The sequence below is a fragment of the Ambystoma mexicanum genome, chromosome 5p, assembly GCF_040938575.1.
Source record: "Ambystoma mexicanum isolate Mex_15411 chromosome 5p, UKY_AmexF1_1, whole genome shotgun sequence".
NCBI classification, from domain to species: domain Eukaryota; kingdom Metazoa; phylum Chordata; class Amphibia; order Caudata; family Ambystomatidae; genus Ambystoma; species Ambystoma mexicanum.
In genome coordinates this window covers 231623397-231695485 of record NC_090930.1, presented here as the reverse complement: position 1 = coordinate 231695485, position 72089 = coordinate 231623397, and positions in this window count along the sequence as shown.

The window sequence follows — 72089 nt, the reverse complement described above, 5'->3', positions numbered from 1 at the left end:
CATTACATGTTTCAAATAATACTGAAAACTATTTTATAACTAGAGAGCCATCGAGACAAAATATTTCAGTCCCCCCCACGTGTTTACATTCTTATATGTCATCCTCATTACACTGAATTACATGTGTGTCACATTGCTCATTCCCAGTCCTCCTGAGTATATGGTTGAAATCTTTTCAATGGCTGCAATATGATAATTCTGCGCCACTGAGCACAGCTGAATGATACATTATACTGCAGGGAGGCCCTTATCTGGGGCATACTGAATTCCTTCCAAATGCACTCCTAAGGGGCCTTCCGTGTCATAGCATCGTAATCTGAGAACGTGCTACCTGACTGTTCCTGGCATGTCTAAATGCCATTTCACTCCAAGGGGGCTAATTCTTTCATAATTCTTTTTGAAAAGAAAGTCTTAAATAAATCTACACCTCACTTGAAGAAACAAGTCAATTGCTGATGGACACACATACTCTTTGAATACATTAACAACACAAAAAATGAAAGTTATGTGCAAACTTTCCTTGCCATTAAACATGTTCTTGTCTTTGTATTTATTACTTAAAAAAAAAAAAAAAAACAGTTTTCGTATTCCATGCGAAACTCTGGCAAGAAAACACGTCTTCCCAAAGGTTTCGTTGAATGTAATCGTTGTGTTGATAGGGCAGCAGTAACGTGTTCCCAATAGACTTCCATTGCCTTCTCTGTAACCCTCCAATCAATAGTGCCATAAGAAAGAGGCGTATCCCAAAGCTATGGCATTAGCACTAAGTGAGGTCACATGAGAGCAGAGACATAACTGTAGTAATGGTAGATGAGAAATGTCAGTGGAAAGAATAGCTATGAACAACTATATGCTTTCTTGTGCATGCATCCTGAAGTGGCCATGAAAGGCATACTTACCCGCACCATGGGCCACACTACAAAAACGTTGCATTGGTGCAATTGTTATTAGCTGTAGAACAACATTTGCCCCATCCTTATGTTAAGTTGATTTATATACAGAAATGCTGGCATTAACATCATCTCCAGGTGCTCTGCAATGTTCTCAGCTGTTGGTGTGTGTAGAACCAGGAGTAACTACTGTCAGTGCAGGTGTGTTTGCTAGATTTATTTTGTTGTATAAATCGAAGGCGTATTGTTGCAAATAGGAGACATCCAGTGTTCAACTTGTTGGGTGTTTGATCTTAGTTGAGGATGTTTTTAAGGTGGTTAGTGAGATGTGGTGCTTTGGAGCGTGTTAGCGAGGAGGTTTTCTTTAGCTGTCTGGGCCGTTTATGGTCCGTGTGTGCTGAGTGAGAGTGGTTAAGTAGGAGTGTGTCAGCACGTTGCAAAAAATACATTCTTTGAATGGATGTTTGCAGCTGTTAAACAATTGCACAAGTGGTAGGACTAAAGCAAAGAATTCTTTGACGCAAATATGCGGTGAAAGAATTTGGGGGTCATTACAACCGCGGCGGTAGCCGTGCCGGTAAAAATGGCAGGCTGCTGCCGGAATTGTGCATTTTTTCCGGCACCTTGCTTTGGGGAATTATCGGGGCATTACAGCCCCGGCGTTCCCTGAAGCCATGCGCCGGACAATGTCACTTTCCATTCCCAATTGAGTCCCAATGGGAATGGGGAGGACGGATGCACCGGCACTGTGTGCAACAGTGCCGGTGCATCCGTCAAAGTCTGCGGGCGGGTGCGGTTCTGCCTGCCAGGTCAGACCTGGCGATCGAGAGGGCACCCGCCCGCAGATGTCAGAGTGTGCCGGTCCAGTAACAAAGGTGCTGGTAGCTTTAATGAGTCTTGCTGCAGCATGCATGTCACATTTCAGGGGTGCCAGGGGAGTCACCGGAAGGTCTTCCAGAAGGGCAATACCATCATCCATGTGGGACAAGACCAAGGCTTGGACATCATATCTGAAGTTGTTTTCTGGGATGAAGGGCTTGATTTTCCGCAGGAGAGACAATTGGTACCAGACCGTTTGTATCTAACTTGCTAACTGATGTTTGATCATGAGGTGTGTAAGGATATTTGGCGTGTTACAGCACAGAGTACAGCACTACTGCACAGGTAGCAATTTTTTTTTTTTTTTTTGATGCAGCACCACCACATGGGTGTGGTGCATTGCTATATGTGTTGCCAGATTAACATGGACATATAAGTAAAGACAGGCTATTCAGTCAAAAACGATTTTAACATATAAGATGCAAATCTATTTTTACAGTTAAAAGCACACGTGCACATTCAAAAATGCACACTATTTTTCACCTGAAATGCCTATGGTGCAAAAGACAAATTTGAAAATTAATAACTAACATTATTAATAAATAACCTGACTAATAAAACTGCATTTAACATAACCCACTAATAAAAATGTGTCTCCACTGCAGAATTAGGCCTACCCTGAAAGTGAACTTTTAAACGCACATTCATTTTTTTTCTTTTTCTCTGCTGCTCTGTCCACATAACTACAGGAAGCAAAAAGGCTCGAAGGAACAGGAAATCAGTTGGTTACAAATAATTACTGTAGAAATGAGCCATTTTGTAGTGAGGGAGGAGATGGCATGATTGATTTCTGATTGGAGCAGCGTCATAGCAAGTATCATGCTAGAGGCAGTGATGAGAGTTTTGCTGGGGGAGCTTGAAGAGAGGGGGAGGACAGTCGGGATTTGGCAGAGCTGGGAGAAGGACCTGTTTCCTGGCTGAAGCATTCCTGCTGCAAAAGCTGAGAATTCCAGGCAATAACCCCGGTTTGAGAACGAAAGACGCTTGTTTTCACTGGGGTTAATCTTCAAAGGAGCCAAATTCAGAAAGAGAACAGCTGAAGAAAACTCATGCTGAACAGATAAGGTAATTACAGAAGTGTGGGGGCTGAGTGTGTACGAGAATATTCAGTCAGTGTAGGAAAGGAGATTCCTGTGCTTTAATCGCATGTTTAATGTTGCAAATTGAGTTCTTGTCTCCGCCACTCTCTTTTCAGTGTATCACAGACAATGATGTTACTGTGCTATTTTATTTATTTCTGTAAAGAGTGAGATTGTGTTTAAATGCAACTTTTATAATACACAAAAATATTTGAAAGCAGACGGGTGGTGTGTTTTATATTTACCAATACAGTGCTGATGATGTGGGGAGATGTTTAGACAGTGCAATTGTCATTTTCATGGTAGCTAAACGTCAAATTTGCTGCAGCCGGGTGCACAATGTAATTCAGTATGAGCAATTATAACTAACTGTGTGTGTTGTAGTTTGTCCGAGGTCTATGAGTCGGCAAAAATGGAGGCCCAGGACATAGTTCACTACCGTATATAAGATAGTGAAAATACCACATGATAGCTCGCTGCCGTAGATAAGACAGAGAGAAATTGCCCATGGTGGCACACTAAAAATGAAAATGTGGTGTTCCTGAAATGCAAGCCTGAGGTCTCTCTAGTGATTACACGAAAAATCTAAGCAAAAATAAGGGGTTCTGGATATTGGGGCCACAAATAAAACAAGGGAATTATGCTCACCAAAATACCACCAAGCACGCATACCAACCACGCATACCAACCACGCATACCAAATACGCATGTCTGTGTGCTGAAATAATGCCTGTCCACTGTATTATTGTTGTACATGGCCCAATCTGAATACAAGGAGTGATTGTTGCTAAGTTATTTTTCGGCATTAAGAAAATACTGTCAGGCCCCAAATCTCCACAAAATACCCTACAGGTGTCTGTCAAAGATGAACCCAAGGGACTTGGCATAGGTGGCCAGCTTGGTTGTGAATCCCTCGAGGTTGATAGCAGAGAGCCAGGTCTGGATATCAAGGTGTTCAGTGTTGTTGGTCAGCAATAGGAATTAAATCTTGGAGGGGCTGAGCTTCAGGTAAGCACTGGACATCCAGGACTGGATGTGGTTTTCTAAAGGGCCAATCATGGTGAAATCCAGTTGGGTGCTTGGCCATGGTGCCTTGTGAATGATGGTGAGGCCTCTGCCGATCTTGTGTGGACTGTATCATTGTAGAATTCTGTAGCTGTTGGGTGTGAGGACATCTAAGATGTGGGTGGAGGTGGAGGTCATCCAGGTCTCATTAATGAAGATGGCATCCAAGACATGTGTAGTGATGAGGTTGGCAATGTCAGCTGCATGGTTGATTCCTGGGCGGACATAGGCGAGCATTGATTTTCATGTAATGGTAGATGATGGACTGGTGATGGGGTGAGGTTGCTGCAATATGGGGGCCATGATGTGCTTGGGCCAAGATACACATTCAGGGAGCATACCTGACATTAGGAGGGGCAGGGATTCTGGTCCTTGGTCCTCCCGGTAGGTACAGGTCTAAACAGAATTTGTCTTTTCTTCATCTGCCCTTCACTTCATGCACCCTGTTGAAAGGTACCCTTCATCTAGGAGTTAACAACAGAAAGGAAGAGGCAGGGCTAAGAAGGTGGGTGGGGCTTAGTTCAGGTGACCTAGATCCACTTGCACCAGATCACCAACCTCAAAGAAAAATGGGCTGGACGGCTGCTTAAGTAGGGAAAAAGGGTGTCAAAACAAGAAGGCACCAACAGATTAGGGGTGATTGCCAGGGGTGGGGCTTAGGCCACGTTACCGAGAGCCACTTGCACCTGCTCACCAGCAGTTTATCTGCAAGACTTATAGTAAAACATGCAAAACAAAGCACAACTTGTGTGAGTGAACTACTAATCGAGATTTACAAAATGTCTCAATGTATGAATGGAAGCAAGTCAAAATCATTATGTCAAGGACCACACTCCCTTGAAATACCTTCCAAAACATTTTAGTTTTGCCATTTAAAATGCTGGTATGGAATACAGCAGAGCTTTTCATTATGAGTGGGAGTTAATACACATAACTGCTTTACCTCACTAAGAAAGTAGCTTGCTGAGTTATGTTATTTCATGTAAATAGTTTGAGAGTGTATATACCCGAATTTTATTGAATGCAGAAAAGCAAAGAAATCCGGATTCAGGTAGCAAACACTAGAAGCTAAACAGTGTCTAAAAGTATATTTGTTTTTATTCCAGCAACCTGTAGATGTGTGATTTGCACAGAATAAGGATGCAGAATGAAGGGCCTCGAAACATATTTAGAGAGATCACATGATCTTTGATGTTGCGTGAATTTGGGCTTATAATGAATGATCGACATTCAAGACAAATTCAAGATTTCATACTTGATTAAGTACGCAGACTAAGTTTCAAAATCAGCCTTCGGAGAGCAACACAAATGAAGTGCTTCATCCATGGCAATTAACACCTTCAGCTGAAAGCAGTTCTTATGGTCACTGATGTAGAGGGGGCCTTACTGGTGAATGAGAAGTAAGAGTAAAGGAAGACACCCTGTTTCCAACATGAGAGGAGCAGAGGGAACCAAGCAGCCAGGAGTGAGAAAGTAAATGCCAGTTGAGGAACACTGGCTGTACAATGGTGCTGAGAGTTACCAGAGTACAACTGACAGCTGTTCACCAGTGATTTTGGGAACACTAGACAGGCCAAGACCAGCAGCTAGCTGAGTAATGGCGTATTAATGAGTTTACTCTGGGAAATAAACTGGACTATCAGCAGGTGTGTAGGGGAAGCCAGTACTCAAACATTTGTTGTAAGTCATGAAGTAGACCTTGGCCAGTTGGACTGGAGAAGAAGATGATAGAAGGAAAAGCGATGAGGAGTTTGAGTTGAACCTCGAAATATGAAGTTTTTCGAGAATTCAATAGCAATTGAAGAGCATCCCTTGTGAGTTTGCCAGGATAAGCGCTAACCTCAGGGCTAAGCTCTTACGAGTTAAGGGAACCAAGAGAGAATGAAAGTGGGCAATACAATGCTATAAAAGAGAGGCACATGTTAATTGTGCTTCACCACCAAGAGAACACTAAGGTTCTGCCAATTGAGAGAATTCAGGTGTGCACAGGAGCACCACCAAAGGCAAGTGATTTATTAAATGCTACGAATATAGTAAAGTTGCATTGAAAGGCGACTATCTTCAAATTGTTTTTTGAGCACATCTTCCAAGCTTTATGGAACTCACGCTTTCAACACTGAGATAGCTGAGAAGTGGGCAATCCAACACAAGTGTCAACAAATTAGACTGACACTGTGACTACACATTCGTATGGGGTTGTAATGCCCAACAGTGTAAGGAGTGCTTGGGGATTGACAAATCAAGTTAACTAAACGAGAATGTACTTATAAAGTTGATTTTAACAGTGCTAAGTTTGGTGTAAAGATGTTATGATTCTGACAATTCGAAAAGCAGGTTGAGAGTTGTGCCCTTCATTGCAAACTGTAACAGTGCTTTTTGACAATGTCCCATTTTAGCTAGTCAAAAAACATGATATCGACAAAAATAAATAGTTTTCCAGACTTCAGCTTCAACCCATTAACATTCCTGCAGTATGGGTGACGTAAACCAAAGAGCTCATAGCAATCGGCTTCTATGGAGCCACTATATATATGTCAGTGTCAATGGTGTGGGTATATAAAGGCACACTAAAATATCGAATGTTCAGGTTGAATGAGCAGGAGGTTACAGAAGAACCCTGAGGAGATCCACATGTGACTGGACCAGAAAGTGAGACATACTGACTATGCTTAATAGTGTGTTAAATTTGACAAAACGTAGTGAAGCCAGTAAAGTGTGTCATGAGATTCCTTCCAGCTTTGATCTAGAAATGAGGATAGGATAATGAAATGCTGTGACACATCCATAGGGAGAAAGGCACAGACACTGCCAGGAATCTAGGTCCCGACTGCCAGGAACCTAGGTCCTGACTCAGGTCACCCATCATGTACACCAATACCGACCCCAAGCCTCCAGATATTTCTGCAATTGACCAGTAATACCAGGTTGGATTATCTCTCCTGTATAGAAAAGACTGGATATTGATCAAAAGTTTAATGGATTCTGAGTGTCAAAAGAGGGCTTCTTCAGTCTTCACTTGTTAGACAATCCCTGTGTATTTCCATTGTGCAGGGAAGAAGCCTGATTGGCCAGGTCACAGATCAAGGATAGCCAGAACTAAGACATGTAAGATTAAAGCAGCACACAAGAAGTGGGAACACACTGACAAGGGAAATGATGGATTTATTAACTTTGTTTGCTTTATTATTTTTGTTTAAAAATACACACTGTGATATCCTGTCCAAGTTGGTTTCGGAGCCCATACAAAATTTAAAAGGGAGGAGGTCAGATATATTTCAATGCTTTCAGAAAATCATAGGAAGATTAAAGGATTGCAGTGGAAGAGGTCTGGCTTTTCTTTGTAGAGAAAGCAGCAGGGTTTGAGGCTTAATGATGATGGAAGGTTTGGTACAGAGGTACAGATGCAGTGTTGGAGGATGATCCAGGAGCCGGCAGACTATTGTGCAAAGGCGTGTTTTTCTATGCAGGTTGGCTTGAAGAGGGGAATGTGTAGGATGTTTTGGTTGGCTTGGCTGGTGTATGTGTGGATGGTAGGTTTCAGTTTGTTGTAAAGATAGGATGGGGTTATTGAGTTGGATGGCTTTTTATATCATGCACAGCCCTTACAAAGCAAACCAGTACGGTATTAGGAATCAGTGTAGCTGGAAGAGAGGTGATGTGTGAGTGTTTTGGCTTATGCAGAATGGGTCTTGCTGATATATTCTGTATGGCTTGTGAGGGGGATTGCAATTGGGGAGATCCATATTGGAAAACAAAGAACTAGCACCTTGTGTTTTATAGTATAAGCCTATGTACTAGTGAACATGCAAAAGTTGGCTAGACTTTTATAAGGACTAATGGCCAGAAAAAGGAGTAGGTGCAGGTAAAGATTTTATAGAAAATGCAAAATAACTCTTAGGGCCTCATCAGGAGTCTGGTGGTATCCCAGCATGAATTCAGCCATAGCGTTACTGCCATGACCTGCGGTGCAATTAGCACTGCATCACAACCTGTTGTGAATGCGCACAAGGGAGCTACAAGTCCTCACTGATGAGGTGGTGGGACATTGTTAAGAGATCTATGGGAGCAGGCAAATGAAAACCTTGCAGCAATGCAAGACCGCAATCTGGCAGGCAATAAACCAGAAGGCTGCAGCAGTTGACATGGTTCCCCGGGATGTAGAAGACTGCCGCAAGTGCTGGATTGCCTAAGAGTCAGGGTGCGCAGCTTCCTCTCCCAACACCGGCAGGATGCCATGGCCACAAGAGACAGAACATTAGCGCCCTTGTCCTCAAACTATGGAAGGAGAAAGCCAGCAGCATCCTTAACATTGAAGGGATTGAGGGAGTTGGTGGAGTGGAGTCCGGTTCCAGCAGCAAGGAGGCAAGAGGGGAGTCATGGCAGTATGACCAACCATATACGTTTCACATGCCATAAAATAAACCAATGGACAGGGACACATTCTAGGATGCCCAGCAGCTGGCCTGGGCAATCAAGGTGACCTGATGGGGTGCCACGCCAGGCCCCCTCCACAGCAGCCTCGGGGTTGACACCAAGAGCACCCTGAGCTGTTGCATGCCAGCAGGTGTGTGACGTGTGACTATCCATGACACTTCTCAGTCATCAGACCAAGCTGTTCCTGGCCCATTTGGTCAGCCCATGCTGGGATGGCAGACGAGCCCCATGACAGTGTACGACTCCCTGCACCTAAGTAAGTGCAGCAAGCCAAACAGGAAACAAGACAGACCAGCAAAAGCTGGGTGCACAGCCGCATCTCATTAAACCCTGACAGTGCCATCGACAATGCGACTAAAACCACTCCCACAAGGTGTGCATCGCCAGGGGGGGTTTGTGGGTGCATGAGCACATATGATCGTCCCATGCTCTGCAAAACCAATGGCCGTGCCTGTTTGCCAGTGCCACAATATGAATAAACCTGCAGGGCCTCATGCATGATTGATCCAGTCAGTTGCACCTGCATGGGCAGGCTGCCCTGACTGCACATGGCTCAAAGGCCACCTGTCCATGGGTCACACACACGTAGTTGTGACCAGTCCCACAATGCTGTGGACACATGCAATGGGCCTTGTACATCCATGCTCAACTGGCCACATGGTGTGGTGTCACAATGATCAATCGCATGTGTAACTTGCATGCCAATCCATGTGAATGCACAATGCCTGACAGCATGGCGGTTACCAAGCACCCCAAGGTGCAAGGCCGAGCACAATCTGGGCCCAAAGTCACTTGGGGAAGCCCTGAGAGGGAAGAAGCCACACAAGTGACTATGTATCAGTTGTTGCCCACTGTGGGTGTGTTGGGGTGGTGTTGGGTGGTGGGGGTAGGGGATAGTGTGTCAGGGTCATGTTGTGGGATGAGAGAGGGGGGATAGTGTGCTGGGGTGATAGTGTATTGGGGTGGTGTTGGGGGATGGGTGGAGGGGGATAGTGTGTTGGGGTGGTGTTGCAGGTTGGTGGAGTGGGATAGTGTGTTTGGGTGGTAATCAGGGGTGGGTGTCGGGGATAGTGTTTTCAGGTGGTATTGTGGGGTAGGGGAGGGAGGATAGTGTGTTGGGGTGGTGTTGGGGCGTGGGAGTTGGGGGATAGTTTCTGCAATACACCATTAAATCATAGTTCAACTTAATCAATGCAAGGACTTCCTCATTGTGTCATTGTGTTTATTCATATGTGGGTGTGGATACACAGTGGTGCATGGTATGTGCCATGTAACAGTCTTCGAGGAAATCCTGACATGCCACTCGTTCAACCCTAATGTCATCTCTGCAAATGCATGCATACACCTCAGCCACAGGCACTGTGTCCTTTCCCTCTGGGGATGGCATGTCCATATCAGGGGGTAGAATAACATTCCTCTGGAGGCATACAATTGTGCAGTATGGCACAAACCAGCACAATTTCCCCCACCTTTGCTGGGCTATACATTAGTGTACCTCCTGTATGGTCCAGGCAGCGAAAGCGTACCTTCCGGAGGCCAAAGGTACACTCTATACAGACACGGATCCTGCTGTGAGCGTGATTGTAGGCCAACTCCTGTGGTGTCTGTGGATCCCGCACATGCGTCATGAGCCAAGGCAGCTGTGGACATTCAGAGTCACCTGCAAGGAGAAAGGCAGAGTCATTAGTCACAGTGGATTGTGTGGGTGTAGCCTTTCACTGCATCAGGGCAAAGGGAATCATATGCACGCATGTGGGGCTTCATTGCATGGCATGTGTTTCATTCAATGCTTGTGCATGTTGTAAATATCGCGTCATGCATTGTATTGTCTCCACATGCACCCTGTTCTCTTGCAGCAGATGTATCATCAAGTCTCTGTCGTTGTCATGTCAAGATGACATGATTGCTGTCTTGTGCTGGTTTATTGCTTTTGTGCATGTGGCCTGATGGATCATTCATTGGGCCTCCTTATGCTTCTGGGGGCATTGAAGGCTGAGTATTCCTGGCCACTTGGCTGTGCAGGGTCATTGTTGTGGGAAATTATGTGACTCTTTGTGTGACATTGATTATGGAATCGAACATTTTGCATTCTGGTACCTGTATTCATGTCTGTGTTGGTAGTCCTTGCTGTTTATGTTCATCAGCCTATCCATGCAAGTACGTCTGACATGTACATGTTCAGTGGGGTGTACTGTGTCATTGATGCAGGATGTGGGCAGGTCCGAATTGTACATTGACATTCTACAGATTTTTTGGTTACTCTAGAGGTGCTTAAAAGATGGGCTGGTGGCAGCAGAGACTTTTCCCCACTTTTTGGGGAATTTCGTTTTAGCTTAACAGCGTTTACAGGGTTTGGCTACTTACTGTGGCTATTGGTCAAAAATGGCCGTGCCACAAAGTTTTTTACCCATTCTTTTTGCATCTTGTTGTTTAGCCTTAGAGGCCAGGAAGATCCTTATAAGGACGTCCAGTGCCTGGGAAAGCAGCAGCTTTTGGCGGGCTACTGGAGGGCTTTGTGTGTTTGCAGGCAGGATTTGGGCTGGGCCAGTCTGGTCCCAATCCACATACTGGTTTCTGTGTGTCTAAGTGGTATGCATGAGTGTTCCCACCAGTGGTCCTGATTGGACCACTGTGACATGTGTGTGGGCCAGTTCTGCTATTGGCTAGTGGGAGTTTCAACTTCTAATTGGCTTTTGGGATAAGAAGAGGGCCCCTTCATGCATTTCTCAGAGATCCTGGAGGAACCTGAAGGAGCCAAGTATCCATCCAGCTTAGGAGACCTGCAAAGAAACCTGAAACCTGTCTGAAGTGGGCCTGGCAACCAACTTCTGCTACCTTCCCAGTAGAGCCTTGTCTGTCTCCTGATCTTCAGTAGGCTTGCAAAGGTGCTACGACCCCAGGGGTGGAGGGACCATCCGTTCCCGAAGCCTATTCGCTGCCCAGCACAAAAATTGCCTTCAGAAGTACCCGAAAATTGTCCTGTGTCCTGTGGCTGACCAGCTTTGTTTTTGGGCTACCAAGTTATCTTCACCGCTCTGTTGCACACCCTCAGCTACTACTGCAACAACATCCTCTGGGAAATTTCAGCGAAATTCCAGCATCCTAGCACCAAGGAAACCCTAGAAAGACCAGAAAGTCTGACCGTGGCTACTGCGTCCTGTTGCACCCCTGTGCGTGGTGTGCACCATCAGAAACCTGATTTTCTGACATGAGAGAACACTAAGGTTTACCCGAGAAGGGTGCTGCATTGTTTGTTTTTGCATGTCATCACCAAGAGTCCTTGCACCAGCAAAAGACCCTAACCGGAGAATCACTCGAACCTGCAACCCGTGAAAATTTAGGACCACAGATTTTGGTGGGAAAATCAAGCCAGGACACCCTTCCTTTGTTCTGGAAACACGTGGGAAGATTCTGAGTGAGGGGGTAAATTACTGAGCTTTTAACATACCCCTGCACTCCCATTATACATCAATGGACTTAAATTAACCTATAATCTAACACTATTGGCTTTGCCATTACTTGCCTTGGCAAGACTTCTGACTGTTGGGGGTAATTTTGGGCACATCTACATTGAACCCTGACTCTACGAATCCATCACTGGACACCAGAGACCCTACCTACATGTTTTCCTGCATCCTAAGTTCTGTGCAATTGTATCCTGACAATTTAGGGTTGGACAATATTAGTTAGGGATCATGTCTGTGGACCTTTTCTGGTGTGTGATACTCACCTTTTAATTCTCTTGCAGGAGTATTGTGATTTGTATTATACACTTGAACCTGTGACAGTATATATGTACTTTAGTTTGATGGTATTGGTTGATAAGTCTACCTGCTTGTATTCATTTTTCTTATAGTGTGTTTTGGCCATAATTAAATAACTGTATTTTTATACATCCTGTCTAAGAGCAATTTATGACTTCCATTGTGTGCCCTCATTGTGGACCCTTCACACTCTCACGTCTCTAAAGAGCTTAGCCTAGACCACCTGTACTGCCACCTTAAAGTGGTTTGGGTACAGCTTCCCAGAGTTGCTCCTTTCACAATATAGGTTGGCCTTCTATACATCGGTCCACCAGGCCAGAGAATAGAAAATCAGTCCTAACACCTGCCGTACTTGGAGCAGGTCAATATAGTCGACATGAAGGTGTTGGAATAGACTCAGTGAGAGGGGTATGGCTTGTCTCACTAGCCTTAACATATGGCCTGCTGTGAAACTCTTACAATGTGATTAGTCATAAATTCTGCCACATGTTCCACGAACACCCCATTTTCCTCCATAATTCATTTTCTTCCCTTGGCACATTCCCTTTCAGCTCCATTATTTGTGTCACTGGTAACGCATTGCACCCATCCTTTAGTACTATAGTACATGTATAACTACGTACTGGGAATGGGGTATCCATATCCAGGATATATACGAAATATGGTGCGTGCTTCACTTCTGCGTCTGCTGCTAGGTTGCCCCTGGAAAAGAGATCTTTCCCCTCGTATGGGCCTTGCACTTCACGACTGCTATGCTTATTAGGAATCGGAGTGCCTCTATCAGTCCACCTAATTATAGCGCATTTTGCACAGGCATGGCGTCAACATGTCGGAAGCCCCTCCTCAGCCAGCATGGTAGCCATAGTAGACCGTAGAATTCAAGTAGAATTCACGTTGGCTGAATCAGAAAACACTGTCACTTCCTGCTTTTACTCTGCTCCAATGCCAAAATGAGAGCCACTAACTCTGCTGCCTGTGCTCAGATATGTGATGGTGACCATGCTCTTCTTACTTCACTTGTTCCATCTGTGATTAGCCTTACTACTGCCGACCAAGTATGTCTTTTCCAATTTCTCGGACCATCATTCGATTAAATGACAGGTACCATCCATGCAGACATAACCGGTACTCATTTTTAGTTTTATAGGCTGGTTAGTCTAGGTCCAGAGTACCTTGTTTACACAGTCAATCAGAGGTGACAACATTCTTAGGAGATTGTTCCCCAGTAAATAAGGTGTGCCCACTGCAGTCACGACTATCACTGGATGTTTTAATCAATGTCACCCAATTTTTATTTCCAGAACTACAGTCCCTTTGTTGGAAATATCTTTTCCGTTGAAATGCTGGAGTTGTTTGGGAAGTGGTGTGAGGGGAATTTGGTGACCCTCTACCTTCCTGAGTTTAGTTGGCCAAAGGTCTTTTTGGACATGAGGGTGGCTCGGGATCCAGTGTCAACCAGAGCTGATAATTCACACTGACCATACTCCTTGACCGGCACATAAAATCTGCCTTTTTTCTCCTCCTGGGTGAAAAGAAAGTGTGAGTTATTTGTCAACATCAGTCATTTTATTCATATTGAACTATGACACTGTGTGATCTTAATTTTTTGTGTCAGAGATTGGGAAACTGTAAGAAAGATTTTATAACTGAAAATGGGTGGTGGCTTTGGGAAATTCTCTTTCTCCCCCGATTCTTTGCTGTCTGCAGTTCCCAGAGCCTGTTTGTGGGGTAACGCCTCTGTTTAAATCTTGGCTGGGTCACACTTTTGGGGTTGAATTGTTTCCTGATCTGGGTCAGTTTCCATACTTACCACAACCAATTGAGGGTCTTATGGGATCCATTTTCCTTTGGGAGGGATTCCCCCCATTCCTGAAAGAGAAGGTTTGCTTACCTGAATCCTCCAGGGACTCCTCTCTTTCAAAGGCGATGATGTTGAGCTTCTCCACAAAGAGTGTTCTTCTTTGGTCTCTCCTACTTACCTTTTGCTTTTTGGGTTCTAACTTCCCAGGGCTAGAAGAGTAACTATCAGACGGAGAGTTTTCTAGGGGTTCTGTTTGGGTGAGAAAGGAAGCTTCCTCTAGTGTTTGCCATCTCCGCACCACCTGGGTCCCCTCATTAGGAACCTGTGGCTTGTTGGACATTTCGTCCCATCATTTATCCCTCAGGTCATCATTCCTGGGTGTTGGAGAATTTTGAGAAGCAGGGTTAAGGTTTGGTTGAGGGTTGGCCTGACTACTCAGCGTGCACCCCAGATCATCTGTCAGTTGCTGTACCTGTCGCTGCAGCTGTGAGACTTGTTCTGTCTTGTAGGGAGGTCTCGAGTTGTACCTCTGCTGGTCCCAAAAAGGGTAACTGTCCCTCCTCCCGGAGTAGCTTGGGTACTGGAAATTTCCCCCATAATTTTACATTCTGAAGCTTCCTTCTCCCGGATTCATTGATCTAATATCCTAGAAGTGAGGAGAGAGAGGAGGATTGTTTTGGAACGTCTGGATTCTGGGGTATGTTTGTTTGTTTGTTTATTCATTTCCAATGTGTACCAGACCCGGTGGAATCAGGGTGCAGCAATTACAATATAGTCAAGGCTTAGGTTACGAGGTTACAGATTCTAAGCAAGAATTATGCAGATACGTTACAGATAATAGGTTACGAGGTTACAGGTTATGAGCAAGAATAATACAAATACACGACAGGCAGATGTCAATAAATACTGTGAAGAGAATATACAGATACATTTCAGGAGTATAAGTAACACAACAATCAGGCCTATTACGGGGGTATCTGGGGAAAAAGTTTTGGTTGAGGGGTGGAGCGTTACTTCTGAGGGAAGTTTGGCAGGAGCTTTCCGAAGGCAGTAGTTACCTGGGTGTGCCTCTCCCGGGCCAGGGGAGTGTATACATAAACCAGGATTGGTTTGATACCATTGTACCTAGGGTTTACATAGGTGGCAGGGTCAAAGAAAAAATTGACCTGAACCCCTGCCTTACTACCATTCCATTGAACCAGGGGGTTATTTTTAGCCTCCCCGATCCCCAGGTCCAGGAGAGAGGTAGTGCTTACCTCCACCAAGCTCGCAGAAGTAGATGTGTTAGTTGGATCCTAGATTAATTTGGCTCATCACAAACATAACAGCCAAACAGGTGATCATCCGAAGCGGCCCTACCAGGGTACAGCTTGACGGTCAGGACATTCACAGGTCCCTTTCTCTAACTGCTCGAACTACCGGCCACCAGGAAACAGAGCATGGTGCTTCACTCTTGCTGCTCGGCATTAAGCGGCGATGAGCGCAGGTGTGGGTAGAACTGGAGGAATCCTTTGAGCCACTTTTGGCATGTGCTGAGTCCTGAGGTGGTGTCTGGCAAGCTTGCTGGATTGATAAGGCCAGCGCCATGGGGAGAGTCTGAGTGATGGATAAAGTACCAAGTTTAGCGTTGGATGGGGTGCATGGCATGTAGATATCCGTGTGACACTTGGGCATAGTATATCACTCCTTTTCACAGTCCAGTGGGGATTTATGATGTGAATCCCGAGAATATTGAACCAAAGTGGCATATAGTGAAAGATAAAATTATTGCTGATTTTTAGAAATGTAGAATTTTCATGACTTTGGTATGTGGTACATCTGCAGAATATGCAGTTCCTGTCAAGATAGACAATTCTTGTCAAACTGACTTCTATTTGAATGTTGAAATTAATTCTAAGAGCTGCCAAACCGTTCAGATGGACTGCAGTGAATTGGCATTTTCACCTAATATGGAAGTCCAGATAGTGTCCCCTATTAAGCACTGCATATGTGCGGACGATAACAATTGTCGACAGCTGGATGCTGTAAATATGGCTAAACTCGTGAAATTGGCAAAGGATGAGCAGAAGCATCCTCATCTCAAGGCCCCAGCCACGATTGCCTTAGTTGAAGGCAAAACCCAATCATCTATAGTTGGGCTCCACAATGAAAATGAGGACCTTTGAGGGATATTGTTACTGGGTGCTGATTGTGATGATAATGAGATACAAAGCTACAGCCAGTATGAGCCACTGAATCGCCAAAACACAGATGCCCTTTATTCTGGATACATCATTAAGAAAGTCTGTCCTATATCAAATAAATGTTATTAGTTTTGACACCAGCAGATCTTGAACCTAAGGAAGCCCTTTCTAAATAAGGTTATGTCTTGGCTCAGATAAAGGACTGGCCCTGGGGTCATAAGAATTACTGACTTTAAGTTCCTACAGAGAATTAAGATCGATCAATGGTGCTCACAGGAGAACAAAGACTGCATATTGGTTGTCTGTGGTCATAGTAACCTTCCACTGTTGTTAGTGAACTGCAACAACTTAATTGATGTGCCATCTGAGTTGAAATTGATTCTAAACTCTACGGTAGGGCCTATAATCTGTCTTAATCCAGTTTAGTTTTTTTGCATGCATGATTACTGTTATCTCGTTTTATCCCCAGGTGTTTTTTATGTTTCTGTTAGTCTTGTTTAGCAATACCATTCCCACTGGCCCATCTTATGCGCTATATTACAAGGCCCGCGGTAGCGGCGTATAGTTACGTTTAAGTTGCTAAACTCATAGGAAGACCACTTTTTTGGCAGTTTATAACGTGGCTCCCCCTGGACGAATCCTCACCAAACTTTGCAAAAAATGTATATGGTCAGCTGTGAATTGTTTCGCCATGTCGGGTGAGGTTTTGTGCAGAGAGGGCAAACTTATAGCAGGGGTCCCAAACATTTTTTTTTTCTCCATAGACTGAATGGGGAAACATTTTGTGCATGGCTACACCCCGAATGGCTGGATGGATTTTCAACATATTTGCGGCAGGAGCAGAGGCTTAGGTCAGAAAGTGTGCTTTTGCGTCTTTGGTGGGAATCCGACCAGTCCTTTTGTTGGAAATGACTGAAATGTACTTCTCTAAAAATTAGTGATATCTGGGTGTGCTCTGCAGACCCATATCCCAGTTCACTCTGCGGACCGAAGTGATATTGGCTTGCGGTACGGTGTGCTCTCGGAGAACTTTGGACGTGGCCTGTGGTTGGCTGGAGGGAAGCGAGCTGTGCGTCAAATATGTTTGAGAAACGCCACCATTGTGTCTCAGAGGACAGTGCGCTGGTGGAAGGGTCTGGAAAATATACTGTACGCCATGTGCTGGCCGCAGCAAGGGAGGCAAACAGTGGGGGAGTGACAAGTGGTTAATGTGACATAAGTAAATAGGTGGAAGAAGCCAGAGGAGTGTTTGCAGTATTGGTGCGTATAGCGCGATTTTTCAGGTACCTAGACAGCTGAAAACTTTGTGTGGTGATTTGAGCCAGCAGTCGTAATGGTATGATAGCTTCTGCTGAGAGCGGTTTGTGGTGACCTCTTTCCATGGTGAGTGGTTACAGGTGATTTTCAGAAGGGGAGTGAATTGCACATGGCATAGGGTGGGTGGGAGCTCGGGTGCCTCTACTATGCAGATGGATTGCAGTAGTTGGGGACATTGTGGCATGCATGTGTGCATGTAGTTGCAGTGGGTCTGTTGAAGAATTAGACAATTGGGTGCATGGCCGAAGGCCGTAGGCCGGAGCCCATGCTCTGAAGAGCCTAGGGCTTCAGCTCACCCACCACAACTATGCATGTGTTACTCTATATCCGGTAGAGGCGGGTGCTCGCATAGTGTGGTGTGTGCAGATTGGTTGGAGTAGGGCTAATAAAGCAAACAGTATGTGGGTAGGTTGGCAGGGATACCATACTTTGTGAATGGAAGTGGGCACGTCTGTAGTATGTGAATGAAAGTGCACAGGGGTGCAGGAGACAGTGTTTTGGTTCTATATTGGCAACCTGTCTGCGGCAATATTTTTCCGTGGTGAGTGGTGGCGGGTGAATTTCAGAAGGGGAGTGAATTGCATATGGCATAGGGTGGGTGGGAGCACAGGTGCCTGTGCTATGTGTATGGAAGTGGTGATTGGGGACAAGGTGGGATGCATGGGTGCATACAGTTGGGGTTGGGTTTGGTCAAAGACTGCACTATTGGGTGCATGGCTGAAGGCTGTAGGCCGGAGACCATGGTCTCAAGAGCCTAGGGCTTCAGCTCACCCACCACAGCAATGCATGTGTGACTCTGTATCCAGTAGAGGGGGGTGCTTGCATAGTGTGGTGTGTGCAGATTGGTTGGAGTAGGGGCAATGTTGCGAACAGTATGTGGGTAGGTTTACAGTGACACATTATTTTGTGAATGGAAGTGGGCACATACTATGTGAATGAAAGTGAACAGGAGTGCAGGAGACAATTTTGTGTTTCTACATTGTGGTAAGTGTAGTCATTTTTCCTGTATAGCTCTATGGCGATGTGCAGGTTGGGTAGGAATGCTGGTGGCAGTGCTGTGTATGTGGATTGTCGTAGTTAGTGACATGGTGAAATGAATGGTGCCATTATGTAGCAGTGAGAGTGTTGAAGGCCAAGACTGTTGGGTGCATGGCCGAAGGCCATAGACCATGCACTCAAGAGGCCAGGACTTTAGGACACACACGGCAGTAATGCATGTTGGATCCTGCAGCAGTTAGAGGGTGGTGACCGGTAAAGAATGGGTGTGGAGTACATTTCAGACGCAACAGAGCAGGAGAAGTGAGGTGCCATGCATGCATGTGTGGTTTTGCAAGTGCGGACACTGTTACAACATGATAATGTTTTTTACGTATACTTGGCAATGGTGGTGTGAAATGTCATGTAGTGTGTGCACTTGGTGCTGGGTTTTCATACTGTCAGTATGGAAGAGGATATGGTAGAAGTGCACCTTAAATGTGCTTGGTTACTATGCTGTCTGTTGATTTGTTGAAGTAGGGCCGATGTTGTGAAAAGTTTGTAGGTAGGTTGGTAGTGTTTGTGGATTCTGCTGATAGCGACCTGTTTTCGTGAATTGGTGCAATGCTGAGGTTCAGTGTCTGATTGGTGGATGCGTGTGCAGATTGGGTAGGAGTGCTGGTGGCAGGGGTTTGTATTTGGATTGGCGTAGTTGGTGATATGGTCATATGCATGGTGGCATTATGTTGCGGTGCCTGTGTTCAAGGCATAGCCTATTGGGTGCATGGCCGAAGGTCGTACGCGGTAGGTCATGCATTGAAGAGCCTAGGGCTTGAGGAAACCCATGCCACTAATGCAATGTCGACTGTGCATCTGGTAGAGGGTGGTGACCTGTAAAGAATGGTTGTGGAGTAAGTTTCAGACGCAATAGAGCAGTAGAAGTGAGCTGGCAGGTTTGTATGTTTGGTTCCGCAAGTGAGGTAGCTGGTAGAACATGGTAAAGTTGTGGATGTGTGATTGGAGATGGTGCAATGAGAAGTCATGCAGTTTGGGCACGGGTGCAGTGTGTGCATACTAGCAGTATGGGAGAGGGTATGGTCGAAGTGCAGCTTCTATGGGTCTTTACTATGATGTGTGCAGATTTATTGAAGTATGTTCAGATTTATTGAAGTAGGGTCAATGTTGTGAAAATGTTGTGTTTAGGTTGCTAGTGACACAATACTTGGTGAATGGCAGTGGGCAGGGGTGATGGAGGTTGTGGTATGTTTCTGGATGCTGCTAATTGCAACCTTTTTTTGTGAATGGGTGCTTTATCGTGTGGGGGTGTTGGGTTGAATGCCGCTTTGCATGTTACGTTTGTGCACAATGTTAGCTGCCCACATGGTCGCATGCATGGATTCATAGTGTTGTTCTGGGTGTGGGCAAGGGTGGACTGTTGTGTGCATGGAGAAAAGTGTGCTGGGTGCACTGCAGCATCATTGTGGATGCTGAAATAGGGCATCCTGTAGGAAAAGTTTCTGGTGGAGGGTTTTTGGAAGCAAATGGAACATGTTCTCCGAGTGTGAATGGTTTTGCAGGTGAGGACACTGTTACAACATGGTAAAGTTTTTGATTTGTACTTGGCGATGGTGGTGTGAAAGGTCATGCAGTGTGGGCACTGGGTGCTGGATATGCATACTATCAGCATGGACGAGGATATGATAGAAATGCACCTTAAATGTTCTTGGCTGCTATGCTGTGTACTGATTTGTTTATTTGCAAAACTTGGTGTTTCACACTAAGTAACTCAGGGTAATCCACAAGTGGACCCCTTGCTCACTGTGCATTACCGATGCTCAGCTTCACCTCACTGAGGAGGCCCAACAAGGCCGAAAGACATGTCTGGGGTTGCTGATGGTACACTTGTTTAGAGGAGGATAACCTAGCATTTCAGTGCTGGACTTCTATTGTTGGTGGGACCAAACTGATATGCAAATGTATATTTATTTGCAGTGAAGGGTGCAGTAAGCCAACACATGGTTGTAGAACCTCCTGAGTGGGAAACATTCCTTACAACAGCGTATTTGACCGACACATGTTGTCAGTAGAGGGGATCCCACTGTCTTAATTAATTTGTAAAATTTGGAATTTCACCTTAAGTAACACAGGGTAATCCAGATGTGGACCTGTAAGATTATTTTATTTAGCATTTTTATGCAGCGCCACTGCATAGGTTTAATGCATTGCTATAATGTGGTACAGCAGGACATATGTCATTTAGCATTTTTTTATGCAGCGCCACTGCATGGGTTTAATGCATTGCTATAATGTGGTACAGCAAGGCATGCGTTGCCAGTGTGACATGGACATGTAAATGAAGACAGGCTATTCAGTCAAAAAGGATTTCTACATCTAAAATGCAAACAATTTTTACATGTAAAATGCACATTTTTTTTTCTCATCTGAAATGCCTCTGTTGCAGGAGACACATTAGAGAATTAATGTATTAACACCATTAACAGTACTAACATAATTCTAACTTTTAATATTGTAATGTGTTCTCCAGTGCAAAATGAGGCAGGCTAAAACTCACACTAGACTGTGTGCAGATTTTTTTTTTTCTCTCTCTCTGCTCTGTCCACAGTATTTGCAGGAAGCAAACTCGAATAAGCAGGAAATCAGTTTTGTTACAGTTGCTTGCTGTAAAAGTAAGCCATTGTTCAAGAGAAGGAGGGTAGGACATGATAGAATTTTATTGGTTGAACTCGTTTTTGTAGGCTCTAACAGAGCTTTTCTGATGAATCTCGGAGAGAAAGAAAGGGAGAAGACATTTGGCACAGCTGGGAGAAAGACTCGGCTGGGAGAAAGACTCGGCTGGTGTGGCTGGGGAGTTTCCTGATTGCGAAGAAGGTCCCAGTGCACTGCTACACAGGTTGGGAAATTCCAGTCAATAAGCCCTGGCTTGAGTGACGCCAGATGCACGTCCTCGCTGGGGTGATTTAAGAGGGGGCACTGAGCCATTTCCAGAAGGTGACCAGCCTGAGGAATTTGCATGCAGCGCAAGCTCGGTAAATATATTGCAGAGTGCGGGGGCGGTGTGTGTGTGTGCGAAACCTATTCAGATAAAGTAGAAGAGGAAATTCCTGGATTTAATCAACATGTCTAATGTTGCAAATTGAGTGTTCTCTTGCTATATTCTTTTTCATTTTGTTACAGATAAAGTAAAGTGAATATTTCTACTGCTGTGAAACTTCCAGTTATTTCTGTAAAAAGGCTAAGATGGTGTTGAAATGCAATTGTTTATAATACACTAAAATATCTGAAAACAGACGGGTAGTGTGTTTTTATGTTTTTTTATTTTCTTGGTGCATCTATCATTATAGCACTGGTAATATGGGGAAGATTTTAGACAGTGCATTTGTCAATTTTCATGTAGATAAAACAGAAAGAAAAAGGTAACTAAAAATCAGACTTGGCAGTGAAATAGCTATGTGCATGGTTCCACTCAGTATATGTGTGTGTGTGACATTTGAATGGGACATAATGGAATAGTCTGCTGGAGGTAAATGAGTTGGCAGAAAGAGAGACTTCTGGATATAGTTCACTAATATAAATAAAATAATGATATACCACATGATTTATCTCGCTGGTGTAGATAAATCAGTGAGAACAGCCCAAGGTGGCACTCCATATGAAAATGTGGTGTTTCTGAAATGTAGGCCTGAGGTCTCTCTAGTGGTCACACAAACAATCTAAACAAAAATAAGGGGATCTGGATGTTGGGGCCACAAATAAAACAAAGAAATCATGCCCACAAGTAAAAATGCACACCAACTAAATATATCTGTGTACTGAAATAATGCTCACCACTATACTACCATAATACCAACCCAATCTAAATGTAAGGAGTGATTATTGCTAAATGACTTTTATTTTTGGCGGTAAGAAAATACCGCTAGGCACCAAATCTACACAAAATACCCAACAACCCCTTGCTCAGTGTGCCTTAGAGAGGCTCAGCTTCTCCTCACTTTGGAGGCCCAACAAAGCACAGACACGTGTCTGTGGTTGCTGATGGAACTCTTTTTCAGAGGAGGATTGCCTAGCATTTTCGTGCTTAACTGTCATTGTCGGTGGGATTAGACTGAAATGCAAATGGATATTTCTCTGAGAAGGGTGCAGTGACCTAGGACGCGGTTGTGGACCCTCTTGAGTGGAGGTAATTCCATAGAACAAGGTAGTTGTCCCATGTTTGTTCTCAGCAGAGCGGTTCCTACACTCTTGCGAGTACATACACATAGTAAAGCTTGGAATCAGAGCTTGGGTTGGGAACTATCACCAAAGGATTTGAGGAAGTTAAGCAGTAGGGTGCACAACGCCTCCATAATTACCAAATACAATGAACAGCTAGATCTTTACGTGGTATGGAACACAAGCTCTACAGAAGCATTTAGTTCAGGGAGAACCAGGCCTTTGGCGGAGGCGGTGAGGAGGTGCTGGCACCTTTAAATATATTTACTGGATGTCCCCTCAAATCACTAAATATTGGCAAGAGATATTGAACAAGGTTGCAAGGTTGCAATACTTACCAACCAGAGCATACCAAGGCATCCTGCTGTTCTTTGGTGCAAACCAATTACAAACAATTACCTTCTCGTGCCTCTGTCGCAAGACATAGATATCTTTTGGGGGCAAGGATCCTAATTTCAAACAGATAGAAAACTAGAGATATGTCTGGTGTGTTAGCATGGTGGAAGGAGATGTGGTGGATGTCTACATGATTTAAGAATGGGCTCAAAATAAAAATATAAAAATATATGAAGTCCTGCAACAAGGACTTTAAATGTTCAACCAAATTGACAGTATTTGGCCTTTTGATGTAGGTATAGCTTTGTAGTGCCATTATATTTCAGGGTACTTTGGGATAAGCCTGATCGGATAAATGTGTTGCCGGACCACAAATGACCTAAACAATCAGTGCAGTCAAATGATTTGGGTTAAGCCTAACCTTTAAGAGATTTGGATGACAGATTCAGGCTAATTTCATGACAGTTTCTGCAGTCATAAAATAGCAATTAATTCTGCATTAATGTTCTCCTGACTCCTTTCCTTTTCTCAACTCTGTGTTAATGGTTTATACAGAGGGTGGCACTAAATATGTGCCAGACAAAAATAAGGGCTTTTCAAACAGTGTCCTCCAAAAGAAGATAATTGGTATGATTGAGTATATGTAGTGCTGATTCAAAAGAAAACAACAAATCAATAACTTAATTGGGGTAAGGACATCATTTGTTTGCCAGCTGTCGTAGTCTTGACAACTTCCTCCGGCAAAGATGAAATTAAGCCTTTGAACACTATTACATTACAGCTTAAATAGCCCTCTTTGGATTGCATTTTTCCTTAGCTGTGCCTGTCTGCATTCTGATTTTTTGTTTGCTCAGAGAGGCATTGATATTGTTATTCATATTTTATTTGTATTGCGCTTGTACACAAGTGTTTCAGAGGCAAGGGAGGGGAACACGAGAGAACACCACAATGATCTTAATAGGCACAGTGACATTGAGAACGGGCAAGTGCAAAGGACAAGGAAAGGGGAAAGTGCATGGGGGAGTGGAAAGTGCTGAGCAAAGGAAATACATTTTTGGGTTGAAAAATGGAAAGTTCTGTGGATTTATCTTCTCATTTTTAATGAAAGTACTTATAACTGCAATTTATACTGACATTTGAACATTTTGACAGACAAATGTTAAAAAGAAAATCTTTATTCTTTCTTTACTCTTTTTTTTTCCTGTTTTTCCTTTTATCCTTTCTTTTTTACTGTTCCTTTATATGATTTGTGTCATCTATCATCCTTATGTATTCTCTTTTGTAACCTGTTGCACAAAAAGGGGGATAGAGGGAATGTGGAAAATTATCGGCTGCTATCAATGTTAGATATGACAAGTAAAATGTTTACTACCTTGGTACTTTAGGAATCAGAAGCTTGGGTCTCAGAAAATCAGATCCTAAATTATGCACAGATGGGCTTTAGACCTGGGGCGGGCACTTCCCACAACATTCAGTTTCTAGACACAAATAACACTGTTAGTAGTAAGGTGGCTACTTTATACATAGCCCTCATAGACTTTCAAAGCGCTTTTGACCAGGTGGTGCGCAACATCCTTTGGTCAAATTTGAGTGCTATGAACTGCCCTGCCTGGATATTGCACATTTCAATTGCTCTTCATAGTAACACCTCTACCAAGGTTCGGCATAATGACGACGGAGAAGTGTCCACCACAATCCATATAAATATAGGGGTAAAGCAGGTATGTGTAGCCGCACCCATGCTATATAACCTCTATATTGCCAACCTCTTACTGCGCATGTCGCTTAAATCAAACTGCCCCCCTAAATTGGGTGACACTCTCATCCTTGGCATGCTCTATGCTGATGATTTAAACCTATTTGACCGCACCTTATCTTTTCATAAAGAGCATGCTCTACGAATTGTCAGTCTATGCATTTCAGTTAGGATTGACTATCAATTAGATAAAACAAAGATAGTGGCAATTGCAAGAAAGGGACCTAGCCGCTATGGCATTGTTACTAACCTGGGCACGATTGCTGTTGTGGATTCCTACCCATACCTGGGATTGGACTTCAAAGTCATGTCTAACTACGATGATATAATCAGCCAGAAAAAGTGGCAAGCGAAACTACTCACACTACAGACCTGGAAATTCGCGAAGGGGTCTGTAGGCTTCAGTATGGCAGGCATATTAATACTGTATCAAGAGTGTTTTGTTCCTGCCATCCTGTATGGTGGAGGTGTTGGCCATGCATTACCTAAAATGGATGAACATTTAGAGGGCCATCACTGGCGTACAGTATTGGGACTAGGCCCTCCTGCTCGGTACAGTTTTTGTGCCTAAAGTTGGGTCTCATTTCGTTGAGATGTATGGAACAACATGCAAAAGGCATATTTTATCTGAATGCGCGCTCCGCTCCCTCGTGTAAATTGCTGGGGCTGGCCGGTGTCAATTACAATTCAGAGAGACTCCCACGGGTGTCTAATTTTAAACAACTAAATGAATCCCTCTTTGAGGAAATTGGCTGGTCCTATGATTACAGGAAGCACATGCCCTCTATCCACTTAAAAAAATCTTTTGAACAAAAACTGAACAGATGGGATCGGAGCATGAACTCTATTCATCTGGCCAAGTTAAGTGGATATAAGGCTGTGTCTCATGTTATCCATAGATATCGAAAGCCCCAGCCTTACCTGCTGTTATTCCCAGCACCAGAGGTGAGGCAGTTTATCTTAAAGCTGCAGACAAATCAACTCTCAGTCCAGGCAATCACTCGCCCTCATTTGAAGATGCTGCGTGAGTCCAGGTCTTGTCGAATATGTCAATCCGCAGGGGTGTTGGCATCAACTAGGCATGTCCTAATTCTTTGCCCCAAATTAGGACCATTATATATGTGTACATTCGGGAAATGGGTCCACGACTATGAAACAATAACTGAGGTAGCTTTTTGGGATCTACGTTTAAACTCCGAATGTCTGGGTCTTCAACTTGCACTCTTTAAATTGTGGTTCCATGTTAAAACTCTGCTACCGGATTAAAACACATATGGAAAGTGGATATGGGCTGGCACCTGACTTGAGATGATGGAGAGGGTACTAAATTGTATACCTCAGGTGGAACAACCTTCTCACCCCCCTACGCACACTTGATGTATGGACCAACCTTAAGGCCTTTTATCATACTTGGTTAATATGTGCTCTACAATGGTGTCTGGTTTGAGGTCTGGTTTGAGGTCTGCCCTTTGGCACCTCTTAATAATATGCCGTCAATGACATCTTCCCCATGGACTGGAATTGGACAGCCTGTGCTCACGTTATTAATTGATGTTTGTATTACTACTATTATTATTCCTATTCTGGATTTAACTGATTGTACTCCTATTGATTTGATGTGTTAATGTATTGTCTAAATTGCTTGTTTGTCTGCTTGTTTGATTGTTATATTGATTGATGTTATTGTTTTATTTGCATTTGTATTTGTTTGGTCTTTATTTTTTGTACAGAGTGGTATTGTGACATATGAATATGAATTTGTGTATTAGGATTGTATCACAATAAATTGAATATATATAACTATATTTAGATGGCAAGGCTCCTAATTTTAAACAGATGAAAAACTAGAGAAATGTCTGGTGTGTTGGCATGATACCAGGAGATGTGGTGGACGTCTACATGATTTAAGAATGGGCTCAAAATAAAAAACTAAAAATATGTGAAGTCCTGCAACAAGGACTGTAGATGCTCAACCAAATTGAGAGTGTTGGGCCTTTTCATGTAGGTATATCTTTGTAGTGCCATTATATTTCAGGGTACTCTGGGGTAAGCCTGAGCGAATAAATGTGTTGCTGAACCACAAATGACCTAAAAAATCAGTGCAGTCAGATGATTTGGGTGAAGCCTAACCTTTAAGAGATTTGGATGACAGATTCAGGCTAATCTCATGACAATTTGTGCAGACATAAAATAGCAATTAATCCCGCATTAATGTTCTCCTGACTCCTTTCCTTCTCTCATCTCTGTGTTAATGGTTTGGACAGAGGGTGGCACTAAATATGTGCCAGACAAAAATAAGGCCTTTTCAAACAGTTTCCTCAAAAAGAAGAGAATTGGTGTGAGTGAGTACATGTAGTGCTGATTCAAAAGAAAACAAAAAGTCAATAACTTAATTGGGGTAAGGACGTCAATTGTTTGCCAGCTATCATAGTCTTGACAACTATCTCAGGCAAAGATGAAATTAAGCCTTTGAACACTATTATATTACATTACAGCATAAATAGCCCTCTTTGGATTACATTTTTCCTTATCTGTGCCTGTCTGCGTTCTGATTTTTCGTTTGCTCATAGAGGCACTGATATTGATATTAATATTTTATTTGTATCACACTCGTACACAAGTGTTTCAGAGGCAGGGGAGGGGGAAAACAGAGAACAAAACAACGATATCAATAGGCCCATTGACAACACTCAAATGCATGGGAGAAGGAAAGGGGAAATCTTTTTGTCTTTCTTTGCTCTTTTATTTCTTCTTTTTTTCCTTTTACCCTTTCTTTTATACCGTTTTGTCATCTATCATCTTTATGTATTCTAATTTGTAAAAAGGTTTTTGTAACCAAATACAAATAAAAAAATAAAACATTAAAATAAATTATAAAAAGCAAGTAACAGTGATAGTGCAGCCAGCAAGTTGCAAGTGCTAGATTTAAGGCGACAGACACGGTGTGTCTAATAAGTGCAGGAAAAAGAAGGGTAGGGGTGTAGGGTTACTGATACATATCCCAGTGCAAGGGATTGCCAAGATGTAGTGCCTTTGTGTGGCAGGATGAGCAGGTACCTGGGCTCGAATGTCAGAGGGTAACAAGTGCACAATGCCAAGATAGAGCAGATCAGCAGGGGAGAGGAGGAGCGAAGGTAGAAGCCAAGATGAAGGTTGTGAGGTGCTTCCGGAACTGGAGATGGTTCTCCTAATTTTTCAGAGTGGCAGGGAGGGTTTCCAGGGGGAAAGAACTCTGTCTGAAGACAGAGATCTACCCCCAGCTAATTTCTTTGAAAAACGATCGACCCTGAGGGAGTTAGAGGTGGAGGAGTGCAGAACCCAGGACGGAAGGTATTTACGGAGGGACAGCTGAAGATATTTGGGAACCAGGATCTAGAAAGCAGCCACTGGGAGCCAGTGGAGAGATTTCAGGGCTGGAGAGATATGATCCCGGGGCTTGAGGCCTAGGACAAGTCTTGCGGTCCTGTTCTGGATGAGTTGAAAAAGGCAGAGAGTAGAAGCAGATAGATTTATGAAGAGGCTGTTGCAGTAATCCAACCTAGAGAGAACCAGGCCTCGAGAGACAGTGAGCTTCTGTGGGAAGGAGAGGAAAGGCAGAATACCTCTAAGGAGGTGCAGTAGAAAGTTTGACTTTTTATAGACATCAGAGATGTGTGCAAAGAAGGAGAGCGTGGAGTCAAAGATGACCCGAGGTTCTTAGCCTCACAGGTGGGGGTAGGAGGAGAGCAAAGGGAGACAGGCCAGAGAGTGACAGGAAAGGAGGGTGAAGGTGGGTCGATGAACAGGATTTCTTTATGCTGGCATTCAGGCAGAGATTCTTGGCAGCACACCAATCCCGAATGGAAGGTAGGCAATAAGAGATGAGAGAATGAGAACATGTGGCCAAGGGATGCCTGAAAATAAGTTGAGTGTCACCAGCATAGCATTGAAAATTAGTGTAGAAAATGGCAATGCGGTGGGCGAGTGTTGCTAGCTATTGGTTGAAAGCCAGTGTGACAGGTTAGACCCCTGGGGAACAGCGCAGGTAGAAAGGGAGATAGATGAAAGGAAGGTATTAGAGGTTAACCCCTCAACAGATCATAGTTTTCAAGGTTTGAATTGTACACTGTGTTCAGTGGGACAGAGTTCAGTTGAACTAAAGAAAAAGGAAGGAAAAACATGAAAAAGCACACAACCCACATTGGAACAGTGCTCTCAGGAAAGCAGCAGTAGATCTAGTAGTGTCAGCCATGGTAGATGCAGTCCAGTTAAAACGCTGCATGTCAGGGCAGTCCCTTTGCAAGAACATTGGTTGCTCAATCATCTTCATATTCTTCAGGAATGTGCCTTTAGAAGGCCAATATGGAAGAGGCACAACCAGTCATGTGCTAGGCCTTTGACTCATGGAGGCCAGTGTGGTAGGTTTGTGTCAAATACTGCATCTTGATTTTGTTTCTTTTTTTTTTTTTTATTTTTTGTATATAATCTTTGTTAGATTTTTACAAAAGAAATTCTCGTGATCACATATAGCTGACAAAAAAAAACAAAATGTAGAAGGTTATGAGCTAATAGGTGATTGGAGCAATATTATTGTTATTGGTTTCACCATCCACGGTTTATCAAAGTTGAGGCGAATTTCTCGTTAAATGTCAGAGAGATGGGAGATCTTTTCCATGCTGATATTTAGTAGTTTTGCCGTCGCAATTAGCCATCTAGTTTGAGCTCCTGTAATTAAGCGGTTCCACCACGTGTCTTCGTCATTGATGAAATAGTTTATAAGCAAGGGACCAAAAAAGGCATTCCTTTCCTGTGCGATCGCTGGGCAAACCATCAGGAGGTGTCTTACAGATTCTGTAATTTCAGGATTTTTACAGAGACGACATGTTTTCTCGTTAGTGGCAGCTCGGATGGCTAAAATTTCTTTTGTAGGAAGCAAATTGAGACAGGCTTTCAATAGGGTTTTCATTAACAGCTTGCAGGGATATCTTTTGCAGTACTCCATAGGCTCTTTGAGTTTGTTAAAAACGGGTGGTAGATGATTTAGCAACTTGTTTGATGATGCTTTTTCATTAGTATTTGTCCAATCTAACCACTCCATTTTTGATTTTATTCTTAGAGGATTCCCGAGTAGTTCATCTTCTGAGCAGGCTATCTCCTGCAGGTTTTGTTGCTGGATTTCAACCCAGTTTTTAAGTAGCTTATTGTTTCCCTTACTGATTTCTTCATTGATCATACGGTATATTTGAAGACTCTCTGGATGTCTTATTTTTCTGAATAGTTGAATCGTACTTTGTGTCACCACTACAGCTATAGAAAGCAGTGCTAGTTCACGTCTTATTGCTGCAGAAGATGTAGATTTAGGAAGTCCAAGTACTGTTCGCCAGATGTAGCCTTCTAGTTTGGTCCAGAGCGTCGACGGGATTGTAGGCATTGCATCCATGCCGTATGTTAAAGACGGGATTACTTTAGCTTTGTAAAACTGGATTGCAGGGAGGAGACTGAATTTGCCATATTTTCTGTGGACTGCTTGCAGCTGGGATGTTAGATGTTTCGCCTTTATCCATAGAGTTTGTTGCATTGTAGTAGCGTTCTTGGAACTGTCAATTTCGACTCCCAAATATTTAAACGTTGTAACTACTTCAATTTTTACTTGGTTGAGGTACCACTGTAGATTTTCTTTCTTTTTAGTCCCCTGTTTTTGAAAAATCAGGACTTTAGTTTTTGATTTGTTTATCTCCAAGTTGTTATCCTTTATATATTGGACAAGATTGTCGAGTTGCCGCTGAAGTCCGACCTGCGTATGATCCAAGATTATCAGGTCGTCGGCGTATAGAAGCCGCTTGACCCCTACATTGCCGACTTTAGGTGGAAATGACCTTATCATGTCTTGAGAGTCTTTAAAGTCGCCTAGGAAAGATATGAAGAGTGCGGGGGCCAGCGGACATCCCTGCTTCACTCCACGATAAGATGGAATTTGATCGGATAGAAGTCCTTGGTTATTCAGGCGAACGGCCATCATAGTGTTCGAATGAAGGGCGATTATGGGGTCCAGGATGTCTTCAGGAGACTTCCACGCTTTCAATTTGTTCCACAATATTGACCTGTCGACTCGGTCGAACGCCTGGGAGAGGTCAACAAATGCTAGGAAGACTCTTGGTGCTCCCAACAAGACTTTATCTTTGATGATATTCAGGATCATTATGTTAGCTGCCGTACTTGCATTTTTTTGAAAACCCGTTTGCAGTGGGTCTGCAGAGGGGGAAAGCCTTGCCCAGCTCTGGAAATGGCTCAAAAGCATCGTAGCAAAGACCTTGCCTATAACATCTAACAAGGCTATCGGGCGATAGTTCGAAGGGTCCTCCCTAATGCCCTTTTTGAAAATCGGGACAACGACCGCCTGGGTCCAAGAGTCAGGTATTATCTTTTGGTCTTTACAATCTTTGAAGATTAGGCTCATTACTGCTGCCCAATCGTCAGGTTTTCGCTTGAGGTCCGAGTTTGCTAGCCCCTCTGGACCAGGGGCTCGGGATAGTTTTAATCTTGTGATGGCTTTTTTTATCGCATATTCGTCAGAAAGGTCGACCCAGTTTCACGCTGGCGATTGCTTCTGAGGAATGGTAGTTATTGGGGGTGTCTCAAAAAGATCAGAAAAATGTTTAACCCAATTTCCTTCAGTGACCGAGTTGGTCATAGCAGCTTTCGGGTGATGGTTTGTTTGGTTAATCATAGACCAAAAATCCCGCGATTTTTTCGAGGCTAATACCATAAGCATGTTTTCTGCATCACACTGATAGAGAGAGCTCCGTACATATCTCAGCCATTGTTTGTAATTTCTCTTTTCTGTGAAGTAAATTTCCCATGAGATGGTTGTATTCAGGGCTGCAGCTTCTTTCTTTGCTTTCCTTAGCGTCCTACGTTTAATTACCAAATTGGCGTTGTAGGTCTGATTATGTTGAAGCATTGAATCGTTAGGAAGTTTCCGTGGTTTTTTAAACGGAAGGAGTAGAGGAATATAGCTGTCTCTAAAAGTTACATCTTTAGTGTCAATGGCGGAAGTTAGCATTTTATAATTGGCAGTCAATGATTTGATGTCTTTGGTAGACATACAAAGGCGGGTTGCCTGGGAATTTATCTCAATCGATTGTTTGTAAAATTGGCGATCATGAGCAGCAGTTTTACAAATGAGGTTCAAGAGGTTATGATCACTCTCCTTGGTTCTAATTATTTCAAAGGTGATTATGCGGTGGTAGATTTGTTCAGAAACAAAAATATAGTCAAGGGTGGCCGATGAGTTATCGCGTTCCCATGTTGGGATCAAGTTTTGATTCTTCATTGCGTTGACAGCGTTATGGAAGTTTCTAGACTTCATTAATGTAAGCCATGTTTTACCCCTTCTCTCGGCCATAGTTCTGGGTAGTGCATTTGTTTTTGGCACGTTTGAAGCCACGCAGTTTGCGTTAAAGTCCCCACAGATAACAATATTCGAAGTTTGATGTTTGATTCTAATTTCGTCAATGATGTTAGAGGCAGCATCGCAAAAGGCTTCTGGTGATGTTTTTTGGGGATTCCAGTATATGTTGATGACGGCAAACGGTTCTAAGGAAATTTTGCCTTTTGGCTATGATTCCTCCGGCCATGTGGCCAGGATTGCCAGCAGTCCGAGGGATGCTTCTATTTTCTTAGTGATGTGTATCCCTGAGCCTATACGGACGGCTATAAGTAGGCCCGATGATGGGCGGCCTAGAGGGCCTTTGTGGGCCGGAGAGATCTCTATGTTGTAACCGTCCAGAGCCGGTTTATCCAATAGACAGGTTTCCTGAAGACACACGATGTCGTGGATTCCTAGATTGTAGCTGTCACTTTTAGTTAAATGCATATGGCCTCTGGTGTTCCATGATGCTATAGACATAAATGAATTTTGAGGATCCTTTTGACTCAGACGGGGGGGGCTGAAAAGATGGAGTTGGGCCCCCTGTTTGCTGCTATTTTTTTTTTAGTCCTGATGTTAAGACCTCTCGTAACCAAGACCAGCGACCCTTTTTTGGGACACTATCAGTGATGGGTTTCGAAGGGTGTGGTGGATTTTTCCTGCTTTCAGTTACTTGTGGTGGGGAAGGTCGGCGATCTTGGTGACGTACTCTTGGGGAATATCTACGGATTTGAGATCTCCCGTAATCATTTTGGCTTCTAGGCTCTCGTCTTGTTCGAGATCTTCCGTTTTCCGATTTTTCGTATCTTGGTTTATCCCAGGTGCTAGGGCGGTCCCTAGTTGATCTAGTAGAATTGTAGTTGGATTCACTCCAACGGCGTGGGGTTTTTCTCTGTCCCGATGAGCCGTATAAGTCCTCCGTACGAGATTTAAATCTGTATTTTTTGCTGGAAGAGGTCTTAGAGTTTTCTTCACTCTTGTTGCTTGTATTTTGGACCGGGACCTCAGTGAGCATAAAGCCCGATTCTTCTAGTTCTGCATAGACGCCTTCTGAAATTTCGCAAATTGCCGATGACTTAATGTGAAGATATGCTTTCACTTGCTTGGACCTATGGTACGGCTCGATTAATATAAAGTCGTCTGATTTTAAGGACCGAAGGGTATCAACTTGTTTTAGGATCTTGAGTACTGTTCTTCTATTCAGAATTATATAATGATCGTCCAAAATTTTTGTTCTATTTTGAATAGCCGGATATCTGTTGTTTTGAAAGCATGAGAACTTTGAGGCGTCTCTTTCAATTTAGTAGTTGACAGTTAACGTTATTTCATATTAATCAAGAGAAAAGGGCAGGCTTATGCATGAGGGAGAGGCCCTAACAGATTCATGGGAATCGTTTTGCTGCTGAAAGTGCTGGGCTGGAGTGAGTCTGGCAATGTCCTATTTTCTTTGAGAGGCTGGTAGAGCTACATCAGTGTCAGTGAGATTCCAATGAAAGACTTTAGAAAAATTGATGGAAAGTGTCATGTCTGAATGTTATGATCACTGAATCTCTATGGATCGAAAGAGTGAAAGTATGGTCGTTAGGATATTGACTCTTGAAACCACAATGACTGTTCAAGCTCTCTGTGAGTGAATTACAAATCGTCATGGATATAAATGTATGGGTCTTGCAGGCTATGTCAGTCCTAAAATTACCCAGTGTCTATTTGAGAACATCAAGGGTATGATTTGCTTCTAAAAAATGCTAACCAACTAGGCTCTCACTTGTCCATTGCTTGATACTCTATTGGTGGAGGTTTAAACATTCATGAAGAGTTTGATCTGTTTCCCCATACATAGAAGCTCCTCCCAGGGAATTCTACGCACATAAATGCCCCATCATTGTGTAGTCCTGCACCATGTGGTGTATCTCAATTGAATCCTAAATGTTGATATGTGGGCGGATTAGGCATTGTTTGTGTTTGCATTGCAGGATTCCATTTTCTGTGCTATTTGTATGTAGTTTACTTCTTGCCATCATACCTTTTATACTAGCAGTTTCATGAAAGCAAGCTGGGCCATCTCAGAAATTCTTCGTTTTGCTGAATGGGTTATGAACGTTCATGAAAGAGGTCCCTTCTACAGTGTTTTCTCAAATCATTAAACAGGACATTACAATGCATCACCTTTGACACATGCACATTATTCTTCCACCAAAGAAATCCCGCAATGAGTCCAGGACCCAAGCCTTGAGCTGCCTTTTGCATGCAATATTAACATAACGCATCCACAGCATGGGTCTAATGACTCACAAATTAAAAGCAGCAAAAACTATTTGGTGAAGGTTTGTTGTCACCTGTTGCATAATCATCTGCTAATTCTCAGGAGCATTTATGCAGCTGTCTCCCCAGCCTGAGGTGTACTCCGAATTCAGACACATATACTAGCCCGACAATGCCCACACTCCTCACTTTCATACAAGTCAGGAGCTAATGGAAAAAAGTCAAACAGTAGTTAATAGCCACATTGTAAGAGATCTGATTGGCTGAGCCTATCTAATTTCATCCAAGATATTTATTTTCCATTACACTTTTAACGATCAGAGGGGGTAATTCATGGAACAAATGTACGCCAGAATTAGTGGCGCAAGCTGGCGCAAGCGTGATTCAGGGAAGGCCCTGCGTGTGTGTTTCCCGGGATGTGTGCCAAATCCGTGCGTGACAACACGGTCGCACAAGTCACTGCAACATCCTGAACGCTGTGTGCGACAGGCACAGCGAAAGCGCACGATGCTAGTGCACAAACCAAAAAGGGGGCAGAACACGCGGCGGAACATGCAGAATGGGGAACGTGTGAAAATAAGGGCGTAACTGGCGAAGTACTGCTGGGAAATACACGGAACGGCCACAGGCACGCAAGGTCACGTATTCATGGAATGGAACAGGGGTAACACGCGCAGGCCAAAAGACACGCGCAGGCCTAAACACGTCCGCCACACGTAGGTAGGCAGAAGTGTCCCCACCCAGTATAAAAGGGCGCACAAACAATAAACACGTATATACAGCTACGAGGAATGTCCCATTCTGTGGCCCCTTGGGAGAAATGACGTGTCACGCAACACTCAGGCATCCCAAAAAAGCAAGAAAAAGATATACGCGACCCCTGTAGCCCATGTGGGTGAAAAAACACATGCAGTACGCTGTGGCAACCAGGAACACAAAAAATGCATACGTGATCAACATGCAGGCCAGTATGCCCGCCAAAAGGAGTACATGACAAACAGGGACACCCGCAGTAGGAACAATAGCGTGTGCGACTCACCATCTGCCTTGCGTGTAGAAGAAGAACGCGTAGCCAACACCCACGCCAAAAGAAGAAGTATGCACTGTAGCCGCTGTGAACTAATCGCGTGTGAACCCCAATGTCTGGAAAACACACGCACCACTTTCCACAAAAAGCACGTACAGAGCAATGGAAACCCACGTGGGACCTTCAACCCATGCCGAGGGAAATGCCCGTGCACACGTTACATCTCCTATGTGCTTCCGTGCTAAGGGTCTTTCCTCGGAATTCACGCAAACGTGCTGTTTTTCATGTGCCAAATCACTCCGTATCAAGTTGCCCATGCAACAACACACGGAAGACCACGCTCCTGCCCAGAAGGCCAAATTACTGCCCCCAGAGCCCCGAGCAGCCTCCCACGAGCCATCTGCTGCTGCCTGCCTGCTGCCACCGTGCCCTGCCATTTTGTGCCTGCACATCTGCCATCTGCAGGGGTCCAGTTGCCTTGACTACCCCTGCTGGAACAGAAGACTGCCGACGGGTGTTCCATCACTCCACAGCTCAGCCCCAGGACCCAGTTGCCCACCCACACCTGCTTCGGGGGTTGCCATGTCCGACACAACACCTTCCGGCACCAGTGGCAATCCCCCAGCAGAGAGGCTGAGGGCTACCAGCTTCAGTGAAAAGTAAGTTGGTATCCTGGTGGAGCAAGTTCTGGGGCATTATGATGCCCTCTTCACACCAGTGTGCGCTGACAAGGAAGGACGGAAGAGGATCTGGAAGGACATAGTGGGTGCCATCAACGCGCAGGGGGTGGCACACTCCAACATCAAATAAGTCCAGAAGCGCTGGGAGGACTACAAGTCCAGGACCCTCAAGAAGGCCCGGTGCCTTGTGGAAGCAGCGGATGCAGTGGGGTGCCGGGTCCAGCATACCATCCAGCAGATGAGGGTCCTGGAGCGCATTCGCCCAGTGCTTCACCATCAGATCCTCAGGATGCAGGCCCGACTGGAGTCGAGCCGTAAGTGGCCATGCATTCACATTTGAAAAAGGGCATGGTTTCCTGAAGGAAAATCACATCAGCCTTACTTTTCCACAACCTCGCAAAAACCTTACGCCTCTTTACAGCATTACCAATCCCTTTAACATTCCATGAAACAAAAGTCAGTTGAGCCATTCCGCTATACCATGTTTAAATATACTCATATGACAATCCACATATTCTGGAGGAAGCGTCCAAGAAGGGTCCAAGAAATGAATGTAAATAAAAAAAGATAATTACAATAAAATAAAAAATAAAATTAAAAAAACAAATAAGAGGGATCCACACCACAACAAATAAACACATATAAATACAGACAAATTTGCATATTTTATCACAGTATGATAAGGTTTCATTGGAAAAAAAGATAAAGGTGAGGAATACATAAAGATATGGGGCCCATTTTTGATTGATTAATGTGACAGTGGAGCTGATCTGGTGGATATGTCATCTGAGGTGGAAACGGGGATGAGGCAGAGGTGATGGATTTTATTTTTCTTTTTTTAATTTTTTTTTCTTTTTTTAAAATGTATTTATTTATTTATTTATTTTTTCTTTTCTCTTCGCCCCACTTGTGTTGTTTCTTGTGTTGTTTTGTGCATACTTGTCAGTTTGCTGTTATGTTTCGCAGGATAAAGCTATTATGGCAGATTGAAGATATATGATGCTTATATTGTTCTGTAAATTAAGTTGTGACACTTTACTGTGAGACATCGTTTACTTTATAGGTAGTTGTTGTTGTTCATTGCAAACTTAATGAAGTGTTTAAAAAAAAAAGGGCATGGTGCAGTGTGCTGGTAGTTAGCTACTTGGCTGAATGTGTGACATGGGCCATGTTTGGATGTGTGTGTCCAGGGACATGATGGTGCTGCTTGTGAGTTTAGTCAGGTGTGACCCACATGGATGGTGTATGTGTTACAATGCATCATGCGGAGCAGCATGCGGAATGCACACATGTATGCATGCCTGTGTCTGTACTTTGACATGTTTGGGGTGTGAGAGATGTGTGCTGCTCTCATGGACATGCATGATGTACATGTCCGTGTGTCTGAGTAGTGTGTGTGCCATGGATGCATGACACATGTCCGTGACAATGTGTAGATTCACTGATACAGCCTAGTCATCCACTGTGTCTGGGGGTATACGGGGCCAGATGCATGACCATCCGGTGATATGTGTGCATGTGACCAGCATATCCCATGATGCATGTGAGTATCAGCCCACCATTGGATGAATCTACGGTGCCATGGACATGGATGCCAATGTTTGTTGCATTTGGCATGCCTGTTCCTGCATGTGTGGATTCCATCAGCCCGGATGCCGTCGTGGTGGCAGAGGCAGTTGCGTAGGAGGCAGCAGCAGGCTCAGCGTGGGAGGCATCATGGCTCGGGGCCATCAACACCCCGGGGGCAGGCATCAGCCGAGGGGCAGGAGGACTCTGGACTGGGAGTGTCTTCCGTGTGGCAGCGGTTGGGCCGGCAAATAGATGCGGAGAGGCAGCAGGCGGAGAGGGCACATCTCACTATGGTTAGGGCGGAGAACTCCATGTGCAGGGAGTTGAGGCAGGCAGAGTGCCTCGAGGCAACTCACAGGGAGTTGGAGGAGGCCACGGATGCATCCCTACGAGACCTCGAGGCCAGGGAAGAGGCCCGCCTCCGGAGCATCGACATGGAGTTCGATGATGCCCTGGCCCAGAACATCAACAAGTGAGCTGTTGGACTTGCCCACCGCCTTTGCATAGTTCTTTAGGGTTTCCTTTTCATTTTGAGTTAATGGACTTTGCTGCACCTTATGTATACACCTTATGTATATAGTTTTTCATTCAGAGGACTTTTTTGTAGGTTTACTTTTGTTTTGGGATCATGGACCCTTTGGACTTGGATTGTATATAGTTGAAGACTTGTACATACTTTCTTTTTTGACATTTTCCATGGATCAATGGTTTTCGTTTTTTTTTATTATTTTTTTCATATTGACATTGGCAATGGACCACTTTTCTTTTTTTCATGCAATGGATTTTTGTTTTTCATTATATTTTCTGTTTTTTTTTGGTAATATCTGTCATTGTTCATTGATTTTCAAGTTTGATTTTCTTTATGTTATTCCATTATGTTTTTAATGCATTTATTCTAACTTCATGATTGATGTTGTGTACTATCATTGGCTTTGTGCATGTCTCAATGAACACTGCCTCAGTCATGTGTTGCCATTGTGTGGCTCTGTTGTGCATGTATGCATGGGCATGGTGGTTCTTTTATGACTGTCATGGCATGGGTAATTTGGGAGTGGGTGCAGTGGATGATTGCATGCTTGTACTGGGGGGCAAGGGGGATTTGGGTTGGAATAAGGGCCATGGGACTGTTTTGTCAGGACATGTTGTTTGGTGGGCCATGTGTCGGGGCCTGCTGGCAGGTGTCCATCAATGGGTGTGGGTGTGGGGTGTGGGGGACATGAGTCGGGGCCTGCTGGCAGGTGCCCTTCAATGGGGGTGGTTAGGAGGTTTGGGGGGACATGATTTGGGGCCTGCTGGCAGGTGCCGTCAATGGGGGTGGATGGGGGGTGTGGGGGGACATGAGTCGGGGCCTGCTGGCAGGTGCCCGTCAATGGGGGTGGTTGGCGGGTGTGGGGGACATGAGTCAGGGCCTGCTGGCAGGTGCCCTTCAATGGGGGTGGGTGGGGGGTGTGGGGGGACATGAGTTGGGGCCTGCTGGCAGGTGCCGTCAATGGGGGTGGATGGGGGGTGTGGGAGGACATAAGTCCGGGCCTGCTGGCAGGTGCCTGTCAATGGGGGTGGGTGGGGGGTGTGGGAGGACATACGTCCGGGCCTGCTGGCAGGTGCCCATCAATGGGGGGGTGTGGGGAGACATCAGTTGGGGCCTGCTGACAGGTGCCCATCAATGGGGGTGGGTGGGGGACATGTGTTGGTGCTCCCGAGTGCATGGTTCCATGTGGCCTGCCTGTGGGGCATGTTCTGGGGTGATGGGCTGCCTGTGGGACATGGTCTGGGGTGATGGGCTTCCTGCAGGGCATGGGGAGGGGGGGCACACCCGGGAGGGCACACACTGCCAAATCGCGTGTGAAAGTACACACACACACCCGGAATACGTGCAGCCAGCCCATCCACCCTCCCCAAGGCCCGCAGGCAGCCCATCACCTCTGGGCATACCCTGCAGGCAGCCCATCACCCCTGGGCATGGCCGACAGGCAGCCCATCACCCCAGTCCATGGCCCGCAGGCAGCCCATCACCCCTGGGCATGGCCCGCAGGCAGGCCACACCACAGGGTGGACTTTTTCCATGCAATTTACCTGATGCAGTGGGGTACGTGTGTTCCCAGGGGTGGGTGTGGACTTTCACACGTGTTTTCGCTGGCATGAGCGGGGTACGTGCTTTCCGGGGGTGCGCATGGACTTTCACACGTGATTTTGCTGGCCTACGTGTATTCAGGGGGTGCGCGTGGACTTCACATGCAATTTCGCTAGCGGGAGCGCGGTACACGTATTCCCACACATGTTTGTGAAGGAAGCTTCATTCCATGCCCATACTGTACTTTTAGGGGCGAATTCTTCATCTTGCCATCGGTGAAACGTGATCACATCCAGCTGTACCTGTTTGAACCGGAAGCTTGCACTAGCCCTGTCTATGCTGTGTGCATATTTGTTTGTTAATACACCCTAAAGTGAGCCTGCACATGATGCATCTATTTGTGGAGAAAGCTTTGACTAGTCCTGCACATGGTGTACCTGACATATTCTGGGAGAAATCTGAACTAACACTGTCAATACTGTACCTCTTTGAGGACCGTTTGCAACGGCCCAGCCCATGCTATGCATGTACATGTTCCATGTGTGATGGAAGCCTGTACTGGTCTTGTCATGAGTAGATGTATGTGCTGTATTTGTGAGGATAGATCATTCTTTTGTAAACCTTTGTAAATACACGTGCTGTATTTGTAAGGATAGCTCATTCTTTTGTAAACCTTTGTAAATGTGTGTGCTGTATGTGTGAGGATAGCTCATTCTTTTGTAAACTTTTCAGCGCTTGTAGCAATAGGCACCTATACTAGCATTTTCACCAGCATTCATTTGCTTGCACATTCACTGGAGCCATCGCCACACACCTGCACACACCCTCAGACATATACACAACACATTCAAAAATGTCACACTGTGATGGCATCATAAAGTAGACTTGACAAATGAATAAAGATTGGACTTGAAAAGTTTATTAAATAAATGGTGGGTTGGAAAAAGGCCTATCTTGCCCTATGCTAAGGTGTGCTTTGCCTACCTAAATAAAACTAATGATAGGCTGTGTCAGGGAGCACAAAGCAAATGTCTGTCTGTGTTCAAAACCTATACTTTCCCTTGCATCTATTTGTTTACAATGCGTGTAGGGATGTCAGCTTCAAAATGAAAAGTGTTCACATAAAAGTTCAGAGCGTCTTCCAGCTATCTGTTGAAAAAGGGGTTTTCCCTTCCCCCGGATTCAATACAGTTCACGTTAAAAAAAAGGCGGGGTCCCCTTCCCCAAGCTTTCAAGTCCCTCAATGTTTTCAAACAACACAATTCATTGGGATACTTCCCAGCTCTTCTGGCTTGGCTGCCAATCACCAGCTTTTCTTTCGGCAGGTGTAGTCGATTGTAGCCCAATGCTGGTTCTTAAGGTCCACCCATAACAGTTCATGCAAGTAATCACCTTACTTACCTCTTCTTCACTGGCATGCTGCCACTGTTTCAGCTTCACAATGGTCCTTTACTTACTCTCATTTCACATACTTGTGATGCTTTGTCACTAATTGTTTGACAACCATTCACTTGTTGCACTTTCAAATATTTGCATGGGTTTTTCACTGTTTGTTCCTTCAATGTACACAGTTCAATTTCAAACTTTCTTGTGGTGCTTGTCAATGTTTGTTCTCTCAGATGACACAGGTCCTTTTTGTCATGGAATTGCACCAAATCATGTTCAATCCAATTATTCAAGTATAGTTGCTTTCTATTGGATAGGTATTCAAAAGAACTTCCTTTCATTCAATCAGTCACTTTGTATCAACCAACATCAAATTCCCAGTTCACTCTCCTGCTGGGAACTTGTACCACTGTTCATTGGCATATTCATAAGTTCAAATGTAATCATTTCTCTAGCCCTGTTTTGGCCGTGTCATGTCATCGCTTTTTACAGTTTGGTATTTCCAAATCCCCTCATTTGCTTTTCTCATCAGCGTGATGTTGTAATTTTCAAAAGCATTTAGTTCAAACTAGAGCAGCATTATATTGCCCATTCAGGATTTCACTCACTTGCGAGGGACTTCACCTTGAATCACTCAGGCTTCTCTGACTCACCAGCTACACTGTGTCCAGGTGCTCATCTCTGCGGCGGCAGGCTGCTGCAACTCCTAGCTCGGCGTGCCTCTCCACCAGGTTCTATGCCACCTATGCCACCTCGGTTGTCAAAAGAGGGAGTCTCTCTGAATCAGGAGGTATGCAGACCAGCTCTGCTACCAGAAACCTCTCAAGTGATCCTGCCTATTAGGCAGAGTTTGTATGGAGTACCCTTTGGGACCACTACATACAACTAGGACTACAGGTGTAAGCAAAACCAACCTTTGGTATAGGTCTATACTACACAGTTTTGTGTTAGCGTTGCTGAGCAGCCAGACTTATCTCAAGAGGGAATGTGAGCTGTAAGGATGTTACACAGAGGTCTATAATTACAAGTATTCAAATAGACTCTTATACTCAAGGTTTCTTGGTAAAACACTTATTAAATATTTTACAGTTAGTTAGAAAATATTCACTAGAAGGAGGAAATAAACTTCAGTACTTCACAATATCAGGTTCTGAGGCATTTAAACTAATTTGACGGAAGAGCAAAATGGCATTCCGAGCATCTGAAGTAGGAGCAAAAAGGCATAAGCTAATAAAACAAATATTACAGTTTCTCTTAAACAGTTCAAATAGTTTGAGTTTCCTAGAGGAGTTGATTCCATGCATTAGGTTAGGCCAAAGTCAGTGGGCTACTGTCTTGTATAGGATAAAACAGTTCTGGAAGTAAAACGGAAAAATCTTTGCCAAAGTTCTCAGAAGTAGTTCATAAAAAAAGATTTATATTTTGGGTCACACACTGACTAGGCCTGCAAGTTGCCAAAGTTTCAAGGACTCTTGCAGTGAGAGGTAAGTTCTCTCATCGGGTTTTCACAGTACCTTAAAATGAAGAAAAAGATGCAGCTGAAGATGTTTGTTCCTGGCAATTCCTGCAGATCCCGCTGTTCCTGAGCCTCAGCTGTGGGGACAAGAGGGAGGACGTCGGGGGACTCCTGTACTGCACTGGGACTGGTCAAAAACCTGGCAAAGGCAAATCTTCAATTCCGGTAGCTGCAGTCAAGCACAGAAACTGGTGTCCTTCTCCCTGGCAATTTGGTTTCCTGCAGCGCGCTGAGGAAAATACAATCAGCTCAGAGAATGGTATGCAGGTGGTTTACGAGCTGATTGGTCCCACCAACTCAAAGGGAGAAGTCGTCCTTGAAGGGCTTCTCGGTCGAGATGAACTTCGCGATTCGGACCTGCAGCAGCGCTTCACCAGGCAAACCAACGGTTCAAGAGTTGCAGCAGCCGTCCTCTTCCAGCTCGTCTTCGGTTCTTTCGTTCCAGTGGTTGACGCTGCCTTTATCCAGTTTCCTCCCATTCATTCCAGCCTAGCTGCCAATTACCCAGTAGGGTGGCTGTCCTTGCCGAACAGTCAGCCAGCCAAACACGCCAGAGTGCATTTGGTTCTTCTAGGAGACCAAGCACAGGGAGTTTCGGGCACCTCCCTCACTTCCTGCCCAACCCAGACACTCGGGCGCCACAGGCGGTCTTCCGTCCTGAAGACCGCCAAAGGCATAGGGACAAAGTGACAAATCCTGGTTTGGCACCCAAAGACAAACTTTAGAAGGACCTTTCCAAAAATAAATGGTGAAAAAAGAAGACCGGGACCTGTTTAAACCAAGGGGGCTCAGACGACTTCTTGAAAAATGTGGCTCCCGCAAGTTAACGCTACCGTTGTTCACGGTCAAGATAAATCATGGTAGTTCATTGTAAAAGCACTGCCACCAGCCATTTTGAGTGGAAACGGTAGCATTTGACTGCTACATGAATTTCTAGACATAGGAGATACTAAGTAACCCCTCCAGGACCCATTTGTAAGATAGGGTCTGCTGGGTCCAGGAATTTGAAAAGACTAATAAAGTCAATTTCACTTTACTTTCTCTGGGAAACAGTAGTTGATCCCAGAGAAGGTATTTAAACCCTGGGGAAGCCTAACCAGAGACGGTATTTAAACCCTGGGGAAGCCTAACCTTGGCCATGCACAGCTGGGTTACTCAAACAAAGGACTGACATTGTTTTCTCCAAATTTCACCTACATGACATTTATATAGTGCAAACCTACCCAGCAAGCAAATAAGCATTGCATAATAAAAGGCATAACATAGAGAGAAAGACACTGAGAGCACATGGAGAGGGGGTACACGAGGAGGATAAATTGAGATCAGGGGTGGAGCTTGGTCTTCATTTCCTTCCTGGAGTGCAGAAGAAATAGGTTAGCACATGAAGGCCTTTTTTCTGGATCTTTCCATCTTACAGCACTTAAAGTCTGGTCTAGAAATTCGGTGGCTTCTGTTGCAGTGGAGATCTTTAGAGATTCTGAATTTGTTTCCCACCACCAGGACGGCTGCAACATTCTTATTTCAATGTGTTTGATGCAGCCCATTTGTAAGTGGTTCAAGTTTAAAAAAGTAACCATTGCTGGCCTCTCTGGGTGATGAGGTTGTAATTATTTAGTCCTGTAATGAGACTGGTTGCGGAAAGTGGAATGCTGCCTTTACTGATACCAGAACGGAGATCCAGACTCTAGTGAAGAGGCCATAGAAGTGGGGGAGTCCAGGGTCTAATTACCACTTGCCCCTAGGATTTGTAAGGTGAGATATGTGGGTATAGAGGTGCTCACATCTCTGTGCCCACAGATCTTTGTGGATTGGACCTACCAACGTTGGCAAACATATTCCGCAGCTATCACATATTGTCTCAATATGTTCCAAGCATTTCTACCACCAGCCGTTCCTTTCTGCAGCTGAATCGTCTGCATTACGCAACACACCCGCAATATCGACCCTTCAAACCAATGAGGAGCAAAAGCAAAAGAGGTTGTGGATCAACTTTAAGGGGCAGGCGTCCATGATATAACTGCTCTACAAATCCCCTTTCCTCATTTTGTGAAATGCACATAGATGCATTATGTATTAAAAGCCGCACATTATACTTATTACATCTTAATGTTTTCTTATTGTATCAGGGCTCACAAGCGGCTTTACAGGCACCTACCATTGGGAAACACGATATAAATACGAATGCAACAATTCAGGAAACGCATGTATTGCAAAATACTATCTTCAATCTAAATGAATTAAGTTTGTCAACCTTAAATATGTAAAGATTTTTTTGAATAAAACTTGTAAATAAAAGTCACACGTTTTGAATTTTGCAATAAATGAACAGTTAGTACATGCCTTGATATTTATTTTTAAAAAAAAGCCCCATGTTTCTTTCATTCGGCTTTGCTAAATAGCTAACAGATTGTACATAAATACAAGAAAACATTGATTTATTGAATTGATGATGTCTGTTCTGTTGAGCAATTTTAGCCTAACCAAAGCAGCATTAGACAAGGACGGAGCCTAAAGGTAGATGAGTAATTAATTTTCCAAGTTTAAAAAAGCAGTTCCTGTGCACTTAAAGGGTCCATAGAAATCAAGTTGATTTACTGTCATTATTGCATATGAAAGAGCTTCCCAGAAGTTGAATCACAGCGTAGTGCTTGAGTAAACCACAATAATAGGGTATTTTATTCCCATTACTCCAAATGTCCTGCTGACTTGGGTCCTGCACATCATTAGATACGCAATTGAAAGCACTGCAAAGTCACATGTCTGATCATTATTCGAGTAAAAGAGAACATCTTCCTATTCAATTACCACTTTTTTCCATCAAAGAAATGTGTATCTTGCAAAGGGATCCTAAGATAGTATATACTTTTTGTTTTTTAATGGTGTATAATGTATTTATGGAAGGCGGAGTGTACATACAATAGAAGCAACTGAAGAATATAACATCAATAACTATTATAACACCAATAGTATTAATAACAATTATTATAACAGTGATGCTAACAATAATAATAACACCAATAATAACAATCACATGTATCATGGGACATAACATTTTAATGAGTAGCTAGCTATCAGAGGGAGTGCACTCAACTAATGAGTAGCTATCAGAGGGAGTGCACTCAACTAAGAGCTTCTGAGTGACATCAACTCCAATTGTCTATCATATCACTCAATACCGGAATCGGAATACACACCTGCATCAATGCCCGACCCCATCAGATGTCCCGAGGGATAAACACCGAAAGGGATGGAAAGGGGAGACATGAAGGACTCAAACACAATGCAACAATATATGCCGTGCTCGGCTATAGGTTATGTATTACCTGCAAAACAATGCTATTTTCCCACAGCAGTACAGGGTGTCTTTAGCTTTTCACTGGACTGATGTGAAAACAGTAGGACATGACATTTGCACCTCGCTATGGTGTAAAATGTATACATAATAACTCTACTACTACCACTGTTACCACTAATAATAATAATAAGAATACTAATAATAATAATGAAACAAAGTAATTTATGGTATTTTGTATTTGCATTGCTACCTCATCATGTTGCTGTTTTGCAGTGGTAAAACATATTGGAACTGTAAACACATGTCCTGATTGTCAAAGGTTAGCACTTCACTGCAACACATTGGCTCAATATGGTATCCTCAGAGAGACCGACATATGGTAAAATACGTTACAGTAAAGAATGAGTTAGCAAGAATGACAGGAGGTTGAAATGAGAAAGTGAAGAAGGGAACAATAATTGAACAAATGAGAAGGAAAAAAGAAAGAAAGAAAGAAAGAAAGAAAGAAAGAAAGAAAGAAAGAAAGAAAGAAAGAAAGAAAGAAAGAAAGAAAGAAAGAAAGAAAGAAAGAAAGAAAGAAAGAAGAGAGGGAACGTGTGAAAGAAAGACAGGGCGATGGAAAGAAATACATGGATTAATCTCTTTTGCCCTCCGCTGGGGATCCATATCACTTCAGTGCTTTCCTTAAAAGAAGGCAACATTTGTCTAAACTGTTACAGATGTTCCTGGTTCTGGGTCTGTGCCTTGATTTCTTGACTATCTTTTCATCTTTCTAGGGCATCATGCACTTGAATAAAACAAATAGTGAGACAATGGCCCAACAGATTATGTTGATGTAACGCAGGCACACCTGTTTGTATCTGATATGTGCTTCTCAACCAAGTCAAAAACAATGAGTTCCAAATTCAATTATGTCCTGCACTACACATCTTCAAAGTATGGACAGAAAGGCTCCTGTCTGAGCCCAATCAGATTTTCCACAAGAAGCCTTTGAAGCAGGACCCTCGTGCTCAGCCACGTGCTGCTGGAGCAGCGTGCACCTGGAAAAGCTCAAGGTAAGCCTGGAGGCTTCCAACGCAGAACTTGCTGCCATTCAAATCCAGTGTTAGCATTCGAAATATAGCTCAAGCGGAGTGGACAGAGTGTTTCCAGTGTTTGGCAGTCTGTTTGCCATTCCCATTGTGAAGGAGGAGCCAGTTCTCAAAAACCCCTCGCTCAATGAAGCGGAGCGGAGCAGAGTGGACAGAGTGTTTCCAGTGTTTGGCAGTCTGTTTGCCATTCCCATTGTGAAGGAGGAGCCAGTTCTCAAAAACCCCTCGCTCAACGAAGCGGAGCGGAGCGGAGTGGACAGAGTGTTTCCAGTGTTCCCGGTGGGTCCGGGGAGGTCCGGGAGCGCCCTGCTCTGTGGAAGTAAAGTGGAAGTAAAGTGGAAGTAAAGAGTAACTCAGCGACGCAAAGAACCAGCGCTAACACCCCAATTGTCTATCATATCACTCAATACCGGAATCGGAATACACACCTGCATCAATGCCCGACCCCATCAGATGTCCCGAGGGATAAACACCGAAAGGGATGGAAAGGGGAGACATGAAGGACTCAAACACAATGCAACAATATATGCCGTGCTCGGCTATAGATTATGCATTAACCCACAGGAGTACAGGGTGTCTTTAGCTTTTCACTGGACTGATGTGAAAACAGTAGGACATGACATTTGCACCTCGCTATGGTGTAAAATGTATACATAATAACTCTACTACTACCACTGTTACCACTAATAATAATAATAAGAATACTAATAATAATAATGAAACAAAGTAATTTATGGTATTTTGTATTTGCATTGCTACCTCATCATGTTGCTGTTTTGTAGTGGTAAAACATATTGGAACTGTAAACACATGTCCTGATTGTCAAAGGTTAGCACTTCACTGCAACACATTGGCTCGATATGGTATCCTCAGAGAGACCGACATATGGTAAAATACGTTACAGTAAAGAATGAGTTAGCAAGAATGACAGGAGGTTGAAATGAGAAAGTGAAGAAGGGAACAATAATTGAACAAATGAGAAGGAAAAAAGAGCGAGGGGGGAGGACTGAGCTACCTAACATCTATAAGTCCCCAGAGAAGAACATAAGGGACGCAGTACAGACACTGCCGAGTGAAAGACCGGTCATTGTAACTAGACCCCTAATTCACAGTACTAAAGACGTACAGATGGCGACAGATGGGAACAGAGATTTAAATGACAGCATCGGTGCACCTAGCCCCACACACACTGTAATCAGCTACTCAAACAACCAGCCAATAAGGACAAAGGAGGGAAATGTGAGTTTGGAGACTAGAGTAGCACCGATTGACTGCATAACCAAGGAATCGAATCCTGACACAGGAGACTGGGTCGATCTTGGATCCCCAGGACTTACGAATATGATGGACCCAAAAAAGTGCAATAAATTCAATGGCAATAAGCGCTATTATATTAAGCGCCAAAAGGGGAAAAAAAGCCCCGGAGCCCCACAGAGCCCCTGCAGATCGAAAGAACAATGCAGGGAGCTGGGGCGGGAGCGCTGGGCTACGACCAACTGGAGGACGCCGAAAAGCAGCATCAAGAGGTGGCGGGAGCTCTGGTAGAACTGGCGGAGCCGCCGGACTCACATCGAATCCTGCGGAGTAACAACAAGACTCTTTCCAAAGGAGAGCGGAGGTCGCCGGTGAAAAAAGGTACGTTTCCCGTGCACCCCGCATCAGACTTGAAAACTCCAAAAGAGTTGACGCCCACCGTCACCCAACTCCAGTCCTTAGGAGTTGGCAGAAGGGGGGAGGACACACCCCGTAATATCGATACGAACAAAGAGTCCCTTGAAACTGCTACAGCGCCCTCACGGATATTTGCCGCCCCCCCGCAAAACCCCATGGACATCAGCAAGGTGGCGAAAATAGCGCAGGAACAGAGCACTGCTTCGGCGGGTGGTTCTTCAGTCCTGACTACCGGAGGGTGGTCAGACTGGGACCCTCCCCTGGCCCTGTGCGCTAACACACGAGGGGGGAGGACTGAGCTACCTAACATATATAAGTCCCCAGAGAGGAACGTAAGGGACGCAGTACAGACACTGCCGAGTGAAAGACCGGTCATTGTAACTAGACCCCTAATTAACAGTACTAAAGACGTACAGATGGCGACAGATGGGAACAGAGATTTAAATGACAGCATCGGTGCACCTAGCCCCACACACACTTTAATCAGCTACTCAAACAACCAGCCAATAAGGACAAAGGAGGGAAATGTGAGTTTGGAGACTAGAGTAGCACTGATTGACTGCATAACCAAGGAATCGAATCCTGACACAGGAGACTGGGTCGATCTTGGATCCCCAGGACTTATGAATATGATGGACCCAAAAAAGTGCAATAAATTCAATGGCAATAAGTGCTATTATATTAAGCGCCAAAAGGGGAAAAAAACAGCCGCAAGCGCATCCTTAAACCAAAACCACCAAGATAATAAAATATCCACGCATCATCAGAAAAACCTCGGTACTACGGGGATAAACAAAGTTAAATGTACGCCAGTGGAAAAACCAGCAGCAGGGCCGGGAGCGCACCAAAAGCCTTGCATCCCAAATGCCCTGTTATCCTTCTTCAAGACCAAACAGAAGAAACGCAAACTAGAAACAGAGGACAAAATCACTGATGCGGAAATTCTAGAAGTGATAGAGGGGTCTCTCCCTTCGACAAAAGAGAGGAAAACGGATACAGATATGACAGACAGTGAGAGCAAAATCGGAGATGGTGAAAGGAGATCAAGAGTAGCGGATCAGCCAGGGGTCAGCCCAAATTAAATGAAACAAAAGGAAGCAAAGGTAGAGGAAACAAGCCAGGCAATTCAGCCTAGCCCAAGGGAAAAAATGTGCCTAAATGAGACCGAACAAAAGAAAACAAACAAAGAAGAAATAAAACAGGTAAATCAGCCTATCACGAAAGATAAGGAGATGCAGACCAAAGAGATGACCGCAGGAAAAGACCTGCCGACTGAATCGACAAGCCCAAATAAAGCAGTCAGGGAAGAAAATACAGCATCAGACACTGTAAGGAAGGTGGCTGACCTTCCTAAAGCCCCCTCGGAAATTAGCGAGAGCCATCTTACCCCGCAGCTGGGGCCTGAAGCAACCAAATCGGGGCTGAGTACTAATTTAAGGAGAAAATCAATCTCCACTGAGTCACTGATCCATGGCGCAGACACACTGCCAATGTCGAAAACAACATTACAAAGCGGGCCCCAAAAATGGACTGAACAGGAAGAGATGCGGGCCCTACTAAAAACCCGGAACCCCCATGATTTAGTACCAGGCGAAATCCCAAGAAAAGAGCAGAGGGACCTTTAAGTACCACCTGAAAGTCCAAAAAGAAACTTGAGACCCGAAATACAGGCCAGAAAGAAAATAAATAATGAGACAGGGAGATATCAAGAAGGCGCTCTATGCCCAAGAGCTCAAATGAGCGATCATACCTGGACAAAAATCCACCACCAGAATACAGAAAGAGGAGCAAAATTAACCAGGCAAGTCAAAGAAGGAGGAACAATAGATCCAATTGCCTCTAAAACACTATCAGACTGCTCTGAAGTATCTATTGCGACAGCTGGGACCTCGATATGGGATATTTCAACTACCCAAACCGAAACTGGCCCGGGCAGGGAAAGTTTGAACACGCCTGCCAAACACAGAAGACACAGTGAAATTATGATTGATTCCCAAAAACCATCCCCAAACAAAAAACCCGATATGACCACAATTATGGCGGCGCTTACGATTGCACTTGCACCATTCTGCAAATTATATGAAACAATCAGTGATACGGCAAAAGACAACACTACACTATTGTGCAAGATGCAATCTAAGCTAGAGTTTCTGGAGGGTTATATTACAGCCGCAGAGATCAAAAACAGCAAGCAGGAGTCAATTTGGGAGGAGAAATGGGCCAATCTAGAGATGGAAAGAAAAGAAGCACTAGCTACAAAAAAAATTGTAAAAAAATGTATGGACAGAGCCTGTCAAACAACGGCGAAGTGGGACAATAAAGAAATGGAACCAATCTTCAATAAGCAAAAATCAAAAACGGACCGAGCCTGTCAAACAACGGCTAAGTGGGATAAGAAAGAAATGGAATCAATCTTCAATAAGCAAAAATCAAAAAACGCGAATGATCTGTCAGAACTACAAACTCAGAATATGATTGGGGCCGCAAAAATAGTACCAGCAATGACAAATCAAAAGAAAAAAGTGGCTCTGCGTTTGGCAAGTGAAACTATCACAGGTCAATCAAACAAAATAAAAATAGCGTCATCCGAATCCGAAAAGGAAGATGAAATAATCAACTTAACCCAAAGCCCTGAAACTCCATCTCATAAAATTGCGGCGACGAAAAAAAACTTGAAACCGACTGAAAAATCACCGAGAACGGTGAATTCATGAGCGTAAGTGCACTGATGGACTTATCATTACATCTCGAAGCAGACGTGCAGGGTGAAGAGCACACAAGTCCAGACGGACTAGCAAAAGAAAGCAAATCTGTCCCTGAAAGAAGGAGGGAAACAAATAGCGACGAAGCTCTAGTTAGTTCAATGCCTATCCATGGATCACCCCCCCTGAATCAAAGATTAGACCGGTGCTACGAAGGGAAAACAAGTAAAAGGGGTGAGGGGGAGAGCAGAGAAATTGAACTTAAATACTACTCAGAAAAAAAAAATAAGAACCCAGACAACACCGAAAAAGAATCTAGAGTTTTCAAACTAGAACAAATATCTTGCAAAAGCAGATACATCGTGCTTAACAGGAAAACGATATTGTACTTACTAAGTAAGGTACACTGCTTACGACATCTGAAGTCCGAAGACTTTCTACTAATAGAACCCTACCATCGTGATCAAAAGGCGAAGTCGTATCTACACATCCAATCCAAGGCACTAAAAGGAGTGCCGGAGGAAGCCTATAAAGACTTAGAACAAGCCGGATTTATCTTGACGGAAATAGGTACGTCAAAAACAGACCTAAAAGCGAAGTCCTCAAAGGAGAAAGAGAGCCTTAAATGGCACTATACATCTAGTACAAAAGAACTCTACAATAGAAAAAGATATACCCCCTCGGACCATATGGAACAAGAAAACCGTCAGCAGTACGAGTGGGAAAAAAGGAGGAGGAGAAACGAAAGATATAGACGAACAGACCCCGAATATAGGGAAGATCGAAAAGAAGAACGATCCAGGTATGGGGGTCGATCCCAAGAAAGAAGGGAACGTCATAGAGCTGAAACTGTGGCTCAGTTGCAAATGACCAAGACCAGGAGTGAAAGGTCGGAAGAGGACTGTAGAATGATAAAAGATCGAGAAATGAAAATGGGAGAGAGCCAAGAATTTAGACAACCAAAGGGACCATGGAATTGGCTGAAAAAAACGTTAAACCCTCAACAGGACAAATAGCAACCACCAGGAGTTGGGTCCAGAAGCACACCGCCTCCAACCTACTACCAAGCAACGACTCCTCCGAAATTGATCTCGATGGCCTCATGGAACACGAGAGGCCACAGACACTTGACAAACCCTGAAAATCAAGATCTTGGGGTTTTTCGACATCCTATGTCTCCAAGAGCACTGGCTAACAGAAAAACCACCTTTAGACGGCTTTGAGATAGCCTTCTCTCCTGCCATAAAAGGCTTGCTGGGCCGTCCGTCTGCTGGACTCCTGCTAGCAATAAAGGCAGGTTCAGGAATTTCCATCATAAAAACGATACACGAGTCGTATGGCATACTGGCAGTCTCTACAACATGGACCCAAGTTGACGAAAGGAAAAAGGAATGTGAAAAAGAGAAATTAGCTTTGATAACAATATACTGGAACCCGGAAAAATCTACAACATCAGATTTTTGTAACCAAATAGCAGGAACAATTGACGACATCATTCTTGAAGATCCACAAACGCACATAATAATCTGTTGAGATCTAAATGCCAACTGTAGCAATGAAAATGAAAATAGGGTGAAAAAGATAAAATCTTCAGGGGAACACAGAGGACAAGTATGGCTGAGGCTAATGAAATCGAGAAATCTCCACAATGTGGTCTCTCTGAAATCCTGGAATATAAATACTCCCACATGGGAAAGGGGCAATTCTAGTGCAAACATTGATTACTTTTTCATTTCCAACAGTCTAGTGACATGCATAGAAGACTACTCAGTGATAAAAACCCAAGATAGTGACCACAATCTGTTAGCTATAAAGTGGAAAGCACTACGACCTGTAAACAGTCACTACAACAACCAGATTGAGTCGAATAATCAACAAAACAGACTATGTCTGACTGCGGCTAACATCGAGTCCATTATTAAAAAATACAAAACCAGCATCCACGAGCAAGGGGAAAAGACCCAAAGGCCGGACTATCTTCCATTCCTACTCCAAAACAGATCGAAGAAGTCAGCGAAAAGGCAAAAGGCACAACAAAACAAACATATATTTGACAACCAGATCGCAGAAAGAAAAAGATCCCTGAGAAAATTGAAAAGAAAAATAAAAAATGATAATTCACCTACAGCATGGAACAAATGGAAAGATGAAAATTTAAAATACAAAGCCTGGATCCAAGGCCACAGACATGCAATGTACCAAAAAGATGCGGAGAACATGCTTCGCACGTTAAGCACCAAAAAAACTGGTGACTTCTGGACACTTATCAAGAAACCAGATAAGAACGTGGACAATCAGATCGTAAACGCAGTGAGTGAAAATGCGTGGGTAAATTTTTTTTAAAACTTGTTTATGGCACCGGAACATCTCCCACTGGCGGCCGAAGGACCAGTTATAACACCTCGGATCAATATTTCATCGATAGACGACATAAAAAGTGCAATCCTCAACCTAAAGAATTTTAGAGCCCCTGGTCCAGATGGGCTAACATCGAGCTAAAACAAAATCCGGAAAAATGGGCTATTTTCATCAGCTCTATCTTCACTCAATGCAGACAGACAAAATCTATTCCGGCGTCCTGGGTCACTGCGGTGGTTGTGCCGAATTTCAAGCGAGGGAATAGAGAAGAGCCGGGTAATTATAGACCTATTGCCCTACTAGATATAATAGGTAAAATCTTCGCAACTCTCCTCCTGCACCATTTCCAAATTTGGGCTAGAACCTCTCTGGCCTATGATTCTTTCCAAATGGGATTCCTAAAGAAAGGGAGCACGTCAGTTAACATCCTAATCCTCAATCTCATAAAAGCCAAGGTAAAGCAAGGGTCTCCTATGGTGTTCCTTGCGTTTGTAGACTTATCACAGGCCTTTGATAAAGTTGACAGGCGGATGCTGTGGAGCAAACGTAAAAAATGGAACTGCCCAATGGAAATATTAGACCCTGTGATGGCCCTGCACACCAACACGACACTAAGAGTACGTTTAAACAACCAAGGCCTTCTGTCTAAAGAGATAGCAGCGGAGAGAGGAGTTAAACAGGGCTGCCCTCTGGCCCCGGCACTATTTATTGCCTTTTTGGGAGATATAAAAGACTCAGAAACACCTGCAAAAGCGTTCCCTCCCAAATTGGGGAAGGTAAATATATTGCGTCTTCTCTACGCAGACGATTTGATATTACTAGATCAAACCCAAATTGGCTTACAACGCCAACTTACAAATCTGGCGCAATACATGGAGCGAAACAATCTGAAAATAAACAAAACAAAAACGAAAATAGTGATCTTGGGGAAAAGTGCGAAGATGACCCGTCCAGGGTACAAATGGGTGTTGGACAAATCTGAAATCGAAGTGGTCCATAGTGTCAAATACCTAGGAGTTCAGATAGACCACTCAGCAAAAGAAGCATCTATGCAGACCATCCTTTGGGGAAAAGCAAAAAATCTTGCCGTTCAAATGAAAGTCATCGACAGAAAATATGGCAAATTTTCATTAAGTCCGGTGATAGCATTCTACAAATGGAAAATTGTCCCAACACTGACTTATGGCATGGGGGCAACACTGAGCATGCCTAACGACATCTGGCGGAAGCTAGAGAGTTATGTCTGGAAGACGGTCCTAGGACTCCCAAACTCAGTGTCAATGGATCTTATCAGAAGCGAGCTGGGACTACTCTCTCTGGAAGCGACAGTGACCCAAAGCGCAATGCAACTTTTCAGGAACACTCTAATGACAGATAGTCCACCCATATACAAGATCATAGCAGCAGAAACAGCAAATCGCCACTTAAGTATTCTCAGCAAATGGACAGACAGGCTCAAAGAAAAGCTTTCTGAGATCGCATGCACAGAAGAAGATTTGAAAATAAATCCAGCAAGAGTGAAATCTAAACTCCAGGCTCAAGACTGGATAATGACCCTGGAGAAAGCGCATGCAAACATACTGACAAGAGATCTTCCACCTAACTTTAACAGACTGAAGGAGCCGGTGGCATACTGCACGAAATTCCCAAACAAACATCTAAGGAAAATGTACATGAGAGCGCGATTTAATCTTCTGCCGACACGTGAAATCATGGCGATCCGGATGCAATCCAACGACAAAACTTGTCGGCTCTGTAAGGAATTATCCAAATCAGAAACAATAAAGCATCTCTTACTGCAATGTTCAGAGTTGACAAATGTAAGAGCCACATACCTACACAACCTTCGTACAAACCATTTAGAACTGCTTGAAGATGAAGACTCAACTTGGTGGAATAGGTTGATGTCAGGGGAGAAAACAAAGTGGACTATAGTGTCTGAAGACCAAAGTGTGAGGGAGTTACCCTAACAAGAGACTGGCAGTGATTCAGCTCCCTTGGCGTTCTCTCGCCGATTACTGTGTGAAAACAACGCCTGTTGCTCCGGTATTTTCTATTATGTGGCTGTTTAGAGATGAGCAACGAGAGTTTTGTAAAAATTGCTAATGTAATTAAATACAAAGTAATAAAAAAAAAAAAATATATAGCTCAATTTAAATTTCCACAATTCTTCTACCTTCAACTACCATCAGCCTATCTTGAAAAGAGGTGCGAATTCCACTCAATTTACAATTTCCTCACACTGCCAGAAGAATCTACATTGCTGCAATGTTGCCCGAATCCTTGCTAAAATGGCTGCCACCATATGGGGGTGTGAAAGCAACACCTCAATCCAGCTGCTGTAAGCTGATTGGGTGAGCTGCTTTATCTTCTCCAATCCGGCGTGTCGGGAGGCATCAGCCGGCCTGCCCAACGAAGGACAGACAACAAAGGCTCCTGTCTGAGCCTGTCCAAGACTGCAGAGCTGCGAGCCAACACAATCCCTGCAGTGAGAACTTAGTCCTGTATAAACCTTCATTGCATTTGTTGGACTCCGAGAGACTTATTTGGCAATATGTGACCCCTACACAATCAGTCCAACTCCCCACCCGCCACTTTGCGACTACAAAATAAAACGTCTGCTGTAAGCTAAGTACTAGATACTGTGCCCCCATTCAGCACATAATTGCCATGGTAACGTGTGCCTCTACATATGCTACCTGCCATATCACAGGCTTTAAGTCAACCACGTTCTCTCACCCCATGCCGAAACCGCTTCTATATTTGATGCTAATCTGAGTACACGCACCCATGGTCTGCATATTTCGGTTGTACTAACCTTGCGGTTGCAAGTTCCTGCTCCTCCCAAGACTTGTAGAGGTGCAGACAACCCCAAACATATGAGTCCTCTTCATTTTGTCTATTTGCAGCTGTTTCAAAAACTGCATTGTGTACTGTAGGGTATTTTGTTTAGATTTGGGGCCTAGCAGTATTTTCTTACCGCCAAAATGAAAATAATTCAGTAATAATCACTCTTTGCATTCAGATTAGATTTGGTATATAGTACTACAGTATACATACATTATTTCAGCACACTGATACATTTAGTGGTATACATTATGTTGGTATGCGTTATTGGTGGTATTTCTGTTGAGCATAATTCCTTTGTTTTATATGTGGCCCCAATATCCAGAACCCCTTATGTTTGCTTAGTTTGTTCGTGTGATCACTAGAGAGGCCACAGGCTTACATTTCAGGAGCACCACATTTTCAATTGGCGTGCCACCATGGGCTGTCCTCGCTGTCTTATCTACGGCAGCGAGCTAACATGCGGTATTTATCACCAACTTATCTTCATCGGTGAACTATGTCCAGGGCCTCTCTTTCTGCTGACTCATGTACCTCCAGCAGTAGTCTATTTCATTATATTATTATTATTATTATTATGTTCCATTCAGAAAACATACACTTATATACTGAATGGAATCATGCACACAGCTACCACTAAGTCTTATTTTTAGCTAGCTTAAAAATGACAATTGCACTGTCTAAACCTCTCCCCATATTATCAGTACTGTAATGGTAGATGCACAAATAAAAGAGAAAAATAAAACACACTATCCGTCTGTTTTCAGATATTTTTTGTGTATTATAAAAAATTGCATTTCAACACGATCTTACTCTTTTTACAGAAATAAATGGAAATTGCACAGTAACAACCTTATCTGTAACAAAATGAAAAGAGAGCGGCAAGAACATTTTCAATTCGCAAAATTAAACATGTTGGTAAAACACTGGAGTTCCCTCTTCCACGCTGACTGAATAGTTTCGCACACATACACACTGCCCCCACACTCTGTAATATAATTACCAGGCCTGTCCAGCATGTCAAACCGGGGCTTATTGACTGGAAATCCCAGTCTCTGCAGCAGTGCACTGGGATCTGATTTTTCAATCAGGAAAATCCCCAGCCACCAGCCAGGTCTTTCTCCCAGCTGTGTAAAATGTCTTCTCCTCCCTTCTTCCCCGAGATTCATTAGCAAAGCTCTGTTACAGTCTGCCAAACAAGTTCAACCAATGAAATTCTATCATGTCCTACCCTCCTTTTTTTTAACAATGGCTTGGTTTATACAGTTGCAACTGTAACCAAACTGATTTCCTGCTTATTTGAGTCTTTGCTTCCTGCAAATACTGTGGACAGAGCGCAGATAGAAGCAAAGAAAAAAAATCTGGATGCGCGTTTTAAATTACTTTCAGAGCCTGTCATTTTCGATCCCATTTTGCACTGGAGAACACATTATATTATTAATGAGTTAGAATCATTAGTATTGTTAATAAGGTTAGTTCATTAATCCTCAAATATGTCTCCTGCAACAGAGGAATTTCAGGTGGAGAAAAAAAAATATGCTTTTAACTGTGAAAAAAAATTATTTGCATTTTAAATGTAGACATCGTTTTTGACTGAATAGCCTGTTTTTCATTTACATGTCCATGTCAAACTGGCAACACATGCCTTGCTGTACCGCATTAAAGCAATGCACCAAACCCAGGCAGTAATGCTGCATAAAAAAAAAAATGCTAAATACTCTTACATATTCCCTCCTTTTTTCTGAGAATTTGGCAGTCCAAGCCATAATTAGAGGAAAATCAACTTGCTCCCTTCCTTCTTTTAAAATGTATGCGTATTGGGATATCTTTCTCTTCCTGACGTAGTTACTAAGATTAGCAACATTTTCATTTTGACTGATAGCACAACCAACCATCCACCCATGATTAGCACCAGGACAGCTAAACCCACTTTTGAACGTTCCCCCCATGTTCCCCAATTAAATCTTTCCACCTCCATTAAACCCTAACTGTAATGTTGTTTTTTTTCAGATTCATTTTCATTACATGTCTTTCTTTATGATTCAATAAAAACTCAACATCCGGATCTATTGGAAATGTGTCCCTTTGAAAAAAATCGATATTTTCTACTTGACTTTCCCAAATATCATTTGTTACGTGAAACAATGTTAACCCTCAAATTGATGCAATTGTATCCTTCGGAACCTGTAAGTAAAAAACATTATATTTCACCTGTTTAACCACATATGTTCCATGATTCAAATGCACTATTGTCATGTTCTTTAAATAGGTGCTGACCAACCATTTACCTCTGACCATCTTAGCCTGTGCCAGTTCTTCACTCCCCATATTGCTAATGACCACTTCACATCCTTCTGATATACTTGGGCCAGATTTCAAACCACAAATAGCATCTGTGGCGTCAGGAACAAACTGTTTACCTGGACACAAATAATTTTGTTCTTTAAATTTGACACACGTTTCCAAGTTTGGTATTAAGTAAATTTCACGCTACCATGACTGAAATGCCTCCACTTCTGGACTCTTAATCTTAATAAATTTGTCCTCTTGCCAAAACCCCACGTTGTGTACCCACTTGGTTTGATAAATAAGTTCAGGAGCTACATATGGGTGTAAGAGGATTCAATTCAGCACTACAGCTAAGTTAACGCCTAGTCTAGAATACTGAATGAAAACCCTTATTGATATATCTTTAGGTCCAGTTCATGCGTTCTGGATGACTACCCCTATATAACACCCCTCTCTTGGAATCCCCCTTACCCCACTGAGCCAAGAAGTAGTTCTGTTTTGCAAGTTTAAAAGGTTTATTTGATAATTTAAAATAGATATATATATATCACGCTTTATAATAAATTAATAATTGAATAGCACACTGAATCTGATATGATAAAGATCAACAACAGAGAATCTGGCACTAGCACACTTCTTATAATCAATAAGGAGTTGAGATGAAATGGATAAGGTAGCACACTGGTAAATAGGAACAAAAGTATAATGTGGTAGAGGATGCTTTATGTAAGCTCAGGTGGATGCAATATTCAATGAATGCAGTACAGAAAATACTCAATATGATTTCAACCAAACAATGTAATCACTTTTCTCTGGCTATTCACTCCCCCCCTCTTTATGCAATGCAAGGGAATGGGAGGAAAGCACACAGTTCTCAGAAATGCAATCAATGTAATCAGTTCAATCCCGCAAGATTAGACAACAGAAAACAGGTAGGAGTTTTGAAATCACCGGCCCAAATTGCTTTGATATGTGCTGGCAATGAATGAGAAATATGCTGGAAACGCTTTTAATTCCCTTTTAGAGGTTCAGGGTGAGTGGTATCTAGTTAATATTAGTCCAGGCTCACACTAGCAATGATGCAGGGATAGTTAACAGGTTAAACGAATTTCTGGCAAATGAAATCAGGCAGCAGCAGTTTTTTTACATGTGAAGAAATTGCAAATCGCGGCAAAATTCGCGGATGCGCCGAGCGCTATTACAAAGGAACCGCAAGGACTATCTCTACCGTTTTGGGGTCCTAGGAAAGCCTGGGATCTCAGCTTCCAAATGAAAGTTATTGCAAGTCTCTAGCCCAAACGGTTGCGGAGATATGAGCAATTTAGTAAAGGTCGTTTTTGGTTTTGCCAATTTTAAACGCACACTTTGACAAGTGACACATTTTACTAGAATTGACAGGTGACAGCTAGGAGGCAGTTCTACTTAGGTTAAATAGATTTAATTAGATGAATTTAAACTAAGAGATTGGTTTGGTACAGTTTGGCGGTACTCACAAGAGATTTTAAACAGGAAAGCGACTTGGTCACGGACTTCAGTCTGGTCAGGTCTCTCTGGGTACAGCACTGCTTTCTCTCTGGTCTGGTCTCTGCTAGGCACAGCACTGCTTTCTCTCTGGTCTGGTCTCTGCTAGGCACAGCACTGCTTTCTCTCTGGTCTGGTCTCTGCTCTGGATAGATTGAAGTCTCTAGTTTGGCTTTCTGGAGTTTGATGGAGGTAAGTATGGATTTTTCCGGCAGGGCTTCCAGCGGCAGATGAAATTGAATCTCTCTATGTGTCCTGACTCTCTGCTTTTATCTGTTTCTTGAGAATGGGTGTGTGTGTTGCATCACTAGACTTGCCCCTCTCATTCGTCATTGGTCAGGCTTCCATTCCTCCGCTTGATTGGCAAACTGAACTGTGAGTCAGATTGATGTCATTTTATGATCTCTTGAAACAACCTCCCTTATCATCTGTGCACCCAAATATATATATGATCAAAATCCATACTTCAGAGTTACACAGTTGTTTGAAATTACATATACATGGTGTGGCTGAATTTAGCCATGTCTATGTCCAAATCTGCTCATTCTCGGAGCTTGCATTCAAAGAGTGTACATAATTGACTTTTTAACTGCTTTTTCAATTTCCGACATGGACCCAACTTTACATACATGTGTGCAGGGGGTAGGGACATTAACTGATGAAGTTTCAGATTTTTAACATGCACACATTTAGAGTAATATCCACTTTTCCGCTAAAACCCCCCTGAACATACCACCGGTTCCTACCACGTCTTAAACTGTGGGCAGAAAAATCACAAGAATTATGGTATCATTTATAAAATTTTCACATGTCCGCACTATGAATTATCCCCCTTTTTATAAAACCATATCCTTGCTGCAGGGGTGTGTCTTTTCAGGTCACATGGTACAGAAACCAGTCTTTCCAGTTTCTGCCAAGCCAGCTTGCTTCTCACAGGCAGTGCCCCTCCCAGCTTCTCCAGGAGGAAGCCACGTTTTACGACGTCTGTAATAAAAACCTTTGCCTGAGTGGAGAGGGCTTTGTTCACTCTCTGGCAGAGCACAGGAAATTCAATTATCAGATAGATGGCATATCCTTAGTGTGGGCAGCAAAAGGAACATTGGCCTGGGAACATAGTTGTGACTCAAGTTTCACTCCTGATGGGATCCGTTGCTAGGCAAAATCAAGTTCCTTAAGCCAGACCTTCAGCTAACTTTTTGTTGCTTTTAAAATAACTTGTAATTTTACACATGCAGCTAGAATGCTGATTCTAAGTGCAAAACTATGACATTTCAACAGTTACAAAGGCATGTGACACCAAACATAGGTCACTCATTTAATTTAACATTTTCGATTTTGGTGGTTTTAAATCCAGTTGCAGTTAGGCTTAAGCTGCTGACTCCATAGCATTTTTGTTATAAGCATTGTTTTTGGGCTCTTCATTTCCCAGATTTTGTAGGCACACAAAACTCCATTCTGCCAAATGTCTGCTGGTGTTCAGTGAATATTTTGCACATGTTGCAAGGTTTGAAATAGGCATTTTGCTTGCCTTCAGAAAAACACACAGTGGGTTTTAAAACGCCGGCTTTTGGATAGTGGTGAGTACTGGTACTGCACCCATTTTTGGGATTTTCTTGGATTAATGCATTCTAAACAGGAATGGTTCTTACATGGTAGTAAATCCTTGCTTAACATTGTTTTGATGGGGCTCCTTACAGTAAGATGGTTATGTGGAACCCCACAAAAAGGGTTGAATCTTTAAAGTGGTCCAATGAGTCACGATTTCAGCAACTTTTTGACATCAGTAAAAGTGGATTTTGTTAACAAAGACCTTTCTTTACCCTGGTGGGTGGCAAGTTAGGTAACCATTTTGGTGTGCGCACAACTGCGCAGCTTTCCTGGATTTCGGCGCACATGTGGGTTTTCCGCCATCTTGAATTTCCTAAGCCCACAGCACCAAATGTTGTAGCAGGGTAGCTTAAACGTGGGTCAGGACACCCTACAAGCCCCCCCACGTGACTGCACTTTGAGTTTGGGTCGATGGGGAGTCGCGTGCCCAAGGGTTTTGACCCACGCACCGGTCTGTCCGCATAATCTTCTTCCTCTTCTGTAGATGGCACAGTTCAGCATCTTCTTCTCCATCCGGTCAGATCGATCAGTTCTCCTCGCCGGTCCTGATGGGAAGATTGGGCGGTACCCCGGGCCCGTTGTGTCTTTGCTCCCGGTCTCCGGATCGTCCTTCTTGGTCATCCTTCATGGTTTCATCTCTCCTAGGATGATAAAGGAAGAGCGGCAATATCTACTCATAGACGATTTTTTTTTCCACCACTGTTGAGATAGTGGGGCAGCATATGCATTTCATCGTAACGAAATATTACATTCTTATTTTGAAAAAAAAAAACAGCATCACTAGAGACAGTTTCATGTAAATCACAATATTTTAGAGACTAGATGTGGTAGGTTTTATGATTGGAACTGAATTAGTCTGATACAGTACCCGCTAGGATTCCAGAGGATTCCTCCAGTTGTTGCAGAGTGTGCCTGGGATGGCAACATTTCAACTGGTTTACGTGGACCCACTTGTCTTCCCCCTCTGCCGAACCACCTTTGGGGATGCGGATCTTGTAGGCCACAGGGGAGATCTTATCGACGATCTCAAAGGGTCCCTTCCATGTAGGCAAAAATTTGCGCTGCTTGGCCTGGTTCCTTTGGAAGTTGTATAGATAGACCCGGTCTCCCACCTGATATTCCTTCCTGGAAGTTTTCAGGTCATAATGGGTCTTCATGCTATCAGTCGATCTTTCTAGATTCCGCTGAGCATAAGCAAAAGCATGTTGGAGGTGTTTCCTTAAATTCTCTACATACTCATGAGTAGTGGAGGCATTTATCAGTGTCTGCTCTTGGGTCCTGTAGAGCAAATGCTGCGGAAGCACCATCTTGCGCCCAGTCATCAACTCAAATGGTGACATTTTGGTTGCAGATGAAGGGGTAGATCTGATGGCCATTAGGACCAGAGGTAATCGGATATCCCAACTTGGCCCAGAATCTGCCACAAACTTCTTTAATATGCTCACAATTGTCCGGTTATATCTCTCTACTGCCCCAGAAGAAGCTGGTCTATAAGCAATATGCAGCTTTCTCTTGACCCCCAGTATCTCCCACATCTTTGTCATTACTTCACTGGTGAAGTGGCTACCTCTGTCTGACTCAATCCTTTGAGGTAGACCAAAACGGGAAAAGATGTGGTTAATCATCAAGGCCGCTGCAGTTTCTGCCTTGCAATTTGGGGCTGGGAGACATTCCACCCACTTGGTAAACAAGCATGTCACGGTCAACATGTACTTATTCCCCCTAGCCGAGCGAATCACAGGGCCTACAAAGTCGATTTGTAAATCTGACCATGGCAGTGTCATTCCCCTCTTTTGTAAAGGCGCCCGGTGTGTGAGGGATGATGGCTGAAATTGTGCACACACAAGGCAACCCTTCAGGTACTGATCGAGGTCCTGCCCCATGTGTGGCCAGTATGCAACCTCTCTTAAGATTTCCAATGTTGTGTGAAACCCCCTATGACCGGCAGTGGCCGCATCATGGGCGTGACTTAACATCAGGCTTCGGAATGAGGTAGGAACCACCCACTGATCGTGGCCAGCTTTGGATTTCCTTACCAACAAACCGTCTTGGATCCGGAACATTTTGGGACATTTCATCAACACTCTTAGGTCCTCTTTCCCAATGTAATCGGTATCCGTCAGGGGAAAGTTCTCAGGGTCCTCAAGGTGCTGGTAAAATTTACCAATTATTGGATCCCCCTTTTGAGCAGTAATCAAATCAGCATCAGGGGTCTCCTTACTCCATTGTGCAATTGAGAGGTCGTTGTGAGCATTTGTCTGGGACCTAGTGATGGCAGTGACCTGGATTTCCCCCAACAGGGACTCAATCTCAATTAGATCCCCTTGGATGGCCCCGGTTTTGGCCAGCTGATCAGCTAAGTCATTTCCAGTTTTGTCTGGTCCCTCTACTTTGGAATGACCCTTGATCTTTTTCCAATAGATGGTCATCTCATTCGAGGTGACCAAATCATCAATGTTTTGGATCAACTTCCCATGTTTCAAGGGTTTGTTGTTAGCACATAACATGCCTCTGGTTTTCCAACTAACCAGGTGCTCCACGAACCCGTTCCGTACATAATCCGAATCTGTGATTATGACCAGTTCGTGGAGTTGATGCTGGACAGCAGTGAGGATGGCCTGATGCACAGCCATCAATTCTGCCACCTGACTACTTCGGGGACCAATTTTGTATCCAGCGGAGGGTTCTGGGGACTCATTCACCCATGCATTCCCTACGCCAGCCACCAGTTCTTTCTCCCCGTCATTGTCAACATGGTAAGAGCATCCATCCACATACACAGTGGGCATTCCCTCACACTTGTCTTCTTCAAAGACTTTGTGGGGGGAATTAAGGTATGCCTCCATGTTGTCCTTTATTTTTAGACTTTCGTCCTCGAGACAGTTTTCTCTGGCACAATCATGCAAGTCAGCCAGACCTTGCGCGAGGGGACTCTTCTTGTTTTGGCCATATCTGACCTCCACAGGAAAGCCTTGCATTGACAGAATCCAGGAAGTAATTCGGGAATTACTCACATTTCCGGCCCGGATTCTGTCACTTTGGAGATATTGCAGAGGCTGGTGTGGAGTCTCCACTATGATGTGTTCCCCCTGGATAAACGGGCGGTAATTCTTCAATGCCCACACCGTTGCCAGGAGTGCCTTCTCACAATCGTTGAATTTTTCCTCCACAGAGGATAAAGTTTTGCTCGCATAGGAGATTACTTTATTGACCTTGTCATGCTTTTGGTATAATACTGCCGTCAAGCACGTATCAGAGAACCCCGTCTCCAGGAAGAACTCCTTGTTTCTGACAGGGTAAGCTAGGCAAGGTGCTTGTGAGAGGCTTCTTTTGAGTTGTCTTACTGCCTCGGATTGTTCTGGACCCCATTCCCACTTGACCCCCCCCTTCAGGAGATGAATCAGGGGTCTGGTGATCTCTGCGTAGCCCTCAATGAACTTTCTGCTGTAATTAGTCAGTCCAAGGAGGCTCCTTAGTTCCCGCAGAGTTGTGGGGTCTTTCAGTTTCTGAAGTGCTTCCACTTTCTTTTCCTGGGGACAGAGGCCCTGAGGAGTAATCTCATGCCCCAAGAAATTAACACGGGTTCTACACCACTGTGCTTTCTGAAAGGAAAGTTTTGCTCCGGCGGCCCTCAACTGTGTCAGAACATAACGGATCTCCGCTATGTGTTCCTCCACAGATGAACTTTTGATGAGGACATCATCTACATAAGCCAGGTTACCCCTTGCACCCAAGTCGGGCATGGCCTTGTGTAGGAAAATATTGAACTCATTACCGGAGTTAAGGTATCCGAAGGGAGTCCGGGTCCATGTGTATTGCTGGCCCCCAAAGGTAAAAGCCAGTTTGTATTGGTCCTCCCTACTGACAGGCACAGTCCAGTATCCATTGGTCAGGTCTATTGCAGTGAATACCTGTGACCCCTGGATCTGGGCTAGCCCTTGGTCAATGTAGGGCAGAGGCCATCGGGAAGTATGGACCCGTTTGTTGAGCTCCCTAAGGTCGGCGCAGAGTCTCCACTTGCCGTTTGGCTTCAATATTCCCAGCACCGGATTATTGAAGGTGCTGTGGACTGGACGGATTATTCCCCGGGACTCAAGGTTCTTAATTATTTCAGTAAGGGACTCCATTGATGCGAGAGGCAAGCGATATTGCTTCACAAACACAGGAGTCATGCCAGGGTCCGTGGGGATTGTTGTTGTGTGGATGTCAGTGCGACCACAGTCATATGAGTCTACCGCAAAGAGATCTTGGAAATCCAAGAAAACTTGTTTCAACTTTTGCTTTTGTTCCAGAGTCACACAGGCATCAGCTAGGTTGACTCTCTCTTCCACCATCTGCCTGAAGCCTGGAAAGACTTCTGGTTTGGCTATCTCCGCGGCCTCCTCCAGCTGGGTGGAGAAGTCCCTGGTCAGAGTGCTGATTTGGACCGGAGGCTTCAGGTGGGAAAGGCAGCCCTCATGCACCTGGAAAATCACCTCATCCCTCCTGAAGTCACACGTCACATCTTCCTTACCATACGGGCAGGAAGTGTACACCAGGAAGTTCCCCCCATGCCGGGTAAAAATCCTGTCTGGTGTTGCGTTGTCATCACTGTCACTGTCAAAACAGTCCTTGGGGATTGGTCCTAACAGTTCATTTCCAAGATCCATGGAGAAATGTCGTTCATCAACCGCCATTCCAATAATGGTGCCTGCGGCTAGAGTAATACTCTTTAAGTCGCTGTTATCCACCTCTATTGGAATGGTGTCATGTTCTATGTTGACTAATGGAGTCGGGTTTACCCCCAACCCTTGCTGTTGGAGAGAAGCATTTAGATGTATGTAAGCATCAGGGTTTTTCAACTCTTGTCCCCTTTTAACTTTCACTTCCAGGGAGAATTGTCGGGTCCTTTCTGGGATGGTGACTTCCTCTTTAACCTGAATTTCAACTGCATAAGGTAGCAATTGAGCTGACCTAAATGCTTTTTCTGGATCATCAAAGCCCATGGGATTATCCGCTAATCGGGACCAAGCTTTGAAGTTTATTAGGTCCAAACTAATGGCAAAGCGATTGAGAATGTCACTGCCTAAGTAAAAGGCGGCAGTGACGTCTCGCACGACCCAACAATTATGGACTATGCTCTTGTTGCCAATGGAGATTTTGAGCATACACCTGCTTGGCAGGAGATGTTTGGAGTCAGGTGCTTCCAGGTCCATTTCCCATTTGTCTATCAGTTTGAAGGTGGGAATGGCTGGATCTTTTGGGAGTTGGCGGAACATGGCTTCGCTGATGAAGCTCTTACCGTTGTTCACACACACTCGAGCGAGAACAGAGTCCTTCCCATCATTTAACTGAACAGGGATGAACAACTGCTCTCCAATTTGCTGAATATCAGCCAGGCTTTGAGCTGATTTCACATCTTTCTGGACTATAGGAGCGGGGGTTTCTGATTGTGGATTAGTATAGAATTTCAGAGTGTTTCCTTCCAGCGTGGAATACCACTTTAGACTGGAAGGAAGGTTGATTTTCAGAAATAGAGAGGACCCCCCATCACCAGTCTGTTGTCCTACTGCTATTACCGTCACGTCTGGAATTTGGTTGTTCTGGAAGTGAAATTCTACTTGGTCAGATTTTTGTTCAACCATGTGGCATGTGCCGTTTAAACTAACATGGTTGACACTCTGTTTTAATTTTATTGGTCGGCTAGTCTGGGTCCAGAGGACCTTGTTTACGCAATCTATTAGGGGTGACAACCTTCTCAGGAGGTCATTCCCTAGTAAACAAGGGGTGCCCTCTGGGGTCACAACTATGACCGGATGTTTCAACTTATGTCGCCCAATTTTAATGTCCAAATCTGCCGTCCCCTCGACGGGAATTTCCTTCCCGTCAAAGTTCTGCAGTTGTCCAGGAAGAGAGATGAGAGGAATTTGGTAATTCTCTCCCCTTCCTGCATTCAGTTCGTCAAAGGCCCTTCTGGACAGAAGGGTAGCTTGAGATCCAGTGTCCACCAGTGCCGAGATTGTACCCTGCCCCTGTACTTGTACCGGGGCATAATATCTTCCCTCCTTCTCCTCAAGGGGGCACAGATAATGCACATTTTTGGACAACTGGTGGGCTAATTTTCTGGTTTTGGACAACGCGAGAGAAGAATTTTGGGCAGAATTCTGTGGAGAGCCTTGGGAATCTGAAAGAAAAAGTTGGCAACTGGAGATCAGAGCCATTGTGGGTTCCCCTGGTTCTGGTTCTGGGCCGCCCCCCCCTTTTTGGAGGCAGTCACCAGGATGGGTTTGAACCAGGGGGTTTTCTTGCTGTTTGTTCTGGGATGAGATAGTGGGCGGCGGTAGCTCAGTCTCCACATCTCCCCAGTCTGGATTTGCATCCCTAGGGACCCATTTTTCTTTGGGAGGAGTTCCCCCCTCTCTGAAGGAGAAGATCCTTTTCCCAGGATCCTCTGAGGATCCCTCTCCCTCAAATTGGAAGATCTGTACCTCCTCCGCAAACTGAGTCTGTTTGGGTCTTTTGTTTCTCCTACCCCCCCTCTGCTCCTTAGGAGGCAGACTTTCAGGGGCAAGAGATTTCGTTTCCGGTTCCTGGGTATCCAGGGGCTGTTTACAAGTGAGGAAGGAAGCTTCCTCCAAGGCTTGACACCCCCCTTCCCTTTGTGCCTCCTCCCTGGGAACCGGTGAGTTATCGGGGTGCTGCCCCCGTCATTGTTCTGGAGCACCAGGTCCAGAGTTGGGTGCGTTCTGCGCCGGCACGCCCATCTGAGGGTTCTGCTGAGCCCTCAGTATGTGACCCAGATCCCGCGCCATGTTTTGAACCTGGCGCTCTAACTGGGAAACCCGCTCAGGCTGATACGGGGCCCTGTTTTCTCCCCTGGGCTGATCCCGGGAAGGGTAGCTGTCCCTTCTTTGGTAGTACCCCTGGTTGGGAAGATTTGGGTACCCCTCCACCCTTGGCCTCCCCTCTCCCGGATTCAGTGGTCTGGGCTCAGGGAATTGGGGAAAGAAGGATGGATGGTTTTGGGGCTGAAAGTCGGGTGGATATCTGGGGAAAAAGTTCTGCCCAGGGTTTGGTAAATTTCTGCCCTCCTGTGGGAAGTTTGGAGGGAAGTTCCCTGGGTTAGGTGCTTGGCTGGATCCCCCCCCTTGGGCTGGAGGAGTCCACACATAACCCAGGATGGGTCTGTTACCTTTGTAGCGAGGACTTACATAGTCAGGAGAGCGAGGGACCCCATTTGTGGGGCTGCCTCCCTGGCTCCCTGTCTGCGACTGGCCCGAGGACCTTCTGGGCCTAGCATTATTAGGTGCAGGTAGGTTTTTAGGCCCCCCCATCTCCAAATCCAAAACGGGGGTGACCTTTACCTCTGCCACCTTGGCAGCAGCAGGGGTGCTGTTGGCTTTGGGGTTTTTCTGGGCATTGCTTTTATTTTCTATGGGCTTCTGCACCTCATAGATGCGGGTAGCCTGTTCAATGACCCAGTCTAAAGATCTTTTCTCGTGAAAATCCCTCACGAGCTGGGTCATGATATATTTGGGCAAGGCATGGAAAAACGTGTTTATAAATTCACGGCTATCCGTGCGCACCCTTCTTGTGGTCTGTGCAAAAGCCCGCTTTAACTCCTGCACAAATTCTTGTGGGGCCTGATCCTCCCCACATTGCAAATTGTAGGCTGCCTTGCGAGCCTCTTGAGGATTTCTGTGAACAGAAAAATGTTTCAGGATGGCCGCCTTATAGGTGGACCATCTTAAATGATTTTGGTCCTCCAGCCCCGCAAAGAAACTGGAGTATTCCGGGGAGAAGGTCCACTTTACATATTGAATGCAGCTTTGGCTGTCCTTCAAATGGAAAGTCTCCATCATTTGTTCAAACAACTCTAAGTGCTCCCAAACAGAATACTTAGCGTTCTTATGGTAAGGCGTGATGACGCTCCTGATCGCCTTAATCTGCTTTAAGGGGTCCTTGAGCAAGGCCCTTTTTGCCTTATTGGCCTTTTTGGTTCGGGTAACCCTTGTCCATTCTTCGTCGGACTCAGAGGCACTGCTCCCAGAGGTTCCCGTCTGTTCTTCCAGGTTTTCCCGGATTCTGCGAGCCTGGGAATGGCTGGCAGAATGTGGGGACCTGGTCTCCTGTGTCCTGCGCAGTTCAGAGGAGTCTTCAGATTCCTCCTTGCTGTCAGGATTTGATGGGTACCCCCTCCACTGACCTAACTGGGCAGAGGTTTTCAGGATGCCCTTAATGGGCCTACTCTCCTGGGGTTCCCACTGAACTGTATTGTACTTGGGTGCCCATACCCGGATGCCCACCCCTCCATTCCTGGATGGTACTGGCCTATGAGCCCCATGCTTCTGGCTGGATAGTAATCTGCCATCCCTGTGGCCCTGTGCTCATGTGCGCCAGGGGACATGGGGGTGGCAGAGTCCAGGGACTGAGAGGTATGAGGGCCTCTGGTACTAGGGCTCCTGAGGTTATGCTCCGGAGTTTCCATTTCCCAGCGAACCTCATCTCTATCCGCCCCTGCTCCCTGTTGCAATGCAAGAGCCTGCATTTGTGCCTTCAGTTCCTCAGTTAAGGCCTTACTCGACTCTATCAGTCTCTCCTGCATCGCTACCTGCTGTTGGAGCCTATCATTGTGTTGACAGAGGGCCTCATTTTCCCTCTGTGCTTCCTGGTTGGTCCTGGAGAACTGGGCCAGTCTTTGCTGCAGGAGGGTTACCTCCTGAGCTGTGTCCCTATTGGCCTGCTCCTTTCTTGCTAGAGCATCCTCCACCCTCCTGGTGTGCTCTAGCAAGTTCTGGTTTTCTTTTTGGAGGTCACCCAGTCCCTGGTGGGCCAGGTGATTTTCTTCCATTTTCCTTTTTAAATGGCAGACTTCCTGGCCTAAGGCGTCTCTTTCCTGACTAAGAGCCTGCATTTGTGCCGCCAGGTCGTCCCTTTGCCTTTGGAAGGCACCAGCTTTCTGGCGCTCCTGATCAAACTCTGCCTGGGTATCCAGGTCTTTCAGGATCAGTTTATTGCTCTCCTCTTTCTCTCTGTCTAGTTGGATTTGCAGGGTGGCTACCTGCTCTGTGCATGCCCTGTTGAAATTGATCTGTTGCTCCAGCTTTTTCTGGCTCTGCAGTAAGGAGTCCAAACTGTCTTGGTGCTCCTTCTGCAGGGCCAGAAATCTAGTATCCTGTTCTGACTTTTCCTTTTGCAGCACATCCATATCCTCCTTTATTTTAGTAATGTACAGTCTGCTGTCATTTTCTGACTCCTGGCTCCTCTGCAGCCTCTGCTCAGAAGAGTCCAGATCAGATTGGACCTTCTGTAATGCCATCTGTTGCCTATTTGCCAGATTTTGGCTTTCAGCACATCTATCCTGCATGTCTCCCATATATAGGTACAGGTATGCTGCTATCCTGGCGATCTTATTGTGTTCCTCTTTGGCTTTAGGAGCCATATATAGTTCACTCAGGGCCACATGTAAGGGACCCTGATCTCTATATATATCTGACCCTGTTTCAGTGACCTGTTGTGTGATGGCCTGCAACCACACATCCTGGCCCTGTTCGGTCCATTCACCTCTCACAAATAGCTTATGCAAGAGGTGCTCTCTGGCTATTTTCATGTCTACTAAGGTCGTCATTCTAGAGATTGGTCTCTGTCCTGACTTACAGAAGTTAGTATTTTATTTTTGCAGAACAGAACTTTTCTTGGAGTGTCCCTTTTGAGGAATGCTTCACAGCGTAATGCAGCGTGGTGATCCGACCGGGTGTATGTATCCCGTCAGTTAGCACACTGTATTAAGCTGCACAACTGGTAAATCTAACCCAACGTCTCGGCTCGAGCCCCCACTTTGTAAGAGGATTCAATTCAGCACTACAGCTAAGTTAACGCCTAGTCTAGAATACTGAATGAAAACCCTTATTGATATATCTTTAGGTCCAGTTCATGCGTTCTGGATGACTACCCCTATATAACACCCCTCTCTTGGAATCCCCCTGACCCCACTGAGCCAAGAAGTAGTTCTGTTTTGCAAGTTTAAAAGGTTTATTTGATAATTTAAAATAGATATATATATCACGCTTTATAATAAATTAATAATTGAATAGCACACT